The 72,089-nt window shown below is 43.3% G+C and overlaps 1 protein-coding gene, 1 long non-coding RNA gene and 1 pseudogene across 3 annotated transcripts; 2 read left to right on the top strand and 1 right to left on the bottom strand.

Annotated features, from left to right (window-relative positions):
- Positions 1 to 36,625: 36,625 nt before the first annotated feature.
- On the bottom strand, positions 36,626 to 37,320 carry LOC123155998 (uncharacterized). The gene is made up of 2 exons (XR_006477740.1): positions 37,165 to 37,320; positions 36,626 to 37,071 (listed from the first exon to the last, which is right to left on the bottom strand). It is a non-coding gene; the product is annotated as an uncharacterized lncRNA (long non-coding RNA).
- Positions 37,321 to 42,226: 4,906 nt separating this feature from the next.
- LOC123162935 (uncharacterized) lies at positions 42,227 to 58,951 on the top strand. Of its 2 annotated transcripts, none has more exons than XM_044580707.1 (11): positions 42,227 to 42,836; positions 43,023 to 43,166; positions 44,195 to 44,349; positions 44,434 to 44,700; positions 44,791 to 44,915; positions 45,150 to 45,267; positions 45,351 to 45,443; positions 45,577 to 45,654; positions 56,509 to 56,605; positions 56,698 to 57,620; positions 57,738 to 58,951. In XM_044580707.1, exons 1-10 carry the CDS (start codon positions 42,344 to 42,346, stop codon positions 56,703 to 56,705), a joined length of 1,578 nt encoding a protein of 525 aa, XP_044436642.1. In that variant the 5' UTR covers positions 42,227 to 42,343; the 3' UTR covers positions 56,706 to 57,620; positions 57,738 to 58,951. The 2 variants fall into 2 exon arrangements, with proteins under 2 accessions (XP_044436642.1, XP_044436641.1); XM_044580706.1 differs by having other exon boundaries at positions 57,724 to 58,950.
- Positions 57,466 to 57,643, top strand: LOC123163233 (uncharacterized; annotated as a pseudogene).
- Positions 58,952 to 72,089: the final 13,138 nt, after the last annotated feature.

Raw genomic sequence — 72,089 nt, 5'->3', positions numbered from 1 at the left:
TATTTCACCATTTAGAAAAGCACTTTTAATGTCCATTTGGTACAATGTGATATCATGATGATTAGCATAGGCAAGTAAGATGCGAATAGACTCAAGTCTAGCAACGGGAGCATAAGTCTCACCATAGTCCATACCTTCGATTTGTGTGTAGCCTTGGGCGACGAGCTGTGCTTTGTTGCGAACTACTTGTCCATCTTCATCTTACTTGTTGCGAAACACCCATTTGGTACCAATGATGTTGTGGTTGTTGTCGGGCTTCTCAACCAATGTCCCAACTTGGTTCCTCTCAAAGTTGTGTAGCTCTTCATGCATAGCATTTATCCAATCCGGATCTTCCAATGCTTCTTCAACCTTCATAGGTTCAATGCTAGAGATGAAAGAATAGTTTTCACAAAAGTTAGCTAAACGAGTTTTAGAGCGAGTGATTCTCCCGGTTTGAATATCATTGTAGATTTTCTCGACGGGATGGTCTTTAGCAATTCTTGCTCGAACTCGTGAAAGCTTTTGCTTGGTTCTTGGTTGAACTTATTCTTCATCTTCTTCTTCTTCTTGGCCTTCTTCATTGTTGGCGTTGTCGTTCTATTGTCGTGGTGGAGAAGGAGGTTGTTGACGTTCATCTTGATGCACTTCCTCGTTTCCTTCACCTTGGTGTGTCCCACTTGTGGATGCTTCCATATAAACTCTTGGTTCACCATGTCGTGAAGTAGAAGCTTCCACTTGGACAGATGAGGTACTCTCCTTCACCTCCGTTGGACGGACCTTGCCAATAGACAAGTCTTGGATTGCTTCCGAAGGATCTTTGTCTCCTACATCAATTGGCAATTGCTCTACTTGCGAGCCGTTAGATTCATCAAACTTCACATCTACCGTATCTTCAACCTTTCGGGTGAAATTGTTGTAGACACGGTATGTGTGAGAGTTTGAGCCATAACCTAGTAGGAAACCTTCATGGGACTTAGGAGCAAATTTAGAACGATGATGCTTATCAAGAATGTAGCACTTTGAGCCAAATACTCGAAAGTATCCAACTTGGGGTTTGTTACTGGTGAGGAGCTCGTATGCCGTCTTGCCGAGTAGCTTGTGAAGATACAAGTGATTTGTTGCATGACAAACTGTCTCAACCACTTCTGCCCAAAAGTGCTTCGGCGTCTTGTACTCATCAAGCATCGTTCTCACCATTTTGATGAGCGCCCGGTTCTTCCTCTCAACAACTCCATTTTGTTGAGGTGTGTACGTAGCCGAGAACTCGTGTGAAATCCCTTCTTCGTCAAGAAAGGTGTCCACATTTGCGTTCTTGAACTCCATTCCGTTGTCACTGCGAACCTTCTTGATCTTCACTTCAAATTGATTTTGGGCCTTCCTAGCGAAGTTTTTGAAGATCTTCTGAACCTACGATTTATCATCGAGAAAGAACACCCACGTAAATCTGAAAAAATCATCAACTATAACTAGACCAAAAGAATTTCCACCGAGACTCTTGTAAGAGTTGGGACCAAAGAGATCCATGTGAAGTAGCTCGAGTGGCCTCTTTGTGGTCATGATGTTCTTCACGGGATGCCTTCCTCCAACCTGTTTACCTTCTTGACAAGCACTGCAAAGTCTATCCTTATCAAAAATGACATTGTTAACTCCAAGGATATGATTCCCTTTAATAAGATTGTCAAGGTTTCTCATGCCAACGTGACCTAGTCGTCTATGCGATAACCAACCTTTTGAGGATTTAGCAATGAAGCAAGTTTTAGGTTGAGCCTTTTTAGTGAAATCAACAATGTATAGATCACCTCTACGTATGCCGGTAAAGACCATTTTATGATTGTCTCGACGAAACACTTGGCAATCAACTTCAGTAAATAAAACATTGAAACTGAAATCAGCAAGTCTAGATACTGAAAGTAAGTTGTATCCAAGAGATTCAACGAGCATGACATTTTGTATGGAGCTATCATGTGAGATGGCCACCTTACCAAGGCCAACCACCTTACCCTTTGAGTTGTCACCGAAAGTGACATACTTTCGAGGACTATCATTATCAGCAAGCTCACGAAACATGTCTTTATCTCCGGTCATGTGATCGGTACATCCACTATCAAGGACCCATTCCTTTCCTCCTGACATATATCCCCGAAGATTTGCCATAAGACCAAAATGTCTCATTGCATCATCAAGATTGAAGTCACTATCATCATCCTCATCATAGTATCCATGTTCAACATCGTCATGTGGTGGATCAAATCCTAGAGAGGGTGATTCGTTAGAGTGATTTTGACAATGATCTTGTCTATGAATTTTTATAGCTTCGGAAATAATATCACTAATAATACCAACATTTCCTTTGGCACGCATAAGGTTTGTAAGCTCAAATAGACAATCACCAAACATAGGATCACTAGTATTCATCTTACTCAAGGCAATAGACTTATGAAGAATTTCATCAAGATTTTTCAAAGAATAATCTAGAAATCGTTCCTCAAGAAATTTCCATATAGTGTAGGCACACTCAAGAGTAGGCAGTTTTATAATCAAGTTTCTAGGCAAGCCTCTAGTGATAAGATTAACAGTTCTAACATTCCTAATCATGTCAATAGACTCATCAAGGGTAGGATGCATAGGATCAACACAAGGTGCACAAGGACTAGCAATGTACTTGTTCAAATGATATTGATTGAAGATTACAAGCATCTCATTTTTCCACTCATGAAAATACTCTCCATCAAGAATAGGCACTCTATGTCTAAGACTCCCCAAAGTAGACTCATCCATCTTCCTCCAATGGTGATTAAACCAAAGCAATGGAGACCAATGCTCTGATACCACTTGTAGGACCTTGAGAAGAGGTGTCTAGAGGGGGGTGATTAGACACTTAGTACCAAAGTTGCAGTTTTTAGCCCTTTTAAGTTTGAGTGGAGTTTAGGCACAAGTTTAACATTCACAACACATAGCAAGCAAGCATGCAAAGAGTATATGAGCAGCGGAAAGTAAAGCATGCAACTTGCAAGAATGTAAAGGGAAGGGTTTTGGAGGATTCAAACGCAATTGGAGACACGGATGTTTTTGGCGTGGTTCCGATAGGTGGTGCTATCGTCCACGTTGATGGAGACTTCAACCCACGAAGGGTAACGGTTGCGCGAGTCCACGGAGGGCTCCACCCGCGAAGGGTCCACGAAGAAGCAACCTTGTCTATCCCACCATGGCCGTCGCCCACGAAGGACTTGCCTCACTAGCGGTAGATCTTCACGAAGTAGGCGATCTCCTTGCCCTTACAAACTCCTTGGTTCAACTCCACAATCTTGTCGGAGGCTCCCAAGTGACACCTAGCCAATCTAGGAGACACCACTCTCCATGAAGTAACAAATGGTGCGTTGATGATGAACTCCTTGCTCTTGTGCTTCAAATGATAGTCTCCCCAACACTCAACTCTCTCTCATAGGATTTGGATCTGGTGGAAAGAGGATTTGAGTGGAAAGCAACTTGGGGAAGGCTAGAGATCAAGATTCATATGGTAGGAATGGAATATCTTGGCCTCAACAAATGAGTAGGTAGTTCTCTCTCAGAAATAGGATGTTGGAAGTGTAGGTTTAGTCTGATGGCTCTCTCCACGAATGAAGAGGAGGTGGAGGGGTATATATAGCCGCCACACAAAATCTAACCGTTACACACAATTTGCCAAACTTGGTGGGACCGAATTGAGAAACTCGGTCGGACCGATTTAGCAAATTTAGTGACCGTTAGGATTTTTGGTGGGACCGAAATACAACTCGGTAGGATTGATATGGTTAGGGTTAGGGCTTAACGTAATCTCGGTGAGACCGATTACACAAACTCGGTAGGACCGATTTTGGTAATTAGCTAACTAGGGAATTGGTCAGGCAAACTCGGTTGGACCGATTATCAAACTCAGTGGGACCGATTTTGGTAATGAGTCAACCAAGAAGTTTGCATTGTAATCTCGGTAGTACCGATTGCTCAAATTCAGTGAGACAGATTTTGATAATGGACATACACAGAGAGATTACAATCCCATCTCGGTGAGACCAAGATCCCTATCGGTGAAACCGATTTGCTTAGGGTTTGTGGCAGTGGCTAAGATATCCAAACTCGGTGGCGCCGGATAGAAAGAATCAGTGGGGCCGAGTTTGACTTTAGGTTTAGGACATATGTGTGGAAGTGGGAAAGCAGTTGAGGGTATTTGGAGCATATCACTAAGCACTTGAAGCAAGAGGCTCATTAAGCAACACCTCATCCCTCCTTGATAGTATTGGCTTTTCCTATAGACTCAATGTGATCTTGGATCACTGAAATGTAAAATGAAGAGTCTTGAGCTTGAAGCTTGAGCCAATCCTTTGTCCTTAGCATCTTGAAGGAGTTCCCACATCCTTTAGTCCATGCCACTGCATTGTTGAACTTATCTGAAATATACTAGATAAAAGTGTTAGTCCAACAAGAGATATGTTGACATTAATTACCAAAACCACCTAGGGAGCACTTGTGCTTTCAGGGGCTTGACCCTTCATCTGCTTCAGAACTTTGTGCCGCAAGATGTGGACCCTAGCAACCAAGGCTCATCCCGTGCGCCGCACATCAACTGGACCCACACCATGCATGCACATGTGGCCAAGTAGACACTCACCGGTCAACCTTGACAATGTACACAAGACGCATGCGCACTCATTAGCCATCTGGCCCCCAGCCATGCACACCTAGCCAGCTTCACTCAAACCGTGCACCGTTTTCCAGGTTCACCCACACCATCCATCCATTATTGACCCCACCTCGGTTCGTTGGACCTCCGACACGAGTCCCTTCCCTCGGCTTGCCAGGTATGTCAAAGCAACACGCGACTACACATATTGCACACCGAGATACGACGTCATTCACTAGTGCCAGCAAACCTGTGCACCTAAGCATCTCTACCCATGGTGGACACTAGCGCATGGTTAGGATCGAGAAGCCTAGCGGCACATGATGTCGGCCCGATTGGCTGGGGGTGCATGACATGGGTCCAGATGAAACGCATGGCATCGCATGGATCCACATTCCCCCGCCCAATACCAGACAACGGGCATATACCAGACGAATCCAAGCGGTCGCTGACGAAGCTTGGAAGCCATGTGTTATGTGCATGCTGAATTTCAATATTTAGGAATTATTAACATATGAAAACAATAATTCAAGCATCTATGTAAAGGTGTACAACATAATTTTCAATAAAAAAATGAAACATGACACGTGCACATGCAACTTGCCAACAAGTGCACTTGTAGTACAAAAAGACAACATGTGCACGTATCCCACCATGCCTTCTACAATTTTTGTTCCATGTTTTTTGCCACATATCTTTGGAAGGAAAAACAAAAGAATGTGATTTTCCCATAAAAACCGTGATGGCGATATGGTTGCAACCAACCAAGATAGATAGTGCGTGGAAGTTGTCCCCCGTGGGGAGATTGGATCGACCACTCCTAGATTATAGGGTGAGGCCACCGTGAACGTGAACGTGATCGTGAGAGGGTGAAGAAGGATTCGTTTTTTCGAGGGAAAGGAAGTAACTTTGTGGGTTTACAAAAAAGGAATGCACCCCTTTTTGAGGGACAAAAAAATGCACGTTATAATGTGTAATTAATGAAATTATAATTTAACAGAAACCTTGCTATTTTCAAGCAATTTAAAAACAACTTACTTGTTTTGGCAAATAAATGTTGATAATGCGATAGTCCATTTTTTGGACACTTACGTGTAGTGGTGCATGTTGTGGAAATCGGGGTGGAAGTCTTGTGCTAAGCTATTTTGTGGGGTGCGGCATATGAGTCTACATGGGGAATGGTTGGCTTGGGGGGTGGCGTAAGTGATGTGGGTCTAGTGTCTAAGTGGTTTACCACGTGGGTCTAGACGGCGGGGGTGCATGGTTTGGATCTAGCTACCTTGAGGTAACGCATCCGGTTTGTGCACTGAGTGCGGGCCCGTTCCTCCGTTTTCATTGGTGCTTTCTCTCGGGTCAACGGAGAACAATCCAAACGCGCATGCTAGGTCCCGGCCTTTTTTGGGTCCCGCATGCCATATTCGGGACAATTGCCGCATTTCTAGGGTAGTATCATCGGGAATTCACGATCTATACCGCGCCCACATGAAATCATAGCAGTTAATGGGGAAACAATCACATGCTAAGCTCTTTGGTCCATATATATGGGCCATGTGCCACCAAAGAGAAGGGTCGCCTCGGAGCCATTATCCATTGAGAGGAAACGAGTCTGGCCTATGAACGGTGTGCGGGGCCTGCCCCTTCATCTACTTCAGAACTCTGTGCCGCAAGATGTGGACCCTAGCAACCAAGGCTCGTCCCGTGCGCTGCACGCCAACTGGACCCACACCATGCATGCACGCGTGGCCAAGTAGACACTCACCGGTCAACCTTGACAATGTACACAAGACACATGCGCACTCATTAGCCATCTAGCCCCCAGCCATGCACACCTAGCCAGCTTCACTCAAACCATGCATCGTTTGCCAGGTTCACCCACACCATCCATCCATTATTGACCCCACCTCGGTTTGTTGGACCTCCGACACGAGTCCCTTCCCTCGGCATGCCAGGTATGTCAAAGCAACACGCGACTACACATATTGCACACCAAGATACGATGTCATTCACTAGTGCCAGCAAACCTGTGCACCTGAGCATCTCTACCCATGGTGGACACTAGCGCATGGTTAGGATCGAGAAACCTAGCGGCACATGATGTCGGCCCGATTGGCTGGGGGTGCATGACATGGGTCCAGATGAAACGCATGGCATCGCATGGATCCACATTCCCCCGCCCAATACCAGACAACGGGCATATACCAGACGAATCCAAGCGGTCACTGACGAAGCTTAGAAGCCATGTGTTATGTGCATGCTAAATTTCAATATTTAGGAATTATTAACATACGAAAACAATAATTCAAGCGTCTATGTAAAGGTGTACAACATAATTTTCAATAAAAAATGAAACATGACACGTGCACATGCAACTTGCCAACAAGTGCACTTGTAGTACAAAAAGACAACATGTGCACGTATCCCACCATGCCTTCTACAATTTTTGTTCCATGTTTTTTCGCCACACATCTTTGGAAGGAAAAACAAAAGAATGTGATTTTCCCATAAAAAACCGTGATGGCGAGATGGTTGCAACCAACCAAGATAGATAGTGCGTGGAAGTTGTCCCCCGTGGGGAGATTGGATCGACCACTCCTAGATTATAGGGTGAGGCCACCGTGAACGTGAACGTGATCATGAGAGGGTGAAGAAGGATTCATTTTTTCGAGGGAAAGGAAGTAATTTTGTGGGTTTACAAAAAAGGAATGCACCCCTTTTTGAGGGACAAAAAATGCACATTATAATGTGTAATTAATGAAATTATAATTTAACAGAAACCTTGCTATTTCCAAGCAATTTAAAAACAACTTACATGTTTTGGCAAAAAAATGTTGATAATGCGATAGTCCATTTTTTGGACACTTACATGTAGTGGTGCATGTTGTGGAAATCGGGGTGGAAGTCTTGTGCTAAGCTATTTTGTGGGGTGCGGCATATGAGTCTACATGGGGAATGGTTGGCTTGGGGGCCGGCATAAGTGATGTGGGTCTAGTGTCTAAGTGGTGCACCACGTGGGTCTAGACGGCGGGGGTGCATGGTTTGGATCTAGCTACCTTGAGGTAACATGTCCGGTTTGCACAATGAATGCAGGCCCGTTCTTCCATTTTCGTCGATGCTCTCTCTCGGGTCAAGGAGAACAATCAAAAAGCGCATGCAAGGTCCCAGCCTTTCTCGGAGCCCGCGCTTGCCATATTCGGGACATTTGCCGCATTTCTAGGGTAGTATCCTCGGAAATGCATGATCTATACCGCGGCCACAGGAAATCACAACAGGGATTGGGGGTGACAGTTCCATGCTAAGCTCTGGTCCATATATGTGCCATGTGCGACCAATTGGCAGGGCCGCCTCAGAGCCATTGTTAAGGGCAAAAATGCCGGGTCTCGTCTTCCGCCGCTATAATCCGTGCAAATTCATGAGGGATCCAAATTTCTTGGGACCTTTCGCGGTGTGGGTGTGGTTGAGCATCAAGAGCGGCACGCATAAGCCTTCACATAGGTTGTGTGTAAACGAGACCAAAACGCATCCCGGAGCTAGCCACCGAGAGGGTCCTGCTTGTGGACGAAGATCGGGGCCCGCCCCTTCATCTGCTTCAAAACTCTGGGCCGCAAGTTGTGGGCCCTACCCACCAAGGCACATCCGGTGCGCCGCACGTAAACTGGACCCACACCATGCATGCATGCATGGCCACGTAGACAACCACCATTCAACCTTGACAATGTACAGATGACACATGCGCGCTCATTAGCCATCTAGCCCCCCAGCCATGCAAACCTAGCCACCTAAACTCAAACCATGCACCATTAGCCAGGTTGACCCACACCATACATCCATCATTGACCCCACCGTGGTTCGTTGGACCTTCGACGAGTCCCTTCGGTATGGCAGGCACACCAAAGAGACACGCGGCTACACATATTGCACGCCGAGATCCGACGTCATTCACTAGTGCTAGCAAACCTGTCCACATGAGCATCTCTGTGCATGGTGGACACTAGCTCGTTGTTTGGATCGAGAAGGCTAGCGGCACATGTTTTGGCCCGGTTGGCTCGGGGTGCATGATATGGGTCTAGACGAAACACATGGCATCGCGTGGATCAACATTCCCCTCCTCGGTACCGGACATCGGATATATGGCAGACGAATCCGCGCGGTTGCTGACGAAGTTTTGTCACATCCATTTGCCATTCCATTGTTTGTAAAGTTTTACAACATATTTTAGGACAATATAAAACATGACATGTGCAGATGAAACAAGCCTACAAATTCAGTTGTCCCACTGTATGATTTTGTTCTGTGTAATGAGGGAGCAGTTGCATTACACAATTTTTTAAGGGAAGTTGCATTACCCCTAAATCATGGTTGTGCACGATCGGGCTATTCATTTTAGTGAGAAGTGAAAGTTACGTTTTGACGTGCCAAGACGTGGTGGTTTGAACAATGCACGGGGAGGTGTGAACGTGGCAACAACTCCTTTTGGCTGCCCAGGAATAAATCGACGGCTCCGCTTCCCCATAGCATGCTCTGCTTCCCCATTAGCATTTATCTCATCGCCACCCCCCTCTTCCCGTCCTCTTATCCATCCACAAATACGGGGGTTTTCTCCTCTCACGCCTTACCACTCGCCTGCCCATCCCGCTGCTGCTCCCTTCCCACCGCTGCTCCCTTCCTGCCGCTGCACCTCCGCCGTCGAGATGCCCAAGTGCACCATGGGAGGGAGGGCCGACGCCGGGGCCGACGCCATGGCACACGAAGCATCCAAGCGCCGGGCGAAGCTGCACATGGAGAAACCCCTCCCCGCCGGCGAGGTGTCCAGCCAGCAGCAGGGCGGCCTTGACATCGTCGACCACGTCCAGGCTCTGGTGCAGGTGCCACCTACGCCGAAGCAGGTGGCTCCTTTGCCGGAGCAGGTGGCTCCTCCGCCGGAGCAGGTGACTCATCTGCCATGCCATCTGCCTCCTCTGCCACGCCATCAGCCTCCTCTGCCACAGCCCGTGGTCAACGTTGACGGCGACAACGACGAAGAAGAGGTCAGTCCTATTTTAGGAAATATCCTAGGTTTCCTTGTTCAGTCCTTATCTATTTTTGGGCATGGCTAGGGTTTCTGCTTTTCTTCCATCTATGAAATCCATACCAAGATTCGTTAGATCTGGTAGGTTTCAAGGGCGGATCCACATGGGCGCATGGGTGTGGGGGTCGGCTCCTCATTGTATAGGTTATCTTGTTTTTAAGATCTACCAACCACTCTGATCCATGGCTCTCGTGCATCCAAAATGTTTTGATGCCAAATTTTAAGATAGATCTACCAACCACCCGAAATTTTTTGACTGAAATTTCTTATATATGGTTCTTTTATTGCTAAATGGACTAAAAGTGGTGTAGTTTGTGCACTAAACTTCATGTCAATTTGTATAAAACTATCCTCTCACGCTTAATCCAGCTGACACATTTTTTGTCGTTCAATTTGCTCAACACCAATTGCTTGATTCCTGGAGTCCAATTACCATAGGCTGTAATATTTTAGACTTGTTATCATCCCTACTTGAAATATATTATTTGGTTGCTTATTTTCAGCATAATATTTTCTGCAAGTAAAGGATAACAACACCATGCCTTTTTTACGAAAATGTCATAGTAAATAATCTTCATTTTCTGTCATTCATGTGTGTACTGTCAGTATGATGGAAAAATAATATTTTCACATGAACATTTTAGATATTACTCCTAACTCTTTAATGCCTTCTGGACTCAAAAGCCAACTTGATCTCAGCCGTTTGAAAAATATTGTTGTGGTTTTGTTTTGCAATATAAATTTTTGAACACCCAACTTTGAATTCCTGGGTCCGAAGCTATGTTGCTAGGTTGCATTAGTTTAGGCATGTATATGCCATTTTTTGATCTATATAAAGTATTCTGCTATTTATGTGGGACCAGGTAGCTGCTCTGGTTCCTCAGACGGAGCAGGTGTCTCCTCTGCCGCGGGTGACACCTCCTGTGCCCGAGCCTGTGGTCGTCGGCGATGTCAACAAAGAAGACGTTAGTCATCTATCTCCTTTAATTGTTTTGTAAAATCCTAGGTGTGCTCTGGTCAGTCCTTTTGTCTATTTTTGGGGAAGTCCAGGGTTTCTTTTTATCTTTGGTCGATGGACTCCATATCAATATTCTATAGATGTGTTAGGTAACTAGTTAGGCTACATGTGTTGAGCCCTGTATAGGCAATATTTGGTCTAGATAAATTATTCTGCTAATAAATCCACCTAGGTTTGGTGGCTGTGCTAATACAAATACGTTAATACAAATACGTAGCTTGACCTTGGAATTGAATTGCCTACGTAGGTGATTGTGAAAATATTTTCTGCAACTTAAGGATAACAACACCATGCCTTGTTTATGAAATGTCATATTCTATGGTCATGAAGTAAATAATCTTCATTTTCTATCATTCATATCAGTACTATCATTACGATGGACAAAGAATCATTTCACATGAAAATTTTAGATATTACTCCCTCCATTTGAAAAATATTGTTGTGGTTTTAGTTTGCAATATAAATTTTTGAACACCCAAGTATGAAATCCCTGATCCACAACTGTGTAGCTAGATTACATTTATCGAGGCATGTATATGTCAGTTTTTGGCCTATATAAATTATTCTGCTAATAATCCAGAACAGGTAGCTCCTCTGGCTTCTCTACCGAAGCAGGTGGTGGCTCCTCAGCCTCAGCCGGGTGTTCGTCTGCCGCGGTTCTTGCCTCCCCTGCCCCCACCTGTGGTCGTCGCCGATGAGAACGAAGAAGAGGTTAGTCGTCTATCCCCTTTATTTATTTATTTATTTATTTTGTAATATCCTAGGTTTTCCCTGGTCAGTACAAGGCAAATAAGGTATTAAAATGTTGAGTACATATTTGGTTGCACTAGATCAATCTTTGGTTTAAATGTTCCATAACTGGCTGTGGCAATGATTTTAAACATTGATTATCTCTAAGCAATGGCTATTTTAGAAAGAAATTGGATATCATCAATGTTTTACTTGAGTTGTTTTAATTAGTTCTTTTGTAGGGTTTTTATCATTTATGCCACCAGTTGTATCCCACTACTCAGTTTTTCCCTTAGAAGTTACAGCCGCTCAAAAATGGCATCGGTTCGTGAGATGCTTACTCAAAAATGCCATTAGATGTATCAAAAATGACATCGTTCCATTAGATGTTTGCTCAATAATGCCATTAGACATTGTTATTTTCATGTAAAACTTGTTGACCATCCAATATGACAAAAAAATCCCAGGCCCACATTTCAGTTCTCTCTATCTCACAATGATAAGTGTGGCCGCACTTGTGAGGAGTAAGTAAGCAAAAAAAAATTCAGGAAAATAAGAACGTTGATGGGATCAAGTGGGCCCACACTTTATTGTAGTGAGATAGAGGGAGAGCTGGCATGTTGGTCCATAGGTATTGATGCCATTATAGCATGTCAAGATAGATTTGATATCACAATAATGATGTGCAGTGGCATTTTTAAGCATGTGTCTAACGAAGCGATGGCTTTTTTTAGTAGTAGAAATTCCTAGTGGTGATACTTAGTTGTGGGACACAACTGGTGGTATAAATGATAAAAACCCTTTTTTGTAAGTACAACATTTGGGATCACTTATTGTCAAAATTCATAATAATAACTACTTTACCAAGAACGTTGAATGGTTCAGGAACATTGATGGGTGGGGTATCGATCAACAGGGGAAACTTCCACGACGATAACATGGGGACTTTCAATATCCATCATCATAAGCACACAAAATTCTAACCCTAAATAGATACAGCTCACGAGCTATTTTATCTAGTCATGTAAGTTATAAGTCTTTTTTTGCATTAGTACATCTGTATGCTGCTCTGCCATGTTACATCATCAGTTCATGCATTTTTACGTAACAAGTGAATTTTGTTGCACTAAAGGGTTGTTTGGTTTGTGACTAACTTTGCCAAAGATTGCCATACCTAAGGTTAGGCAAGTTTGACCAACTTAAGTGAGTGTTTGGTTCCAGCCACACCTTAGGCAAGCCACACTTGGGTCCCACATGGCATACACACAATAAGTGTGGCAAGGTTCCTTAGGCTTGCCAACTTGTGGCTCTCATTTTGATGAACTAACCTTAGGCAAGCTTGGGAAAAATGTGTGGCAAAATGTGGCAATGCTAGTGCTCTCTTCGACATGTATGGTTGATCCTTCATTTTTTTACTATATGGTACTATCCCATTTAGTTGCTTATGTAGCAACTAATAAGTTATGCATTTATTTTTTCAACGTCATTTGAAGATATTTTACGTTGTCATCAATTACATTATGTTTCATAGACTATGTGCCTGCTGAATTATCATATTAAATATACTTACGCAACATTTTGTACTACATGTAGGTCCTAAGTGACGACGTTGATAGCGACCCAGAAACCCAGAGGATCTTCAGGAGGCAGAAATTGAGGCAGCTGAACAGTGGTGAGCCCGAGAAAGCTGTGAGGCCTAGATTCGGAAAGGGCTACGGATGCCCTTACTGCAACAAGGTGATGAAAGGCGACCTGTCGAGTACCATCAACCATGCAGTCGGAACATCCCAAGGCAGCATCAATAATGGCTACGCTTTCACGGTGAAGCACGCCGGGTATGCCGACTACTTGATGAGGATTCTTTGAGGATTTAGGGAAGTGCGCACCCTCGCAGCTAGAACTGATGCTCTTTTGGTTTTAACTATGCTAAGTACTACCGTATGCTATACTTTGTTGGTGAACATTTATGGTTGAACTATGTGCACCAGTACTACTAAGTGGTGCTTGCTTTTGCATATATGGAAGCGTTGAACTAAGGTAGAACTATGCTAATTGGTGTGTTGTTTGGCATCTCTGCTTGTTAAACTCGTGCTTATTAATCATTGGCTCATTTAGATTAAGTAGCATAAAACCCTGATTGGCTAGGTTCGTTTGAAGCTAGTTAAGCTTGTGAGCACTCGTTAACAGATTTTGATGTGTTATGGTATACATGATGAGTGTGTACATGTGGTTTTCAAGAAGGAAGATGGTGACTCAAAAAGGAAATGCACTAGTTTGCTGCCTAAGGTGTTGATCCAAGTAATACTAGAACCATCATGTTTGTGGCGTGGCTACATGATGATCACAAAGTCTCGATCCAAGTAATACTAGATCACTTGATGACAATTTGATATGATGTTTCCACAAGTCTTGAGAATTAGGGTTTATGTACACAATTTTCAATCCCCAACCCATCCACCCCGGACACGATCTTTGGATTGCATCACGTAGATGTACAAAATCCAGTTCCTAGGTCCTGCCCCAAGCGCCTATGCTTGTGATTTTTTTTCCAGGATCCTAATTAAGCGCCTAAATAAGCGTCGCTGCATTGAAGGTGCCCAATGCCGACCAATCAATTTTTCTCATAAGTATTTCCGCTATAGTAGGTAACTACCAATTACTCCCCGCATCTCTCCCCCTAGGTTACGCTCTAAAACCATCGCCGCCGCTCACACGCCCGCCTCCCTGCCGCCGGATATGAAATCCACTCGTGGAGGTCGATTGGCCGTCGTGACAGATCGTGGCCATGGACGTGAGGGGCCTGTCATGGACGGCGTCGTGACAGATCGTGGACTTGCGGGGCTAACCACCGACGTCGTCGTCCATCGCATGGATCAGGATCCCCACGAGAAAGCTTTGGACTACTCGGTGTCCGACCCAGAGAAGCATCGTGTCAACGAGGTGCAGTACTCCGTCGTCGATCACAAGCAGCAGCACATGCACGGCATGGACTGGAATTCCGTTACGGTAATTTTAATTTTTTAACCCTAGATCTGTCTTCAAGTTTAAGGTTAGAGGTTAATCATTAAACCATCAATACATTGTTGAATTGGCATAATGGAATCTAGCTCTAAATATAATGTTGATCATCAGTACGTAATGATCATTATTTATTCAATCAATCTTTGAGAAATTAATGGTTCATCCACTCCACAATTTAGTGCGTTTTGGTTTTATGCCAAAAGTCAGACATCATAAAGGTTGTGCATGTTTATTGACAATTTTTTTAAAAGTACATCATATGATTTATGCTTTCATATGGATTTGATATTGCTTTTTTCTCCTTAAATTTTCAAAGTTAATAAACATTTACTTTAAAAATAATTTATAGGCACTACAGTATGAAACTTAGGGAATATTAGGTACTGTAAACAATGGTGCAGCTTATATCATACATAATTTAAACTTGCAGCCTTATTCTCATGATTATGCGGACATTTCCGAAGGAGAGATGGATGCACACACTCAGAAAACCCTTGAAGAATTGCAGAATGGACAGTGCAACGTGCTTAAGCGCATGGCGTATCGTTGCACGTTCTGTGGCAAATATCTGGACCCGGCTTTTGTTAGTATTCTTGAGCATGCCGAAGGAGTTGCCAAAGGATACCAAATGAAGCATGGTGTGAGGGCGAAACACAAGGCGCTAGCCCAATATCTCAGGAATTTGTCAGACAAAGAGAAGGTCCGAAGAAGGCGTTATGAGAACCAGCATGCCAAAGAATAGATGAATAAACGTAACCCTGAAGAAGTTCTGGTTGGCATAAGTAGTCATTTGCGGTTGTTGTTGTTTTTAAATATCAATGAATATTTTAATTATCATAGTTTTTGCAGAAATGTTACATTTATTAAAATTAATCATAAAAATGCATACAATTCAATTATTGATTTTTTCAAATATTTGTAACCTTGCATCTAATAGTTTACCATTTTATTGGTTAACCATTATTTTCATATATATATATACTGTGGAGTGCTTAAAATTATTCAAGATCAATTGGTGTACTGAAAGACTTATCCACATGCAATATGAACAGCAGTGTATTTTTAGGGTTTCTTCAAAAGAACACATGTGATCATGCTGATCTTTTCTGTTTGGCCAGAATTGGTAAAGCTGCCAAATCTGCATCTGATCCGGCCCAACACTTTGTTCCTTTTGTGGGCCTGTACAAGTGGGATGTAGAGAGAAAAGTGGGCGATGGCCCCAACCCCAACCCCACCCCCATTCCCAATCCCACCCCACTTCGTTCACTTCGTTCTTTGCAGAGACAGAGAGGCGACGCGGAGGGCGATGGCTAGGGTTTGCCAAGCCGTCACCTTGGCCGCCCCCGTCGTTGTCAAATCCGCCGGATCCGCGAGGCCACTCACTCCCCCCTGCTCCGGCCATGATCCTCCACTGCTTCGTCGACAGCAAGGTCCAACAACCGCAACTTTTCATCCCCAATCCTGGTCGCGCCGCCCGAAGCTCCGGTGGTGCCAGCTTCAAACAAGTCCACTCTAGGCCCATCTGGTACCACTTAGTAGGTAAGATTGATCTTCCCTGCCCTTCGAATGTCGATCTGACAGCACTGCCCAAGTTAAAATCTGACACTTGCTTGTGTGCATATTTCGAGTATTCGCAGATTTACTGTCAACTAGTAGGTCATATTGCAACAAGTAGTTTTACAGCAAGATAATCTGACAATGTACTGCATAATCATGGTTTTACTTGTTCGTATGGGTAGTAATGGGTAAACACTTTCGTGCAAGTAAGAGAAAAAGGTAGGTGTTGGCCAGCATACCTTGCTCGTCGACATAGCCTTAATATGCCATCATCTTGCTTGACAGATGCTATCAAGTACTTTTTCCCCTGGAAAATGACCCCCCACTGCTAGATATAGAAAAAGTATATTCACAGGAGCATACACATGTTTTGGTTTGTTGGGATAGTTTGAAGACTGTGTATATGTATTTGCTGATGCTTAGTTATTAAAAACTAAAAAGGCGAGCACAGAAGCAGTCCATGAGGAAATTTGTAATGATGGAATGAGGATCAGTTATAGTTTCATGTATTACTCGATGGTAGTATGATGATTAGTGCATATTTTGAAGGATTTGTCAAGTATAGACTGCTCTTGATTGGTGCATGTTTTTGATGATATGTGCACACATGTAATATTTTTGGTTGGTGCATATTTTTGCTGATTGTTGTTACTGCTTACTTGAATTATGTCAGCCTATCTCCAAGATATGGTATGGGCTTGTTGGGGTCAATGAAAATTTGTTGTGAGCTAGTAGTTCACATTGCAACAAATTCCTCACTGTTGGATTTTCTGCCATTATACTTCATAATCATGATTTTACTTGTTGGTATGGGTAGTAATGAGTAAATAAATAGCAAGTATACAAAAGGGTGACTATTGGTCAGCATACCTTGCTCGTTCTCATAGCCTTCACTATGCTGTCATCTTGCTTGAGAGATTCTATCATGTCCTTATTCTCACTGGAAATTGGAAAATTAACCTCCACAGCTACCTCTAAAAATGTTATGTACAGCAGCAAATGCATTATTTGTTTTGTTGGGACAATTTAAAGACTTTATATTTATTACCTGATGGTACCACACAACAGCCCATCAGGAAATTTGCAGTGATCAAAGGCAGATCAGTTATAGTTTCACGTATTGCTCGATGAGAGCAGTCAATCATGGTTCATTTTTACATGGCTACTAATTGGTTGGTTACCAAGTTTTCTTGTCCAGCTCACAAAATTGTAACCTTGAAATATCCTAATTGGTTATGTCTGCCCAATGATTATGAGTCTAACCACTAGTCTTGACTAGTCGTGCGAATAGTTGTCGACTAGCTTTTTCGTGTAGATGTTTATACATGAACTACGTACTTAGCGAGAAGTATGCGAAAAGATTATTCACATTGTATATGGTGCTAACAAGTCCTAATGGAAGACTGATTTCATATATCAATAACTAACATTTGTTCATTGCAATGCATGCAACAGGTTTGAATGGCAAGGGAAACCATCCTCATCAGCAGTGAAGAGAGTGATCACCGGACCACCTCAGATGATGCTTCAGATGGCACTTCACGTGGGAGTGATGGCTATAGCGCTGATGACGACACCTCTAGCGACTATGGCACTGATGATAGTTCTGATGGAGATGGAGATGTGGACCACGATGCTATATTGGCACTACGGGGTAAAGTTCTATATGGCTGGTCAGATATTAAATGAACCGTGAAATATCGAAAGTTGATGTTTGAGTGACACTTGATTACCACACATTACTCTGTTTGGGTTCTAGATGACCTTCCAAATCAACATTGACTGAACTAGAGCTTACATAGAGGAGTGTTTAGTTGTTAGTTTAAATAAATCAAATATTCAATTTGCCCATGTTTCTACGAGATATTGCTGGGTGGATGTGATTGGGTTATCTATGTCCTTCATTTCTTGATCATTGTAGTAGGCATTGATCATTAACCCAGTGCTGATGTTCTAGATCTTACGTATGAAATTATTTACTACTCTGTCATCTTAATTTTTTTTGATACAGGTCCGGGATACATTGTGAGAAAAGGAACTTTCGAGGATCGCATCTTCTACGGCAACCATGTATCGCTAAACGAGGATCGGTGGGACTGTCTCAAATCCATAGTAAAGCAGTGCCAACCTCCCATACCATACTATGTCAGCACCATCACTCTCTCGACAGTCATCAGAGGGAAGAGCAAGATGGTAAACACTTGGACTTTTCTTTTTGCAAATCATACTTCACTAGTGAAAATGCCATCATGTAGAGACAGAGAGGAGGACGGGCGTGGTTGTGCAAATCATACTTACTTTTTTGTGTGCAAATCATACTTAATTTTTTATGTAACATTATTTATTTCCCTGTGCAATCAGTGCTTCTCAAAGGATTACAGTCAGGCCTACCTCAAAGATTATCTGTGAAAGCCCATGGTTGTGCGTGTCACCAACGAACATTTTGAAGGTAATAAAAAGGTCTTGTTCAAGATGGGCAAGAAGGACGGGCGTGCGATCATGACGAAGAACTGGAGAGAAGTCGTTGAGGGAGCCAGAATGAAAGAAGATCAAATGGCTATCTTCAGGTTCATGGAAAGGAGTGGAGGTGGGCTTAGGGTGAACATGGTTAGTGGCATGAGGATTCGTTGACCCATGGCAGTAGTTTGACGCTAGTTTTATAATCTGTATGTAGTAGCCAGTAACTGCAAGTTGGTAGTATCAGCTTTTGGGTCCAGTAAGTGCAACTTAGTAGTAATTGGTACTTGGTAGTAACTGGTACTTTGGTGGTATAACTTTTGGGTCCGACTGGGTATGAAGATCGTCCAGTAAGTGGAACTTGGCAGTAACTTGGTGGTACCCTATGTGGCGTAATGTACTTGCTATGCAAGTCTATATATATAACGCACCCTAGTACCCTCCTTGATATAATTACCTTTATGGACTGCAATTATATTTCCTTTTTTTGCCACAGTGATGCTAGTATTTTTAGAATCAAATCTAACCGGGTTTCAAATGGATTGGACACTACTTTCATTTTTGAACAAGGTTTTTGTGTTGGCTAGTACGAGTTATTTTGTAAATGCGGTTTGTATGTGTGTCGCACAAAAAAATGCAACGCAATACAAAAACTTGCGGGTCAAAATGCAATGCAAAAAATGATGTTTCTGTTACTTTCGAAATGGCATGGCATGCTATTTTCAAAAACAAAGCAAACCAGCATGTTTTTTTATTTGAAAAATAGTATAATAAAAAACATGCTATCTTTTAAAAAGCGTAATTTAAAAAAATGCTGTTTTCAAAATCAGCACGCTGCTTTCAAAACAGCATATTCAAAAAGCATGTAATTTTTGAAATCAGCATGCTATTTTAAAAATAGCGTTATATTTTTAAAAACAGCGTTATATTTTTAGAATGAGGCTGTTATTTTGAAAGCAACATGCTATTTTTAAAAACAGCGTTATATTTTTAAAAACGGCGTTATATTTTTAGAATGAGGCTGTTATTTTGAAATTAGCATGCTATTTTTTAAAATATCAAATTCAAAAGAACATGATTTTTTTAAATCAGCATGCTATTTTTGAAATCAGCATGCTATTTTAAAAGTAGCATATTGAAAAGAGCATGCTATTTTTAAAATTATCATGATATTTTTGAAAATAGCATGCTATTTTAAAAGTAGCATATCGAAAAAAGCATTATATTTTTAAAAGTAGCATGCTATTTTTAAAATTAGCATGATATTTTTGAAATCAGCATGTTATTTTTAAAGTAGCATATTGAAAAGAGCATTATAATTTTAAAAGTAGCATGCTATTTTTGAAATCATATTTTTAAAATCAGCATGCTATTTTTAAAATAGTGTGATATTTTAAAAATAGTATATTCAAAGCAGCATGCTATTTTTAAATCCGCATATTCATTCTATTTTATTTTCAATTGAACATGCTTTTTTCAAATGAGCATGCTATTTTTAAAATATCAGTATGCTTATTTTCTATTTGAAAATAAATGATTTTCAAGGTTATTTGAAAACGAGATTTCTATTAACGTTCTATTTTCTTCTATATATAAATTTTCGGTTTCTATTTTATATTTCAAGTATGAAATTTGACTACACTTGAACAAATTTCAGCAATATATTATGTAAAAAAAAGAAAAAAAATACATAAAACCAACTTCACTAAAAATGCATTGTTTCATCGATGTTGATAAATCATAACTAGCCTACCATGTCGTCTCGTCCATAATAAAATGAGGGTGTACCAAGCAAAGAGGAATTCAGAAAAATAGTGGTAGTCCATCAAATAGGTCTAATACATCAGAAACAAGGTGGATCACGGCATGGAAAATTGTCTACTTTAGTTTGTTCTCAATTTTTCGACCCCAGAAATCCTTTTGTTTTCTCTACTTGACCCTGTGCATCTAAACATCCTGTCTCTACTTCACTATAGCTTTCCTGCATGAAACAACGTTTGTTAATAGGATAGCAAAGAAGATTTGAGCATGTACAGTACACTATAACAGAAAAGACACTAACTTCACTGATTTTCTCGTCATAGCTACAGAAGCTAACTTGACAGCTCTTATTCGCTCAGCCTGTGGTACATTCCTAGCAGGCCTTTTTGTCTGCATCACCCCTTTGGCATGTTCTTTACCGCCCTTCCTAGAGTCTTTCCTAGAAAAGTTAACAAACGTCAACACAGTACTAGAAAATACCTGACTTCTAGAGCGGACATGTAAGTACAGACACTAACTTCACTGGTTTTCCTAGCGCACCCTTGTCATCGTTCTTTTTCTTCCTCCCAGCATTGACATTTGGAGCGCCCTTGCGTTTCCTGCAAAAAATGAAATAGATGAATCTACAGCCAGCATTCGAAAACATGTTTAAGTACGCACAATTGTGCTGATGCCCACTTGTTTGGTTTTGCGTAATCCTCTTCTGCAACCTCCAATGGTCTCTTCCTAGCCCTCCTCAGCCCACCATCTTCTGCATCTGAATCTTCCTCTTCTTCCGCATCTGAATCTCCCTCTTCTTCTGCATCTGAATCTCCTTCTTCTTCTACATCTGAATCTTCCTCTTCTTCTGTACCTGAATCTTCCTCTTCTTCTGTATCTGCATCTGTCTCTTCTTCTGTATCTGCCTCTGTCTCTTCTTTTGTATCTGACTCTGTCTCTGTTAGGGAACGTTGCATAAAATAAAAAAATTCCTATGTTCACCAAGATCAATCTATGAGTTCATCTAGCAACGAGAGAGAGGAGTGCATCTACATACCCTTGTAGATCGAGCGGAAGCGTTCAAGAGAACGGGGTTGAGGGAGTCGTACTCGTCGTGATCCAAATCACTGGAGATCCTAGCACCGAACGGACGGCACCTCCGCGTTCAACACACGTACGGTCAGCGTGACGTCTCCTCCTTCTTGATCCAGCAAGGGGGAAGGAGAGGTTGATGAAGATCCAACAGCATGATGGCGTGGTGGTGGATGCAGCAGGGTTCCGGCAGGGCTTCGCCAAGCGCTTGCGGGAGGGAGAGGTGTAGCAAGGGGGTAAGGGAGGCGCCACGTGTCAGGGTGCGGCTGCCCTCCCACCCCCCCTCTTTATATAGGTACCCCAAGGGGGGCGCCGGCCCTAGGAGATGGGATCTCCTAGGGGGGCGGCGGCCAAGGGGGGAAACTTGCCCCCCCCCAAGGCAAGTGGAAGCGCCCCCTCCCCTAGGGTTCCCAATCCTAGGCGCCGAGGGGGGCCCAGGGGGGGCGCACCAGCCCACCAGGGGCTGGTTCCCCTCCCACTTCAGCCCATGGGGCCCTTCGGGATGGGTGGCCCCACCCCGTGGACCCTCGGGACCCTTCCGGTGGTCCCGGTACAATACCGGTGAACCCCGAAACTTTCCCGATGGCCGAAACTCGACTTCCCATATATAATTCTTTACCTCCGGACCATTCTGGAACTCCTCGTGACGTCCGAGATCTCATCCGGGACTCTGAACAACTTTCGGTTTGCTGCATACTAATATCTTTACAACCCTAGCATCACCGAACCTTAAGTGTGTAGACCCTACGGGTTCGGGAGACATGTAGACATGACCGAGACGGCTCTCCGGTCAATAACCAACAGCGGGATCTGGATACCCATGTTGGCTCCCACATGTTCCTCGATGATCTCATCGGATGAACCACGATGTCGAGGATTCAAGCAACCCCGTATACAATTCCCTTTGTCAATCGGTATGTTACTTGCCCGAGATTCGATCGTCGGTATCCCAATACCTCGTTCAATCTCGTTACCGGCAAGTCACTTTACTCGTACCATAATGCATGATCCCGTGACCATACACTTGGTCACTTTGAGCTCATTATGATGATGCATTACCGAGTGGGCCCAGAGATACCTCTCCGTCATACGGAGTGACAAATCCCAGTCTCGATCCGTGTCAACCCAACAGACACTTTCGGAGATACCTGTAGTATACCTTTATAGTCACCCAGTTACGTTGTGACGTTTGGTACACCCAAAGCACTCCTACGGTATCCGGGAGTTACACGATCTCATGGTCTAAGGAAAAGATACTTGACATTGGATAAGCTCTAGCAAAACGAACTACACGATCTTGTGCTATGCTTAGGATTGGGTCTTCTCCATCACATCATTCTCCTAATGATGTGATCCTGTTATCAATGACATCCAATGTCCATAGTCAGGAAACCATGACTATCTGTTGATTAACGAGCTAGTCAACTAGAGGCTCACTAGGGACATATTGTGGTCTATGTATTCACATGTGTATTACGATTTCCGGATAATACAATTATAGCATGAATAAAAGACAATTATCATTAACAAGGAAATATAATAATAATCTTTTTATTATTGCCTCTAGGGCATATTTCCAACAGTCTCCCACTTGCACTAGAGTCAATAATCTAGTTACATTGTGATGAATCGAACACCCATAGAGTTCTGGTGTTGATCATGTTTTGCTCGCAGAAGAGGTTTAGTCAACGGATCTGCGACATTCAGATCTGTATGTACTTTGCAAATATCTATGTCTCCATCTTGAACATTTTCACGGATGGAGTTGAAACGACGCTTGATGTGCCTGGTCTTCTTGTGAAACCTGGGCTCCTTGGCAAGGGCAATAGCTCCAGTGTTATCACAGAAGAGAGTGATCGGCCCCGATGCATTGGGTATGACTCCTAGGTCGGTGATGAACTCCTTCATCCATATTGCTTCATGCGCTGCCTCCGAGGCCGCCATGTATTCCGCTTCACATGTAGATCCCGCCGCGACGCTCTGCTTGCAACTACACCAGCTTACTGCTCCACGATTCAACATATACACGTATCCGGTTTGTGACTTAGAGTCATCCAGATCTGTGTCAAAGCTAGCATCGACGTAACCCTTTACGACGAGCTCTTCGTCACCTCCATAAACGAGAAACATGTCCTTTGTCCTTTTCAGGTACTTTAGGATATTCTTGACCGCTGTCCAGTGTTCCTTGTTGGGATTACTTTGGTACCTTCCTACCAAACTTATGGCAAGGTTTACATCTGGTCTGGTACACAGCATGGCATACATAATAGATCCTATGGCTGAGGCATAGGGGATGACACTCATCTCTTCTTTATCTTCTGTCGTGGTCGGGCATTGAGCCGAGCTCAATCTCACACCTTGCAACACAGGCAAGAACCCTTTCTTGGACTGATCCATATTGAACTTCTTCAATATCTTATCAAGGTATGTGCTTTGTGAAAGACCTATGAGGCGTCTCGATCTATCCCTATAGATCTTGATGCCTAATATGTAAGCAGCTTCTCCAAGGTCCTACATTGAAAAACACTTATTCAAGTAGGCCTTAATGCTGTCCAAAAGTTCTATATCATTTCCCATCAAAAGTATGTCATCTACATATAATATGAGAAATGCTACAGAGCTCCCACTCACTTTCTTGTAAACGCAGGCTTCTCCATAAGTCTGCATAAACCCAAACGCTTTGATCATCTCATCAAAGCGAATGTTCCAACTCCGAGATGCTTGCACCAGCCCATAAATGGATCGCTGGAGCTTGCATACCTTGTTAGGATTCTTAGGATCGACAAAACCCTCCGGCTACATCATATACAGTTCTTCCTTAAGATAGCCGTTAAGGAATGCCGTTTTGACGTCCATCTACCATATCTCATAATCATAGTATGCGGCAATTGCTAACATGATTCGGACGGACTTCAGCTTCGCTACGGGAGAGAAAGTCTCATTGTAGTCAACCACTTGAACTTGTCGATAACCCTTAGCGACAAGTCGAGCTTTATAGATGGTAATATTACCATCTGCGTCCGTCTTCTTCTTAAAGATCCATTTGTTTTCTATCGCTCGCCGATCATCGGGCAAGTCTGTCAAAGTCCATACTTTGTTTTCATACATGGATTCTATCTCGGATTGCATGGCTTCAAGCCATTTGTTGGAATCTGGGCCCGCCATCGCTTCTTCATAGTTCGAAGGTTCACCGTAGTCTAACAACATGATTTCCAGGACAGGGTTGCCATACCACTCTGGTGTGGAACGTGTCCTTGTGGACCTACGAAGTTCAGTAGCAACTTGATCCGAAGTACCTTGATCATCATTATTAATTTCCTCTCCAGTCGGTGTAGGCACCACAGGAACATTTTCCTGAGTTGCACTACTTTCCGGTTCAAGAGGTAGTACTTCATCGAGTTCTACTTTCCTCCCACTTACTCCTTTCGAGAGAAACCCTTTTTCCAGAAAGGATCCTTTCTTGGCAACAAAGATCTTGCCTTTGGATCGAAGGTAGAAGGTATACCCAATGGTTTCCTTAGGGTATCCTATGAAGACACATTTTTTCGACTTGGGTTTGAGCTTTTCAGGTTGAAGTTTCTTGACATAAGCATCGCATCCCCAAACTTTTAGAAACGACAGCTTAGGTTTCTTCCCAAACCATAATTCATACGGTGTCGTCTCAATGGATTTAGACGGAGCCCTATTTAAAGTGAATGTAGTTGTCTCTAGAGCGTATCCCCAAAATGATAGCCGTAAATCGGTAAGAGACATCATAGATCGCACCATATCCAATAGAGTGCGATTACGACGTTCGGACACACCATTACGTTGAGGTGTTCCAGGCGGCGTGAGTTGTGAAACGATTCCACATTTCCTTAAGTGCGTACCAAATTCTTGACTTAAATATTCTCCTCCACGATCTGATCGTAAGAACTTTATTTTTCGGTCATGTTGATTCTCTACTTCATTCTGAAATTCCTTGAACTTTTCAAAGGTCTCAGACTTGTGTTTCATCAAGTAGACATACCCATATCTACTTAAGTCATTAGTGAGAGTGAGAACATAACGATATCCTCCGCGAGCCTCAACGCTCATTGGACCACACACATCAGTATGTATGATTTCCAATAAGTTGGTTGCTCGCTCCATTGTTCCGGAGAATGGAGTCTTGGTCATTTTGCCCATGAGGCATGGTTCGCATGTGTCAAATGATTCATAAACGAGAGACTCTAAAAGTCCATCAGCATGGAGCTTCTTCATGCACTTGACACCAATGTGACCAAGGCGGCAGTGCCACAAGTATGTGGGACTATCGTTATCAACTTTACATCTTTTGGTATTCACACTATGAATATGTGTAATATTACGTTCGAGATTCATTAAGAATAAACCATTGACCACCGGGGCATGACCATAAAACATATCTCTCATATAAATAGAACAACCATTATTCTCGGATTTAAATGAGTAGCCATCTCGTATTAAACGAGATCCAGATACAATGTTCATGCTCAAACTTGGCACTAAATAACAATTATTGAGGTTTAAAACTAATCCCGTGGGTAAATGTAGAGGTAGCGTGCCGACGGCGATCACATCGACCTTGGAACCATTCCCGACACGCATCGTCACCTCGTCCTTCGCTAGTCTCCGCTTATTCCGCAGCTCCTGCTGTGAATTACAAATATGAGCAACGGCACCGGTATCAAATACCCAGGAGTTACTACGAGTACTGGTAAGGTACACATCAATTACATGTATATCACATATACCTCTAGTGTTGCCGGCCTTCTTGTCCGCTAAGTATTTGGGGGCAGTTCCGCTTCCAGTGACCCTTCCCTTTGCAATAAAAGCACTAAGTCTCAGGCTTGGGTCCATTCTTTGACTTCTTCCCGGCAACTGGCTTACCGGGCGCGGCAACATCTTTGCCGTCCTTCTTGAAGTTCTTCTTACCCTTGCCCTTCTTGAACTTGGTGGTTTTATTGACCATCAACACTTGATGTTCTTTCTTGATTTCTACCTCTGCCGACTTTAGCATTGAAAATACTTCAGGAATAGTTTTCACCATCCCCTGCATATTGTAGTTCATCACAAAGCTCTTGTAGCTCGGTGGGAGTGACTGAAGGATTCTGTTAATGACCGCTTCGTCCGGGAGGTTAATGTCCAGCTGGGACATGCGGTTGTGCAACCCAGACATTTTGAGTATGTGCTCACTGACAAAACTATTTTCCTCCATCTTAAAACTATAGAACTTGTCGGAGACTTCATATCTCTCGACCCGGGCATGAGCTTGGAAAACCATTTTCAGCTCCTCGAACATCTCATATGCTCCGTGTTGCTCAAAACGCTTTTGGAGCCCCGGTTCTAAGCTGTAAAGCATGCCGCACTGAACGAGGGAGTAATCATCAGCACGTGACTGCCAAGCGTTCATAACGTCTTGGTTCTCTGGGATGGGTGCTTCACCTAGCGGTCCTTCTAGGACATATGCTTTCTTGGCAGCTATGAGGATGATCCTCAGGTTCCGGACCCAGTCCGTATAGTTGCTGCCATCATCTTTCAGCTTGGTTTTCTCTAGGAACGCGTTGAAGTTCATGTTGACATGAGTGTTAGCCATTTGATCTACAAGACATTTTTTGCAAAGATTTTAGACTAAGTTCATGATAATTAAGTTCATCTAATCAAATTATTTAATGAACTCCTACTCAGATTTGACATCCCTCTAGTCATCTAAGTGTTACATGATCCGAGTCGACTAGGCCGTGTCCGACCATCACGTGAGACGGACTAGTCATCATCGGTGAACATCTCCATGTTGATCATATCTTCCATACGACTCATGTTCGACCTTTCGGTCTCTGTGTTCCGAGGCCATGTCTGTACATGCTAGGCTTGTCAAGTTAACCTAAGTGTTTTTGCATGTGTAAAACTATCTTACACCCGTTGTATGTGAACATAGGAATCTATCACACCCGATCATCACGTGGTGCTTCGAAACGACGAACTTTAGCAACGGGCGCACAGTTAGGGGAACACTTCTTGAATTATCATGAGAGATCATCTTATTTACTACCGTCGTTCTAAGTAGACAAGATGCATAACATAATAAAAATCACATAGCAATAATAGTAGTGACATATATGCCAATACCAGTATAGCTCCTTCGATCTCCATCTTCGGAGGCTCCACATGATAATCTTCGTACCGGCAATGAACACCATGATCTCCATCATGACTCCATCATCGTGTCTCTCATGAAGTTGTCACGCCAACGTTACTTCTACTACTATGGCTAACGGTTTAGCATAAGTAAAGTAAACGTGTCATGACACGCGTCACATAAGTACTTATGTCCTGCCGGTTGTCATACATCGACATGCAGTTGATTCCTATTACAAGAAATGATCAATTCATACATCCAATTAGAATCTTTGCCATAACTCACAAGGCATATGCTGCCTAACGTCTCTTTGTGTGCATGTTTTGTGCAATAGGTCTAGAGAACATTCATACTACGCTAAACACCATGATATGCAATTCTACTTACCCTCATAAGGCCTCATCATGATCTGACTAAAGTGGGAGAGACAGACACCCCGCTTGCCACCTCTAATGCAACTAGTGCATGTCATCGGTGGAACCTGTCTCACGTAAGCGTACGTGTAAGGTCGGTCCGGGCCGCTTCATCCCACAATACCGCTGAAGCAAAATAAGACTAGTAGTGGCAAGAAAGTTGACAACATCTACGCCCACAACAGATTTGTGTTCTACTCGTGCAATAGAGAACTACGCATAGACCTAGCTCATGATGCCACTGTTGGGGAACGTTGCATAAAATAAAAAATTTCCTACGTTACCAAGATCAATCTATGAGTTCATCTAGCAACAGAGAGAGGAGTGCATCTACATACCCTTGTAGATCGAGCAGAAGCGTTCAAGAGAATGGGGTTGAGGGAGTCGTACTCGTCGTGATCCAAATCACCAGAGATCCTAGCGCCGAACGGACGGCACCTCCGCGTTCAACACACGTACAGTCAGCATGACGTCTCCTCCTTCTTGATACAACAAGGGGGAAGGAGAGGTTGATGAAGATCCAGCAGCACGACGGCGTGGTGGTGGATGCAGCAGGGTTCCGGCAGGGCTTCGTCAAGCGCTTGCGGGAGGTAGAGGTGTAGCAAGGAGGGAAGGGAGGCGCCAGGTGTCAGGGTGCGGCTGCCCTCCCACCCCCCTCTTTATATAGGGACCCCAAGGTGGGGCGCCGGCCCTAGGAGATGGGATCTCCTAGGGGGGGCGGCGGCCAAGGGGGGAAACTTGCCCCCCAAGGCAAGTGGAGGCGCCCCCTCCCCTAGGGTTCCCAAGCCTAGGCGCAGAGGGGGGCCCAGGGGGGCGCACCAGCCCACCAGGGGCTGGTTCCCCTCCCACTTCAGCCCATGGGGCCCTCCGGGATGGGTGGCCCCACCTGGTGGACCCCCGGGACCCTTCCGGTGGTCCCGGTACAATACCGGTGAACACCGAAACTTTTCCGAAGGCCGAAACTCGACTTCCCATATATAATTCTTTACCTCCGGACCATTCTGGAACTCCTCGTGACGTCCGGGATCTCATCCAGGACTCCGAACAACTTTCGGTTTGCTGCATACTAATATCTTTACAACCCTAGCATCATTGAACCTTAAGTGTGTAGACCCTACGGGTTCGGGAGACATGTAGACATGACCGAGATGGCTCTCCGGTCAATAACCAACAGCGGGATCTGGATACCCATGTTGGCTCCCACATGCTCCTTGATGATCTCATCGGATGAACCACAATGTCGAGGATTCAAGCAACCCCGTATACAATTCCCTTTGTCAATCGGTATGTTACTTGCCCGAGATTCGATCGTCGATATCCCAATACCTCGTTCAATCTCGTTACCGGCAAGTCACTTTACTCGTACTGTAATGCATGATCCCGTGACCATACACTTGGTCACTTTGAGCTAATTATGATGATGCATTACCGAGTGGGCCCAGAGATACCTCTCCGTCATACGGAGTGACAAATCCCAGTCTCGATCCGTGTCAACCCAACAGACACTTTCGGAGATACCCGTAGTATACCTTTATAGTCACCCAGTTATGTTGTGATGTTTGGTACACCCAAAGCACTCCTACGGTATCCGGGAGTTACACGATCTCATGGTCTAAGGAAAAGATACTTGACATTGGAAAAGCTCTAGCAAAACGAACTACATGATCTTGTGCTATGCTTAGGATTGGGTCTTGTCCATCACATCATTCTCCTAATGATGTGATCCCGTTATCAATGACATCCAATGTCCATAGTTAGGAAACCATAATATTGTGGTCTATGTATTCACACGTGTATTACGATTTTCGGATAATACAATTATAGCATGAATAAAAGACAATTATCATGAACAAGGAAATATAATAATAATCCTTTTATTATTGCCTCTAGGGCATATTTCCAATAGTCTCTTCTTTTTGCTTCTTCCTCCTTGTGCTATTTGATTTCCCCAATTTTTCCCTGCATAAATTTAAGAAAAACATGTGAACACTCTCCGGGAGAACATATTAACACTTTAAGCATGTATGGAAATGAACAATGAGATTAACATGTGCACTAACTTTGTTGCTTTTTTTGAATCTTCCTCTTCTTCTGTATCTAAATCTGTGTCTTCTTCTGTCTCTGAGTCTTTCTCTTTTCGCTTCTTCCTCCTTGTGACCTTCGATTTCCCCGATTTGTTCCTGAGTAAATTGAAGAAAAAGAGAGAACATATTAACATTGTAAGCATGTATGGAAATGAACAATGAGATAAACATGTGCACTAACTTCGTTGCTTTTTTCCCTCTCATCCACCCGCGCCTGGATTTAATCCTCTTGTTCGATTCTTCGGTAGTTGGTCTCCCTTTTGGAACTATTTTGATTGGATTTTCCACGTCATCAGTGCAGCATTCACGAGCAGCAGAGAAGTATACCGGCAAAGGAACAAACGATTTATGGCCTTCATCCAAATCAGTTTTTCTCCATCAACCAATATATTCTGGAGGAGCTCCATCATCTGTTCTGACTGTGAATCGCTAGCTGCGGCTGTGAATAAAGCGTCACTAGCCATGTTGCGTAGTTGATGATACTTACTCATGTGATCAGACCATACATGAGTATTCGCAGTCCTCGAAGAAGGGAATGCTGGCTTGGCATGTATTGTCCATCTTTTCTTGACAATTTTTTTTGGAAATGTGCATACACCTAGATGATCCAGAACGCAGAATATATGTGCGCATGGGTAATACTGACTTTCCAACTTTTTACATTTACAAGCTGCATCATCCAGTCTTGCTCCTGAAAATAGACAAGTCACGTGATATATAAAATCCACATGCTTAGCATCCACGCCTTGTGCATCCAACTCCTCACTGTCCTTACCTTCCAAGTCTTTGGGATCCTTAGCATCTGGGTTTTTGGCATGCAAGTCCACACCATCCTTGCCTTCCAAGTCATTGGGATCCCCAGCATCCAAGTTTTTTGCATGCAAGTCCTCAGCATCCTTACCTTCCAAGTCATTGGGATCCTCAGCATCCAAGTTTTTTGCATGCAAGTCCTCAGCATCCTTACCTTGCAAGTCATTGGGATCCTCAGCATCCAATTTTTTTGCATGCAAGTCCTCAGCATCCTTACCTTCCTTACCTTGCAATTTTGTAGCATCCCTGCCATATGGGACTTTATCATATGGGGATTTGCGCAAAACTCCAAACACGACCAAACCATCACATGCTACCCGGTCCGTGACCTGCCAATTTGTCCCTTCGACAATCTGACGCTTTACCTTTGGAAACATCATAGTTGTATAAATATGAGAGCCAGCAATCTCCAGAGGGTGTGCATTTAGCTTAGTGAAGGGTATCGTATGTGTTGCTAATGTGTCTAATGCTGCTTCATTCTTACGCATTATGGATACACAGTGCTCAACATGCTGCAACAAATCAACAAGCTGCATCTTCCTGTTCAGGTGCACATGAAGCCTCGAGTTGAGAGACTCACTCCTCTGATTACTCATCATGCCAAGGAAATATCTACCGTTTGTGTACGCAGCAGCCCACTTGTGTCGTAGCTCGTACATCCTGTTAACCCATGATGACCTCTTTCCCGTTGGTTTTATTTTGAACCGAACCTTATAAGCCTCCCATCTTTTCTCAAACTCATCAACATCCCAACGACGGTAAATGAATTCTCTAAATTCCTCAAGCTTTTTCTTGCGGAGGTGCATCACCATATTCTCCTCGATATGCCACGTGCACAAACGATGATCTGTTCCAGTCCAGACAGTAGCTATTGCTTTAGCCATTGAACCGTCCCCATCGGTGATTGCTGAAATGGGTTCCCTCTAGGACATTGCCTCCAAAAATACATGAATAAGCCACTGGTATGATGCAACTATCTCGTCTGACACTAGACCGACCCCAAACAAAACTGTGCTGCGGTGATGGTTCAGACCAACAAATGGAACAGATGGAAGCATGTACTTGTTAGACCCGTATGTACTGTCGAACACCACGACACTACCAAAGGCAACATAGTCAATCCGGGATTGTGAATTAGCCCAGAATATGTTCCTCAAATGGCCTTCATTGTCTTTTGTGTATTTGAAAAAGAATTCCGGGTCTGCCTTTTCTGTGCAATCATATAGCTGAGCAAATATCTAGCGTCACTGCCTTCTATCTTGCGCTTCTTCTGGATTGAAACATGGTTGTATAGGTCTCGATCTATAAATCCAAGCTTGTCGGGACCTCCGGCATTCTTCTCCATTACATTCATAATCTGATGTGTTCGAAGTCCACCAACAGCATACTCGATGACATCGGCCTTTTGTGCGTCAATCATTCTACGATGAGCCGATAAGTAGGGAGTCAGGTTAGCAGGGACAAACAGATGGTTATGCTTGTCCATAAAATTCTTGACGAACCTGAGGCCACTACTATCTTGTAGCTCAACCTGAAAAAGAGCAGGACACCCACACCGAGAAAGACCCCTCGGTGTTCTTTTTCTATCAGCTCTATTAAAGTGCTTAAGGGCCTGCCATCCTTGTTTGCAGCACTTGTATGTCCTTCTGTATGCATTTTGTTTCGGACCCGGACCCCTGTACTTTAGATCATCCTTTCTAACACCAAACCCTTTTTTTCTCGCATAGCCTACATAGAACATGTAGGCTTCTTCCTCAGTCCTGAAAGTCTTCTTCACAATCTCTATGTATTCCATACACTCATTCAGATCTGAACCAGCCCTGCCTTTAATATCAATTCCTTTACCTTGCATGTGTACATCATCTAGGTCTATGCCATCCTTGCCTGCATCCTCATTATCGTTATCATCCGTGCGCATACCATCCATTCATTTGCCTTCCTTTCGTCTAGCACCCATGTCCTTGTCATCCTTGCTTGTATTCCCCAAGTTGTTGCCATAGTTGCCTTTATCATCCATGTCGTTATGCTGCCAACGAAAACAGATAGTCAATGTTACGGATGGATAGCATACATAATAATTATGCAATACTCTGCTTAAATAATTGATTTAATTTTTCATATCGGATTCATGTACCAAACTCAGTCCTTCAAAAGTCGTAAGTAAGTATAAAATATTCCCTGACTAAATCCAGAAATATTTAATTGATTGTACTTGTTGTAACTGATGATCTCCTAACTAAATCCAAAGTGCACGAATCTTTCAAGTCCCCTGATAGATCCACCCTGATAGATCAATTATCTGCAAACTCCATTCAAAATTGTGTCCTAACTGAATCCAAAAATATCACCTAACTAAATCCAAATTATCTCGTCACTAAGTCGAAAATATCTCCAAACTCCATACAAAAATAATTATCTCCTAACTAAATCAAAAATATCTGGAAACTCAATTCAAAAGCATCTCCTAACTAAATCCAAAATAACTTTCTTTCAATCCAAATTTGCTGACAAATTCTCATGGCACACAACCCTAACGAAGTGCTTTAATATGTCCTAGCTAAATCCGACTTACACTTCCTTAAAAAAAATCTTGTCACAACTTTCTGAAACCATAAACCCTAACTAACTACATCAACATGTCCTAGCTAAATCCAACTTACACTCCCTTTCAATAGAAATCTCGTCACAACTTTCTGAAACCATAAACCCTAAACCTCACATGACATATCCTAAACCCTAATCAAATCCGACCCCTATTGGTACTATAAGCATAAGGGACCAGCAAAGATTTGAGATGGCTAGGCACTTACAGCGAAGATCCGGCGTGAAAAAGTTGATGCACGTCGATTTGGATGATGTGGCCTCTCGGGTCGGGGAAGGTGGCGTGCGCTCGGGGAAGGAGGGGAGGCTCGTCAGAAGATCTGGCGCCGCGACCCGAGCGGGGTGACTTCCGATGGAGGGGGAGGAGGGAGTAGGAGCAGGAGGAAGGAGTGACACGGCGAGTGCGATCGGCGGCGATCGAGGGCGCCGGAGGCGATCGGCGGCGATCGAGGGCGCCGAGGTTAGGGCTCGAGAGGAGGAGAGAGGACGAACCACTCGAACCAAATTTCAAAAGAGTACACACGATGATTGGACCTCTATAATGAGTGTTTTATTAATGCAATTAATTTAATCGAAAAATTTCGGACGAGAATACCCCTGGACTTAATTGGGCTGATTAAAGGTATAAAAAAAATTAGGTTGAAAGTACCCTTGGGCTAAAAAAGGCCCAGTTATTCTAATCCGTTAGATTGCCCATATAATACACGTGATTTGGTGTATTATGATGCAACGTAAAATTTCCCTATTTTTAATACGTGCTAGTAGGGTCTTTCAACACAAGACCTTTTTTGCACATTTTTTTAAAAGGAGGATTACCCCCGGTCTCAACATCAGAGCGATGCATGCAGCCCCTTTTTCCTGCACATGGTTCTAAAATATAACCAATTACTTTCTGGATAAATTGACTCCCACCTTTTGTATTAAGGTTTTGTATCTTCCAATAGTAACTCATACACACAGTTGTCTTCATGGAAGCAGGGATCTTGGGACAACTTTTTGCATGGTATTAGCTAATATACCATGTGCTTTTTATAGACCAATCTTGCTAGTGTAGAATTGGTCATTTTTTGTCATATTTAATGCAAGTTGGTAAAAAAAACAGACCTATTATGATCATATATGGTTTGCTCTTGTTTAAAATAAGTTCGGGGTCCTTTTGTGTTTTTGTTAGTGGTGCTACTGATAGTAAGTATCCGCCACACCGGATTACTTACATCACTAGTCGTCAACCCGTGCAATTGCACGGGCTAGTATTAATTTCTGACACTATTGTAATATTATCACCGCAAGATATGGCTTCATTCTTATTCAGCATTAAATTATCTTCACATGCATGATAAGTCAAAAAAGAATATATTCCTAGATGGAAAGACCAATAGATAATGACACTAAAACCTGATGAATAATGGCATAATAACAACCTTACGTGATTCACCTTGCTTACTGCCGAAACCTTCCAAATTTTTGCACTATTTGCATAGGCCACAAAATTTTTAGCATAAATAGTACATTTACTTGGCATGGTAAGTTGAGAAAATATGTATCTGGACTAAAAACAAATGGTTATGATAAAAATATTATTGACCATGGAACAATACCAACCTTATCTGGTTAATCTTGCTCACAGTTGTCTAGTGACCTTGAGAATTTTCGTACTACTTTCTACAGAGTATGGTACCAAATTAAAATTGATATCTCACCAACGTCATCATGGCAACATGTTGACACCATAAGATTGCTGCCTGAGAAGATTTAGAAAAGAGAGAAACATTTGAAGGATATGTAAACACTAAATGGGCATTCATATTTCAGGTTTTTGTAATATTATTTCCAATGTTTAAAATTATGGGATCTCTCCTTTGAACGTATTTTACGCATGGGTGTCCACCTATATATACATGCAGTAATGCCCCAAGCTGAAAATTATGAGATCGCTGATTCAGCCTCGATAATATATGGTGCTTATGTCCCGTGCTTGAATGAAATAGTTTTCAAAACAGATAAAAAAGAGAGTAAATCAAAGCATGCATAGAAGCTCCAGTGCTAGCACGGAGAATATTGAATATGATGAACATATGAAAATATGTGTACTTTATTTTAGCTATAATTGCAGGAAAATGCAAAATATACTATTGTACTTCAGTTTAGTACTACATCTATAAGTTATGCATTATACTGTTAAAGTTAACAGAATCAGCTTAATTCCATTAAAATTAAGATCAATTAAAAATTTATATATGATTCAGTTAATGTGGAATATTGCATTGCTTGTGTAGAGGGTTGCACATTTCAGCTCATAACTTATAAGAGACATGAAAATATACATAGCATCCTTACATGATACTGCAGTCTGGCCCTAATATAACACAAAAATATAGACCGTAATAAAGAACCTTACAAATAACTGATTTAAATAAGATGCACTTGAACTACATATATGGAAGTTTTAATGTGGATTATATATAGCATAGATATACTATCAATGATGGTATTATGTGACAAATTTACTTCCATGTTCAAGTACAAACTACATGGTTGTGTTCTGCACTGTTTTTAAACAAACAGCCCAAGATAAGTGCTCCGTATTTAGTATTGGCTACTTGGTTAATGGGGAAACTTTAAATGGTTTTGATCATGATATCATGATGTCTGTAGCATTCCGTAATAAATTGTGAATAATAGGTGATCATTGGGTTTGTACAATTCAGGTAAGAGAAGTTATCCTATTATTATTGAGTACAGAGAACTGACAGATTTACTAATACATGTAATATTAATTTCCTTATCTAACATTACATTTGAATGTGCACCTCATCTGTCACCATGTGTTGTATTCATCCTTGGCCATGATGTACTGTAAGCCACAACTTCGTGTGCACCATCAGACATGCATGTCTATGGAATTGTACAGAAGGAGAGAAGCTAAATTAAGGAGAAATTAGAAAAAACATGGATTAGCTACACATAAGGGTTTAATTGGTAATTATGATCTAATAAGGTAAGATATATCTAGGTATAGCTTCAACGACCATAGAACAGCCTGCACCCTGACCACGTAATGCATCTCCAATTGCTTAGCATCATCTAATGTAAAACTTCTAATTACAGTTCGACACATGGATCATCAGTCTTCACATGTGTACAGGGGGGGGGGGGGGGGGGGGCTGCACGCATTGATACATCTGCCTTGTTGACTCTTGTAACATCGAAAGGTAGATCACTGGTTGTCTTATTGTCCGGGAAACCATGCATATGGGAAAGACAGTGTGAACAAATTTAAATTAAATGGCCATGTCCTTATGGAGAAGACAAAGGGACGATAGGAAACATAAGACAACACATTGGAAGTGTAGGATAACAATTGTTCTACAAAGACTGCTAGATAACATGATATATGCTTAGCGTGTTGTGGTCTGTGGAAGACCGCCAGATTGATGTGTAATCCAACAACTTCTACATCTGCCGCTGATATGTGGGTAAAGCAATATTTCCTTTCAGTTTAAGGTACAATATTACTTTTGCCCCAGGTCATTCGTGATGTCGAATGATCCCGCAAAATACCGAGTGACCCGCAGCGCCGCATCGGAGTAATACCCTCAGGCGAATTCTTCCTGGCGTGCTGGAGGAGATCAGAACGGTGACTGCTGAATTGGATTGAAACCACCAGCCATGAGGAAACATAGGCCTCAATCGAATATAAAAAAACCTGGTCAGAACTACATAAACTTAACAACTTGAGTAGCCGATGCATCTCCTTGGGGCGGAATGGCAAGAAAAACGGTCATGAACGGTGGCGCACCTCTGGATGACGACGGCAGCTTTGCGGCTTGGAGTTGATGCTCATAGTCGACCAAGAGGAGTTAATTGCTCAATATTAACATGAGCTGCCGTAGAGTCCGACTGCTCGATGTCCAACCTGTTGAATTCCCGGAACAATAATCCACATAACAACCAATTGCATGGGGTTGGCATCTATAGGATATCTCCATGTTGTTCGAGCTATAAATATATTAATATGGAAGAGTTTTTTTCTTTTACAACCAAGGAAGGAGATCGTGGAATATTAAGATAGACTGAGATATGATTTTTCTGGCCTAGTTTTTTTTTCCGAGGACTTTGTGGTTCGTTAAGAAGGAAGGTTTATTTTCTTTATCAACCGAGGAAACATATTGTGGAGTATTAACGTAGATTGGATATGATTGTTTTTTTCTCTTTTACAACCAACGAAACAGATCGTGGAGTATTAAGATATAAATAGACTAAATTAAAAAGATAGATTGGGATATTATTATTTTTGTACTGTTTTGAACACGAAGAAAGGAGAACGTGAGTCTTTTCTTTTGCAACCGAGGAAACCTATTGTGCTGCATTAACATAGATAGAGATATTATTTTTATTTCTTCTACAACCAAGGAAACAAATCCTGGAGTATTAATTTTTTTCCGTGGCATTTTTTTCTGAGGTTTTTGTCGGTTGATCTACACCGTAATAACTCGGTCCTACCAGATTAACGACTCGTAAAATATAATTAACGTGGGAATTTTTAGGAAGTCTAGAATTAGTATAGGTATAGTTTTAAGTTTGCTTGTATTATTTCAAGTAATCTGACTGAAGGTTGAGCTATGTCTACTGTTGGAGAAGAGAAGAACGGATGTGCTGAGGTCTAATCTGTTTTGAAATATCAAAGATGTTCATCAGTTTGAGCCATTATAATTTTAACCTTTGTAACATGTAATAATCAAATGGAATGTGTCGTCGATACGTACCTGCTTCCATCGTATTTACCACTGACTCTATGGAGGATACTATTTTGTAGCTGGTCCACTGATTTATTTCATGATAAACCCAACCAGAGGTTTGGCTAGTGGTTTTGGTGAAACTAAAAACTGTTAGCATGTATAAAAGATCACTAGATCTGGATAATCTCTTTGCGAAGATTTTTTTTGAACCGAAACCGCAGAACAATTGTTCTATGGTATATTTTTATTATATAACGAATGTACAAATACAAAGCTAAAAAAAAGAAATAGTTTGAATCAACCAATGCCTGTTCTAGGGATCGACATAATTAAATTAGAGATTCTGTTCTATCCAGGAACGGATCTTATCAGCCTTGGTTTCTTTAGCTCTTATTTCAGTAGCTTGGAGCCCCTCTTTCAGATAATGCTTCCATGTGTCCACTGTTGGTGTTGCCATTCTGAAGATCTTATCATTCCTACTCATCCATATGCCCCAGCACCCCATTATTATGACATCCATAGCAATTGCCGAAGGGAGTTTGGTCAAGGTCAGATGAACTTCATCATATACTGAAATGCCTCTTTGTTTACTAGGAATGATAGAATACCAGCACATCAAGGCAAATTGGCAATCCCAAAAGAGGTGAGTTACAGTTTCCTCAGTGGCATCTGAACATAGTGTGCAGTTGTAATCCTCCAGATACATACCTTTCCTTTGAATTAAGTTCCTAGTGCTTACTCTGTCACTGAATAACAACCAAAAGAAGATCTTATGCCTAAGTGTGCATGCAGTTTTCCAAAGGAGTCTGAAGATATTGTGTGTTGTGCTTTCCCCTTTAATGGCCTTGTACATTTTCATGGATGAATACTTAGGGGCTGACCATGTATACAACTATGACTGTATTAGTTTGGCCAAAGCTAATAAAAAATTAAAAAAATCTACCTACAATTAAGTCCACTTCAGAAGTAAAATAAACCCTGAACCTACTACTATTGTTTCAGGTATGTTGTAGTATTCTCATGTTCTCATTGTTTACCTTCTGGTTAATGTAATACATATATCATTCGTGTCGTTCCTTTTTGTTGCTTCTGGAGGTATTGTACGTGTACTGTTGAGAAAAGGATGATTCAGATGATTCTTTATAGAAATTGTTTTCTCGTCATCCAGAGCACATTTAGTGGAATTGTTTCTTTTGTGTATGTCAAAGTACTCTTCTGTATATTTATGTAGGTTGATGGATTAGAGAGATCTGATGGAGACGGTTAAGAAAGATTACTAGCGAGAACTAAGTGCAAAGGTACACAATGGAATATTCGTGGTGGCTATATTTCTTATATTGACACCCATCATTGCCCGGCTACGTGTTGTTCTCTTTTGTTGATGATGTCTTGTTGCTATTGATCTTTCATACTGGGCCATTAAATTTTATAGTACCTCCTATTTGACAACCAGATTACCAACTAGAGAAATGCTATATATCATAACAAGTTAACCTTGATAGCTGGATATTAAACCAAACTGTAGTTCCGTTGAACTGACATAGTACCCTATAAACAAAATACAACAGGTGTTGGAATTGACAATCATAGCCTTAATTATATCTAAAGTACAATAGTGTGCTTTTTATTTTCTTAAGTCTGTCCATTTTGAAAGAATTACTTTCACATGCAAAAATTATTAATTTGTTTATCGGCTTACCTTTGTAACGCCCCGGACACACCCGTCGGTGGTTGTTACTCCTGGCGAGATCTAGACTAGCCGCACAGATCAATACTAGTCTTTCCTGCGCATTCTGTGCTCACTCGTGCGCACCCGGGACCAACTTCCCGGCCAGTCACCCATCCTGAAATTACTTCAAGCTGAGCACGCTTAACTTGAGAGTTCTTTCTGAATGGGCTTCCGGAAAAGAAGGAATTTCATATTGATATGAGTAGTCTACTATCCCTATTAAGCCAGGATATTACAATCTTCTCCAACATGTCCGTTCCTTTATGTTGCAACTGCATCAGAATGTGAAACAATTAGGGTGTATTTACTTCTAAGGTTTTATTTAATAATTTCCTTATTCCTGGGTAACTGTGGCGCATATTTTTCTAGAAGAGACAGTGCTATCTGATGTTGTTATTTCTGTTAGTAGTTGCCTGGGTAATTGACTGTTTAGTCTCTATTATGTCTGGACATTAAGTTTGTGCAGATTATATCATTAGGTATAACTTTCGCTTAGAAACATGCTCTGAACTGAGACATGTCCATTTGCCTGCAGCTCCAAGATCCCTAACAGACAGGTTAGAACAAATAAGATTGACTTTCTTCTGGAGTAAAAAAAAGAATCGAGCTAAGTTGAGACGATGTTGATAGCTGAAATTATTCATGTCTCCAAGATGACGAGGAATTTAAAAATCATCAAGATAAAACAGGAAGGCGAATATGTGGCGCAGGAGATTGAGAAGTTTAGTTTTATTAATATGCCTGATGGTATTCGTATTAATAGTGTTCCGCCATGTGTGGTTTATGTACCAACGTTTGTTTTAGTTAATTAATATATGGGTGGGGTTTAAAGAAAAGATCATGTCAAGTACCTCAAATATACCAAATGTTAGTGTAGCTACACGTGTTCCTTATACCTATGTGATACATGTCTGTAGTGTGATCTGTTAAGATATTGCAATTGTGGGTTGCCGTATTTTAACTAGGAAGCTTGTGTGAGGAAGCTCCCTGCTTCTTGTATGTGAGCTTTTCCAACAGTATTATCTCGTATGTATATTCAAGTGTTGCACTAAGTATTTATGCTCTCTTTGTAGTTTTCCAATTGCCAATAACTTTATGATGGGTATTGTCAATGCAATGCTATATTCTGATCAATCAACTTGAATCGCTACTTTTTAGTGCAATTAAAATATCTTTTTGTACATGCTAATTCTCACATATGTTTGTAATATTAGTCGAGATGTGCAGTTGCACGTGAACAATTACTAGTTCATCCCAAAGTCCAAACTGATGAAGAGAGGCACGTGTCTCCGACTCGCATGAGCTTTGCTTCGAAGAGCTTGGAGGTTGGCCCGTCGCAATGCAGGTCTGACGATGTCCTTTGTGGCGCGGACCTCGTCTATGATCTTGGTTCGATGCTGTGGCGACAGTGACCTCTACCGAGATGATCGGTCGACGGTCAACCTATGGCTAGGACGGAGTGAGAAGGTGCTCGGGGTGGTAGGTTTTTTGGGCGTTGCTAGTTGGCTTTAAATAGCCCGAGCAAGCGAATCGTTGGGTTGATGTGGGTGGCCGAAGTAAAGTTTCTTTTTTTGCCCCATCGGTGTGAATGTCGGGCAGGCGGATGTCCGACATGAATGAGGGTGGAAAGCCGCCCCGCTCGGTCCCATCATGCGGCATAATTAAAGAGCGATAGGACGCAATAAGAGTGGCAGTAGAGAGGTTTTTGGGTGGATCCGCATTGTTGGATGCTCGTATACCTCTTTTTTTGTTGGGTTTCGGTTTTGTGGGATTTTGAATGTTAGAATACTTTTTGGATAATTTTATGACTACTATTGGATTGACAAAAAAAATATTGGACCCCTATTGCAGATATTTGTGGGCAATTTGATGATCGCGTTGGAGTTGACATGACCCGGGATCTGATAAGGTCTGACGGGCCATTCCGTTGCGTTCCTAGCGGCTGAGTAACTGGTGGGGAACGGATATGAATGGGCGTGCCCCGTGCGGCAGCGTGGAATACAGTGTCCTGTCCGTCTCATCCCGCGGAGTATACCTGGCCATCTGTCAGCCGGCCCGGGCTTCGGGCCGGTCCTACCAAAGTCCGATTTAAAAAACACAGGCCCGAGCCGAGCCAGGCCGGCCGTCGGGCCTAAAAACCAGGCCCAAGCCCGACCCATCACGCTAAAAGCCCGCCGGGCCTCTTCCTTAAATGGTGAATACGCCGGGCCCGGGGTCTCAAAATCTAGGCCCAGGTCCCGCCCTTGGGCAAGGTCAGGTCGGGCTTTTTCGGGCCGGATCGGGTCGGGCCGGGCTGCCCATGGCCACCGTGGAGACAGGCAGTCACGTGGCGAACCGACCGACCGACCCTTGTCTTCCCATCTTCTACTCTCCCTCTCTACCCGTCCCTGTTCCCTTCCCCCTTCCCCGAATCGAAAATCCCCCGCCCCTCGCCGAATCGATACCGCGGCATAGGCGATCTCGCGATCCTGTGGTCGGCCGAGCCAACCAAACCCTAAGAAGCACGCCCAATGCCGATCCCGCAGGACGAGGCGGGAGAGATTTCGGGATCTAGGTCGAGGGCAGGGCGGTGGAAGCGGCGGCGGCAGCGGCGCACCCCGGTGGCGGACTGTTCGGGGAAGGCCCAACCGGAAGCCGCGCCGTCATCGCAGCGAGGCAAGAGGAAAGCCTCCCCGGAGCCGTCGGCCGCAGCATCGCAGCAGCGAGGCAAGAGCGAAGCCCCCCTAGAGCCGTCCGAGGGATCCAAGAGGCGGAAGGGAACCACCAAGAAGCGGAAGGGAACTGACAAGAAGAAAGCCGCTACGAGCACGGGCGAGCAGGCGGCCCCAGCTTCACCAGGCGCATCGCATGCCTCCTCCTCCTCCTCCTCTGCAGTCAGCTCTCCTCTGCGTTGGCCTCACCCCCCAGCCTACATCCGAAACCCAGAGAATGCCCATGACCCTGCGATGAAGGATGCCCTTGAAGCTTATGACGAGCTCAAATGCAAGTACCGTGCAAAAAGAAGTAAGTTTGGGAGACGCATACACTCTGCTTTCATTCTACTATCTGATTAGTGATTGCTAGGATAGCTATGCACCTCTAACAAAAAAACAGTTGTCAATAATGAATGAAACATGTCTATTTTGCTCAAGATGATATGTATTTGAACACAGTAGACTGATTCACCATTTTTTGCATGTTAACATGCAGAGCTCCAACAACAGCTTGCAACGCTTGATATGTCTATTTGTGGTTCGTGTATGGCGAATGCAAACTTGCAGAGCGTTCGTGAGTCTACTACAAAAACAATCCTCCAAGCAGCTAAAGTTATTTTTAGCTTTTCGTCCTATGTCGGTATGTAACACATTGCCTTTATTTAGTGTCTCTGTATAGTTTTGGTTTTTCTCTTATGTATTGTTGCATCCTACAAAGCATGAACACGGCAGAAGAAGTTGCCGAATCCCCGTTCTGATACGGCCGGACACGGGGACACGCGGGGATACACGTATCCCTCAGTATTTTCCAAATTATGAATTAAAAAAAGAAAAATAAAAGGGAGGACATGGCTGGGACACGTGGGGGACTCGCAAAGAATAAAATTAGATGGCTAATGGAAGATTAATCCACCAGTCGGAGCAGCACCCTCGTGCGACTTGAGGCAGCGCTGGATCTGGAGCACCCTCCTGCCTCAATGCTGCTGCTGTTGCGCCCTCGCCACCGTGCTGCTGCTGCCTGCGCCCTTGCCCCCGCCGCCGTTGCTGCTGTTGTGCCCCCGCCGCCGTTGCTGCTGCTACATCCCCCGCTGCAGCGCTGGCCGCTGCTGCTGTTGCTGCTGCAGCGGCAAGAGGAGCAGGTTGGGAGGAGGGCGGTGGCGAGAGCTGCTGCGGGGAGTTGAGAGATCCATCGCTGGGAGGAGAGGCGATGGCAAGAGAGTGGCGGGTTGGTCAAGTGTTAGGGCAGAGAGAGATAGGGCTTGAGTTTTGACGGTGCACATTAATCTGTAGCATCCAGTGGCTCTTGAAATGGCACTAGCTGGGCTGACCCAACTACTAATGGATAATCTTCTCTGTGGCTCTTGACAATGGGAGAGGAAATGGCACTAGCTGTTCAGAGAGTTACTGCTGAATCCGAAATATCCTCCGTGGGCTTATGTTCAGAGAGTTACTGCTGAATGGGGCGATCTCTTTCTCGTTTCTTTTTTGTCTTTAACTCTATATTACATGGCATATTTTTATTTATTTTCATATGTATTTGCCGTATCCCCGATAGGCTGTTGTTGGAAAATGCCGTATCCTGTGTCCCGTATGCGTGTCGCTGTATCCGTGCTTTTTAGGTTGCATCTATAATTTTTGTTTTTCTCTTATCTATTGTTGCATCTACAGATGGTAAACTCATGGCACGATCATCTGGTTTTCTAATTGATTGGGATGAGGGGAGTAAAGAGGGCACTGTTTTGACATCTGCGCGAATAATCTGCTCAAAATACACGGCCCTAACCCAGTGGTCAGGTACAGATGAGTATGTACCTGATGCTGAGGTATGTTTACAAATGAATACGTTTGTTCATCTATGTATGCTAAATAACACTTGTCATAATATATGTTTTTGTATCTGTCTTTAGATTATTGCTCATTTGTTGGATGAAGATGAGACAACCGTACCTGCAATCTTGTTTCGCTATGACAAGCACATCAATATTGCCGTGTTGAAGGTTAATTTAGACTTGTGTGCTAAGATTCCTAGGTTTAGTAGTGACATAAACTATGGTCAGGAGATACTTGTGCTCGGTAGAGATGAACGTTTAAACATGACAATTGCTCATGGATGTGTTCATTTCATGGGCCCAACTACATACCAACGTCATCATTATCTATTCACTGGTTGTGAGGTATAATATCTTCATTGTGATTATCTTATAAATATTAATTATTAACTTATGTTGCTCATAGTTCTGATGTTGGCAATTTAAATATCTTAGCCCAGCATTGGAGGAATGGTTATTGATTTTGATGGGCACGTTTTGGGGATGGCTAATTTTCCCGGGACAGCATATATTCCTTCCTCTATTGTATTGAAGTGCTTGGATATGTGGAAAAAATTTCAGTAAGTTTTTCTTCTGTTGGTATCATTGTATGATTAAGTCATAAGAAAATATCTTGAGGAAACACAATTGATCTTGTGATGTGCTTGTGTTGATATATTTCTTCTTATATTGCTAAGTCTAATTTCTGTTGGATATTTAGAAACAAAGCTTCATTCATCAAAATTGTGTTTTAAGTTATATGATATTGTTCATAGTTTTAGTTTTTGGAATTTGATAAATGACAATGTTGCAAGGTGTATCCCTCGCCTGCATATTGGGATGAAGCTTTCACCCATTAAATTTCTCGATCCAATTCATGTGGAGAGGATCTTTCGAAAGTGTAATATCGATTCGGGTCTGATAGTTAAAGAGGTAGATGTTGTCCACTGTTCCTTGTTTTCTTGAACAATGCTTACTAAATGCTATTGAGTAATGCATAACAAATTAAACTGTAGGTGTCCCATGGATCGATTGCTGAAGAACTAGGAGTTAGACCTGGTGATGTCGTTGATTCCGTGAATGGAGAGTGTGTTGCTACCACAGTTGAGGTAATTATTATTAACAGTAATAGCAATAGATGTGTTATGTTACTTCGTGAGTAAAGTCTATAGGAAAAACTCACATCTCATGTTTATGGTCTACTAAATAACTCACATTTATCATTCCTGTTGCTGCTATCAGTTGGAGAACTTAATTATGAGAATATGCGAGAATCATCTTGACCAAGGAGGAGCCATCGGTTCCTGCATGGACATTCTAGTATGTTTTTTTATGCGATGTTTAACTGCAGTTTACTTTTATATCTTCTATCAAAGCCCTTATGTTTATCCATAGTTACAAGCTAAAACTATGATCATACGAAGTCTATACTATATAAAATGCAGTAGTTCTCGTGTAAATCAACTCAAAACAGATTATTCTAATTTGTTCAGGTTAGTGTTTACTTACTCTTTTATTTAAGCTAGGAGTCCATTTTTCCACTATAGATGAATGGAAAATGAGATATTATGTATGTAGCAGATGGAAATATAGTTCAGAAGCCAGAGAAACTGTGAAAATAAGGCAAACAGAATTAACTAACTCAAAATAGCCTACAAAAGGCTAGTCAAGAAGAGACATCTGAATTTTTTTTAAAGAAAAGAGATTACTGGACATAAAAAACACATCATCCTTTTCCCCCAAATGTCTCTCGTGTCTCATCTTGCTATTATCCTTTTTCGCATCTATAGCTGCCCTTGCGCGGGCATGTGTCAGGAGCTTGAAGAAGTACATTAGCAGAAACATGTTGACTAGCAGCATCCCATGCCATCATTTACATCACATATTGCAACATGCCTTATAGTCATTGTAGTTCTTGTTTATTCATCCTGTTCAGCAGTTCTGCTTTATTTTTAGCAGCACGGGCGTGGAGAATTATCTCACTAGCAGATTAATATCAATCTTTTCAAAGCTACATCTGTTTCTTAACTTCCAAATTGCCCAACACACTGCTAAGCCATTTGCATGAATTCTTTTATCTGTGGTTAAGAATTTCTCAACCCTTGAGGATTTTTTTAGCTGATTGGGAAATAGCATCAGCATGAATGAACATAGCAATCTCTCTCCAGACAACCTTAGGTATAGCAGATTCAAACAACAAATATTGGACAGTTCCAGGATGACCTCAGATGTAGTATTTCACTATTTTGGATCACCCAGCCATTTTCTTTTTATTGTTTTGTCTTTTTTAACAACACATTTTCTCTAACAACCACAAAATGTTTTAACTTTGATAAGTATTTGAGCTTTCCATATGCGTGTAGAAGAACTATCACCATATCTCATCATCTATACAAATTTCACTGTAACCTGCCTTCATTTTCATTCCCCCAAGACCATGTGGTAACAGAAGGAACAACAGACAGACTAACCTATTGAGCTTGTGAAAATACAAAATCATGTTTATCTTTTGGGGCACCTGTTTATCATCTCCTAAAACTTTGTTGCCATTCATATAACATTGACTCACTGAGTATCCTTTTTATCACATATCATAAAGAGCAGGGTATTAGTGAGCAAAATTTATCACCAATCTACTTAGCCTCTCATTATCTGGTATTAACACCATTACAAATGATGATTTTCTTGCCTTTCAAATAAATATTTTGAATCTTAAGTAGGTCGGTGCAACAAGATCAGTCATCTGCCTTTTTTCCTTGACAATCTCCTGTCATAAACCTTCCCTTTTTAAGTGTCCACCACCATTTATTAGGGATACTTGCATTCATTTCCTCAAATTTTTAATAGCAAGACACATTTCTTTTTTGACCCACAAATATTATCCCATTTGACTTGGTGATACGTTCCATTTGTCCCAGCGCTTTGTTCGACACTGTTCAGAAACAAGAACATAGGCATACAATAATTAGGGAGGTTGGATACCTGGGATTAATCAATGTAGTCATGCCATCAATTTACATATATATATGTACCTGGCAGATACCAAGGCTTCTCATGTTTTTTCTCATCTACTTTCTCCTAGTCAATAACTTGTGTTGTAGATGTAGTAACAGCTCCCCCCTCCCCCTGGCATCTTGAAGATGCATTGTCGTTAGCCATGTCATAATCAAATAGTGAGGAATCAAGCCGTTAATCGACCCATCATTCTGAGCTTATTGTACCATCTTAGCTATAATATGAGCAGCACTGCCTTGCACCTTTTTAACTCCTGACGTGTGATTATCTGGTTAGTAATTTGGCACTAAGTGTCCCATTACACGTGAATTCCAACCTCTAATACCAAGTTGGGCTAAAACCTCATATTTCCAAACACTGGGTGAGGACTGAGGAATGTCCATTTGATTTCTTCTTTTAGTTTCATGTGAATCTCATGTTGAAGCATGATCCTATCTGTTTTATTTCTGTTAATAAGGGCATTTTTAGTTTGTTTTATTAAAAATTTCATGTAAGGCTCCAATCTCAAGGTCAGTTGCATGTTCATATAAACAATTCAGCAGATGCGTCTGCCTTGTTGTATTTGGCTATTCGCTCAGCATGATCAACTTTTGGAAAGAAGGTTGACTATCCCATAATCTAGACCCCTAACATAAAATTTATTGTCATAAAACTCTTGAGAGCCAGGATTGTATGTATGATATTATTTTGACAATGTCCCTACACTTACGGAAAAATCCATCAAGATCACCAGTTCTGTTAAATTTCATATGGAAAATAACATTCTTTTTAGTTTCTTCTTCAATAAAAGGCCTATCTAATTCACCATTGTCAATGTTTGATTGTCTCTGTCCTGCCAAAAATATTGGGATCAAATTTCCTACGCTAGCCCTAACCATCCTTTATAGAAGTCATTATTCAGCATTTTTATGCGAATTTCTGCCCCATTAATGATTTCTTCACCATTTTCAGATTTAGTATTCTTTCTCTTTTTACTACCGTTAGCGATCCTATGAAAACTAGTAGAATGCCCGTGCGTTGCTACGGGCTAAAATGCGCATAAATGAATCAAACAGATGATTAAGGTCGTCTCCAAGGTCAAAACTCATTTCTTTCTCATATGTTTGGATGTGTTCACACACCGCACAGGCTTCCCAAAATCGTTTGGGCAATCCAGCTGATATGTGAGGGAGAAATGTGGTTGTCCGCACTATCCGCCCTCTTAACTCCAACAAGCGGTCTCAACACAAAAACCAAACCCCATGGCCCACACTTCTCTTTTCCTCCTCGACCCTCCCCTTCACGCTGGGTTTCCTACCGTAGTGGGACATTTCTCGATGGAGTCCCCTCCTTTAAAACCGGATGATGCTCACCTCACCATTGCCATAGCTTCCTCTATCTTTCACACTATATTTCCACAGAGACTGCCAAGGAGGCCCCTGCCAACCACACCGCTCTCCATCCTACTCCTCTCCCCCGTATTTATGTCAATCCGTCACCGCCATCAAGGGGTGTGCCGCCCGTGACACCCCCCGAGCCAAGAAGGCAGAATGACGTGCTTACCATGAAATAAAAGTATGATGTCCATTGTTGGGCATGCAAGTCTATTATTAACTCTTGAAGCAACCAAATTCAAAAAAAACTCTTGAAGCAACCAGCAATACATTTATCTTTCTATCCTAACCAAAAATTTGTACAATTTGGTGGGAAAAAATGAACCGCTCACTCATGCAATTTGCTACAAAGCGATCTCTAATGAAATACAATTTGCCACATTTTCAAAAGTAGGAAAATTGTTCCACTCAAACAGTCATAATTGAACAGACCAACCCCAACACCCATCCTGCTCATTCTCAACCCTCACTCGTATCACAAAATCTACTTCATCGTGTTCTAAGTGAGCAAGTGATTAACACCGTCGTGGCAGGCCAGCGGCAAGGGACAAGGGCGGCAACTGCCTTCCTATCTTAGTGCTGGAAATCAACATGCACGTTTTTATAGAATTAAAATGAAAAAAGAAATTGCATGTACATCAAATTAAAAATCAACTGCACTTATGTGAATTGGACACGGTGGAACACAACCTTTGCCTTTGTCCCCCATGGTCACCGGTTGTCCAAGTAATGATGACATTTACTTGGTGAATGACAAATCAAAAGAGAATACACAAAGGACTCTGCCATCAGCCATGAGCCGTCGGACTTAGCAGCCACCGCGCCATTCTCAAATTGTTGTTCATATTCACAAGATGGAATTATTCCAGAAAATGGCATACATGTACGTGTTGTATAATGAAATGTAAGTATATACCTGTGTATGGATAATGTAGCCTACACATTTTGCACATAACTTTATTTTAAACAAAATTCAGCCATGGAAATTGCTAAGCTACTGTCTATGTCTTGAATATACTGAAATTGACTTCACTGGATCTATGGCTTGAAAGTGGGCAGGATCTGCATGTTGATCCAGCACACAACATCCCGTGCTCCCAGTGTAACCCAACTAACAAATCGTGAATATGCATATATGATGGATTGCATTACCTGAAACGCACATAGTCTGGGTTCTGGCCGAAGTGTTGCTTCCACACGTGATTGACGCCCCAACCGCCCCAACCGCGCACACCTGTACCCGCACTACACAAACATAGAAGCACGCGAGCAGCTGGAGTGTGAAGGAGCCATGGGGAGGCCAACCGAGGTCACAGAAGCCGGCATGGCCGCTTGCCATGGATGAAGATGAATTCTGTAACATTTCTCTTCACCTTTCAGAATCGTCAACCTAGGAAGGAACCACAAATGTATACACACACAAAAAAACTTCTTCCAATAGATCAGGGCCAACTCACTTTGGAGCTCCACCACTGCGATGCTAGGCCAGCAGCAGCGCTTGCCGAGCCTTAACATGTATCCTCACATTTAGACAAAGCAAAACATACAAGATGACTGGTAGCCGATCATCATCAGGAACAAATCAAGGTTCATCCACTTGGTGCCTGTCGATGATGATATCCCATACAAGCCTCGAACAGCCTGCATGCCGGGTATTGTCCTCGTGGCCCTGACTGCAAATGATGTACCAATGATAGGAACCGGGTCCCTACCAGGACGAGCTCTCAGGTTATAGGGGTGGAAGGGAGGTTGGCGTGGAAATGGACCTCGTGGATGGGCACCCCGGGCGCCGTCGACGGAAGGCCCGGCCCCGAGATCGCCGGTGGCAGCGGCGGCGGCTGCAGCAGTAGCAGCGGCATGATGGATGCAATGGAGGTCGCCGGTGGTGGCGGCGGCCACGGGAGCTACTGCGGCCCGGTGATGGTGGTGACGGGGGCGGGCCGCTGCAGCCCATAGCTGCGAGGAAGGTGCGGATGACCTGGACCGCTTGAGTCAGGTCTTGAAGGCCGCCGTCATCTCCTCCGGAGTGAGCACGGCGGGGGCGGGCACGGGTGGCGTCCAGGCGGGGGAGGAGACCGACCCGGTGATGGACGACGTGCTGGCCGTGGTGGTCATCGGCGATTGGCAGCAGGAGGGAGGGGGTGGGCTGTGGCGCGGACATGATCGAACTTGAGACACCTGATACCGGGTTGATAGGAACCGGGTCCCTACCAGGACGAGCTCTCAGGTTATGGGAGGGAGGGAGGGAGGAGCAAGAGCGACGAGAGAGAGAGGGCGCAGGAGGCGGCGGCTAGGGTTAGGTCTCCCGGCTCCCTTTAGGAAGCCGAGCAAATATGATTGCTTCTGCTCAACTTCAAACGAGTCCTTACACGAGTTCATATAATCTCCAAATACGATAACTGGGCTAAGCCCCTAATAACGATAAGATAACTGGGCTAGGCCCCTAACTGCCTGGGCTGTAGCATATGCCAGTCATAACAACCAACATACTCATTCTCGATCAAACCCTACAGCAGCATTGCTCGTTAGCATGCCAGACCCGGTCGAGGAAAGATAGGGCCTGGACGGCATATATATGGAATGAGATCTAGGACAGCGGATAGTTCCACACGGGCAAAGGTATTGCGTCTTGGATTTGAAATACCCAGCCAGCAGCATCATGATAACCTGAAGTAGCCATGGTTATTTAATTGTGGTTCATTTCATTATTTGTGCCCACTTGAAAGAATAACAGGATGGAAACTTACATATATGCAAATGAGGGTTAGGGTGCACTTGTAAGTCTCGAACCAGATGTATGCAGGAATCATCACAAGTGCTTCGTTCGCCAATAGGCACATAAAGATGGTGACTATAGGTACATAAGGAACCAAACTCATTCCTGAGGCCTAGTATGAAGTAGAAAATTAGCGACCACGAAATGGACACCAGAAATACGAAGGGAATATTGGCTAGGTAGTGGCCTAGTAGGAAAACCAGTGTCCCGGAATGCCAATTTGAATCCTCATGAAAATATATCTGCATAGGAGGAAACAGTGTGTTGATATGGTTTTTGGTGCTTATTGTTTTCACCAACATATTCTAGGTATAAATCACATATTCTTTAGTTAAAATTATTAGAAAGGAAGTGGCCATAATGTTGCAATTCTGCTTTAAAGAAGAAGAAAAACCGACCTTGATCTCATCAGTATGAGCAGTCACTCCACAAACACTCGGAAGGATGACAAATGAAACAAACACAAATATTGCAGAAATCCTAACCTGTCAAAACAATGCGAACATTTAGCGTCAAATCGTAAATACCGTAAATTTACTCGAGAATAGAAATGTCCAGTAAATTGAAATGTAATTCTGCACTGACACTAAACACTACAGATGACAATGACTGACCAATGTTGATAAATATGGTGCCAAGTTAGTGAGCAATATTAGAAGTACTTCCACGACATATGAATTACTCCTTTAGATAAAATTACTAGAAAAGAAGTGGCCATACTGTTGCAATTCTGTATTAAAGAAGAAGAAAAACCAACCTTGATCTCATCAGTATGAGCAGTCACTCCACAAACACTCAGAAGGACAACAAATGAAACAAAGACAAATATTGCAGAAATCCTAACCTGTCAGAACAATGCGACCTTTGAGCATCAATTAGTAAATACCATAAATTTACTCAAGAATAGAAATGTCCAGTAAATTAAAATGTAATACTGCAGTGACACTAACCACTACAGATGACAATGACTGACCAATGTCGATAAATATGGTGCCAATTGAGAGAGCAATAAGCATATACAATACAAGTCTGCTCCATAAGTACTTCCAGTCTCTTGACACAATTAACAACGATCTCTAAGTGACAATACCAATTCTTGCTACATCACTGGCTCTTCCTTTACTTTTCAAATAAGGACCTTCCTACATTACACCTTGTTTCGTTATGGTTTATGGATATTGCAGTGTCATATTTCCGCACAGAGGATGTCAATCTAACATAGTTGATTGTGGCATTCCTACTCTATGATTAGCGACAAGACAAATATGCAGTAGTTTAGTACCTTCTCAATCAATTTTGCAATCGTTGATTCAACAAGGGAGCTTCAGCCAATGACTTGTACGTCGCTTTTAATGTCCGGATTGGTACAGCAGTGTCCATGCTCATTGATGAGATATTCCTTGATCATCATGTTAATAACTACAAAGCTTTTTATCTCTCACGACGAACGAACATTTGGCCATCAAGTTGACTAAAATGGTTGGACATAATATCATAATTTATGTCATATCAAAATCAAAATATACCTGTAGATTTTTTGCACATGGCTATGATACTGTCGAAGTCGGTATGATTTCCCTTAGGAAGTCGTCAGATGGACTTTGCATGATTGAACATGGAAACCCAGCATTTGAGAAGTGCCATAACAGAACAAGGCCAAGTAAGGAGAGTCCTTAAAACCATAGGATGAGATATGGAAAACAGGGCCATCTACAACAGGAATAAAGATGTAGCAATAAGGATCATACAAGAAAATAGGCACTGTTTTCATGGATATATAGTTTTTTAAAAGGGATATATATGTGACCGCAGGACAATTGAATGGGCTGCAGTAATACGGATCATACAAGAAAGGATAAATTACTCTCATGAATATATAGTGAGCGTGCACTACCTTGTGCAGGCTTGTTTGTTCACAATTCATCTTGGACATAGACATCGTTGATTGAGTGAATCAAGCAAATAGCATCCCACTCGAGTAACAACTCATGCGATATTTAGCTTGGGCTCACCATGTATCTAATGTTGAAAGAATTACCATAAATGACAGTAATGTTGAATGAATTAGCAAAATAATTTAGTGATACTATAAACTTGGTGGCATTATTATGTAAGCCATTACCGCTCATTCTCACCTCACTGACTCATAACGATCAAGCATAAAAACCACATGATCTAACCATGGACAAAGACAAATACAAAATGGCAAAATAAAACTATAAATAGAACTGTAGCAACACGATTGTGTATGAACAAAAATTACATGGCAGTGTGATGGTAATGTGCATTCAACCCTGCTTTTTTTACAGGCCACTTGCAATTGGACAAGGATTTAAATCATCAAAAGTTCAATTCAATACATCAGTCCGCAACAAGTGTGTACCTGCAATGAAATAATGATCATCAAATTACAATAGAGAAACATGGTAATGTTTGGCGTGTATCACTAATTCACCATCAGAATCATTACAATACATTGAGCTATTAGAAAAATAAGAAGTCTTTGCAATGGCAGGTAGCACGCACATAAGCATCCCGTCGTTCCCATCCACACTCAGCACCATCATTTGTACCTGCACCCTGAAGTCACTGAATGAGTTTCTGAACACACAAAAGTAAAGCAGCCACTCTACCATGTATACACAGGCAGCAAACAGCATAGATTGAGTGAGTGTATGATTACGTTAAACTTCATACACAACATGACGTGTTATAGATGATCATGTTGTCTTCGTATACATATTCGTACACCCATCAGGTGATAAACAAAAGGTATGTATTAGGTCGTTCTGTGTGTATGGTTCATGCATGAGAGGGATTTTGGCCGCCTCATAGAAAATCAGTGCATGCTAAAAACTTATTAGTTGGTCCTTCATGAATCCGATCCATAGAAAATGAGTTAGCGACGACCTTGCCATCATCGGGGAGTTCTGCACCTGCCGCAGCCGCAGATCGAGAAGGTCACGTGGGGAGACTCAGATCCGGCTACCCTATGGGATCTGTTGTTCCAGGCCAGCGGGTGGGATTCGGATCCTCCGCCGCCGGGCACTGCAGCAGCAACACGTGGAGGAGAAGTAGCAGACGTCCTGGGTGGACATGGGCGCAGGAGAACGAACTCGCCGCCGCTGCAGCACGCTAGGCAACTGTCGCGGCCACAAACTATGAGAAGGAGGAGGCCAACAAGGCAGGGGCGATGTCAAGTTGAGATGCGAGCAACACCGCATCGGGATGATGAAGGAGAGGCTACGTGACTCCAAGGTGAGGCCGGCGTTGGTGTGTAGGGAGGGCGGCGGCGGACACGTTTTGAGGTGACGCGCATCCTCGTCTCCCTCATCTCCTCCCGCGATCATGCTGCATCCAGATCGGGCGAAAAGATAAACGAGGGGTTAAACGGGAGACATGCGGCGGCTAGGGCTCGCGGAAGGGATTGGTCGGCGGCGGCGAAGGGATGGATCGGCGGCGGCGGCAGCGAAGGCATGGATCTGGTGCGAAGGGATGGAGGGCGGCGGTGAATGATCTGCTGTGCGGGTCGTGCGTGCTAGACTACTGTGGTTCTCGCTCGTACGTGCGTGCGAATCGATGCCTTTTTTTTGCTGGTTTTTTGTCGTAGGTTCGACAGAGGTGGGAGGACATACGAAAAAAACCCAGCGAAAGGTGGGACGAAAATAAACCGTGGAGACTATTCACCAACTGCTCCATTAGGAGTAGAGATGCTCTGCGCTGCTATCACCTTTCAACAGTCTTAGTCTTTTCTTGGTACCAGTATAATTCTCCTCAGGATGAAGTTTAAATAACTATTACTACCTCTGTCCCAATAAGACGTTTTTGCAGTTCAAATAAGACGTTTAGTACTTTTTTAGCTAACCCCTCCCCCCCCCCCCCCCCCCCCCCCTCCCCCAGCACCACTGGCAGGTGCAGCTTGTGCACCATATTCTGGGGTTTTTCTAGACCTAGTTACAATGCCGCATGTCCTCGAGTATTTAAAAAACGAAACCCCATTCTTGAAAGTATTCTGTTTTTTTCCTCTTTTATTTGTATTTTACCAATTTCAATAATATCTTAACCTGACTAGCTTGTGCCAAGCTCTCTTAACTAGTCTTGAAAATCAGGATGTTGGAGCCAATGCAGCTCAGATGTGAATTTGAGTGGGCTGTTATGACTGAGATCTATCATTCATTTTCCATTTCTACATGCGCGCTTCCAATCCCAAAAAGAACATACCACTTTGTTTATTTATACATTCTTACCCTTTAGACTTTGTGATTTAGGGGTATAGAAGGCCCTGAATCCTCTTTTTGAAACATTCGAATCATATTTTACTTTACTAGCGCACTTTTTCTGTGAACTCAAAGGAATAAACTTTGCTGCAAGCTTTCTAAATAATCATATCGATGACTTGGTGAAATCTCACCGAGTCATCTCTTATATTAGCTAGCACCCATACATCTAGCTTTTCTCATGATGTCTCTCTATCTGGTAAAGTTTTAAAGGTGTTGGAACGTTTAGTTGTACCTTTCAAATTTCTCTTGTCAGTCTTTCAGCTTTGACTTGTCTCGTGACTGGGAAGGCTCTTGGTCCTTCTAGGTTGCTCAATTGAGTTGTTTTTCTACTTTTTTTGTGTTTCAGCACATTTTATCCATCATTTGTGAAGCTTCATCATTTACTTTAGTATTGTTAAGATCACCTTTCTTTGGTATGATCATACCTTCTTCATTAGGCTTCCTGTTTTGCACATCGTCTGCGTATGGTTCATGATCATGTTCACCTTAGTGGCTCCAACTGTATCACCAACTTTAGTCTTTTCGTCAGCCCCCATGACCTTAGCAGGAGCAGATTTGGATTTGGTGGTAGGTTTTGGGCATAGTGCTTACCGGGACGAGTAGAAAGCATTCTTATAGCAAATTAATATTGTCAACACTCTTGTAAATATTTTTAAGCTTTCTTCTCTTGTTGGAGTTTCTTTTACATTTTCACCACCATCTTTATCATTTGAATCGTTTTAATTTACAGGTTGGTATCTTGCACATGCGGAAAGGTCGCAAAGGTCCGAGGCGCACTTTAAGTCTGAGATTAAATGTATCAGACGACGTAGAGGTGTTCACAAGTGGTATGCATCCTTGCAGTTACTATGAAGCTTCTAGCAAAATGCATATGGATTTGGGGCTCGGTCTGTCTTAACAATGAAATTCTGTTGTCCAGATTTCTGACTTGGCTCTGCAACAGACCGTGCCGAGTCCATCGTTGGTGGGATCTTCGCGCACCTGCACAGTGAAACGGCACTCACCAAGGAAGGTTGAATACGATGAAAATTCTAAGATTAATGTACAGTTTTGCAAAATTGATCTGGGAAGGTTTTCTCTTAGTTTTTTTTGAAGGATAGAGAGTGGGGAGAGTAGAGGTGCATGTGATCTGCAAACAAGATTTATAGATTGCATGGCTGTCTAGGCCGGCATTTTAAGCTGCGAGAACGGATCAGTGGACAGTTTGTATTCTGTGTCTGCATGTATCGTAAGCAGAGTCAAGTTCAGATATTTAGAAGAAAACATTCTCTTGGAGCGGAGCCCAATTCCTTGCATTGGACACCTGTTGTCTGAAGTGCATAGTTTGAAGCCGTGTTTGACAGACAGACATTTGATTCTTAGTTTTTTCTCCGGCCGGCTCGGTGCGTCGTCCAAGCCTGCTACATGAGCCGTTCAGTTCGGAGCAACAGAAAATCGTCGTGGTCGCCGAGGACGACATGGAACGCAGGGGTTGGCTTTGTGTAATTGCGTTAATGGGCCGCTGTATGGCCCCTTGAATCCCTCGGCCTTCCTAACGCCGATGAGTCTGCAAATAGGAGTATTTGGTGGCAACGTGTGATCTGTTTTGACCTGGTAACCGCGTCCAGTTTAGTCCCACATGGAAACATTGAGAAGAACGGCTCGGGGAAGATGTGTATATATGTGGAGGGTATGACAACGTTGAAACTTACTTACCTGGACGGGGTCTATGGGTGATCAATAAGACTCATGGCCTAGACCAATTGCTCACATTGTACTTTGTGAGCGTGTTGATCACTTTGTGAGCGTGTTGATCTACCATCTCCCCTTTGTGGGAGAGTGGACGTCGTAATTTGTGATGGGGTACGCGTTCGCGCGGCCCCTGCCCAAGTTTTTAAATTAAAATTTGTGTTTATTTCGAATTTGAATACATTTTTTTTGATAAACTTGTTGTATTTTTTTTGAGATAATCATGTCCAGAAGTTGATGAAGAGATTTTCTATTGAGGGGTCTGGATGTATAACAAGGCTCACATGGCCTAGATCAATGGCTCACATTCGTGATGATCTACCATCGCCCCTTAATTGCAGAGTGAATGTTGTAATTTTCAAATTTTCTATAGTTTTTTGTGTTCTACTCTTGTTATTTTTCCTTGGTGCAAACCTTGTTTTGAATTTAAAATCTATCATTTTCTTATAATGCTAATTTTCATGCTTTGGTAAGCTTCCAAAAACTATTTCACCACGAATTTGCAATCGCAATGAATACACATATCCAGGAAAATGGAGTCAATGAATGCTAATTAGATTGGTGGTGCAGGCCCGAAAAACTGTCCAAGTGGTGAAGATAGTTGAGAGGCAAGCACAAAGGAATTCTAAGATTAATGCATTGTTTTGCAAAATTGATCTAGGAAGGTTTCTTTTGTTGGTTTTGTTTAGCTGCTGGAGTGCTCATATTTTTTGGAGGGATAGGAAGTAGAGAGTAGAGGTGCATGTGATCTGCAAACATGTATAGATTGCATTTAAGCTGCGAGCACGGAACCGTAGATAGTTTGTAGTTTCTGTCAATACATGTATTGGAAGCAGAGTCGGGTTCAGTTTTGAGAACGTAAGAATAATATTCTCTTGGAGCAGAGCCCAATTCCTCGCGTTGGACACCTGTTGGAGCCCAATTCTTCATCTTTTCTTGAAAATCATTCTCTCGTGACGTTCGATGCACTTTAATGAAATCATTCATACGTGTCTGTGGTTTGAAACCATGGATCCAGCATCCTACCCAACCGCATTAGACAAGCCCTGCACGAGCAGAAATATAGCACTACCGTATGCGACTCGGCACCAAACCGCTGGCAAGTAGGCGTTGCGATTCTACGGCGGTTGGAACTTGGAAGGCTCACTCATCGCCCTCCGACTGCAGCACGAGTTGACATCGATTTAACAGGCCTTCTTCCCCTCCGGTCGGCCAGCATCTGCTCACACAAATCTACAGACGTATATCAGCTCTTCAGCTGTGGAGAGTGGCAAGAATTCATCGACGGGTGTTCCATGGTTGCTCCTTGCTCGTGGTCGGGCTCGATCCTGATTTTTTTTGAGGATTACCAAGCTTTATTAATCAAATACAACAGATTGTGGGATACAAGCAAGATCAGGGGATTGGCCAAACCAAACGTGCCGTCCCAGACCTAAAGACAAAGGGTGCTTGGCTAGTTTATGAGCTTCTATATTCACCCTACGACTTTCAAAAGAAAATTTACATTAAAACAAACTGGAATATGAGTTGATCTCACTAATAATTGCTCCGTTCCCACCTTTGGATCTGGTGTTTATCTCTTGAACAACTTGCTTGGCATCTGATGCTATGATCATATGTTGTAGTTGGAGGTCTTGTGCCAATGCGAGTGCCTCTCTGCAGGCTATGGTCTCTTTTTTTTGAAATAAATCGTTAGCTTTATTAATTGCGAATAACAGTTACATCGTCCATAAGAAGAGGTACAATTTCATCCATGGGTTCCTCAAAATATTCATTTGTTACGGAAATTTTTGCTAATCTAGCTAGTTCATGAGCCACCCTATTTGCTTCTCTATTACAATGCTCAAACCTAGTAAGAGAGAAATCACAAGCCAAAAAATAGCAATCATCAAAAACCGCCGCCGCCGCTCCCGCTGATTATCCTCCATTCTCCATTGTGTTGATGACTTCAATATTGTCTGAGTTGACATCTAGGCGATTGCAGCCCGCCCTCTGTGCAAGTAATAATCCAAACCTTAGGGCCAAAACTTCCGCTGTCAGAACATCTGCACACCAGTCAAACTTCCAGTTTCCGCCGGCAATAAACCTTCCTTTATCATCTCTGAGAACAGCCCCAGCTGTACCACTAAGCCGATCATGATCAAACGAAGCATCAGTATTTAGCTTAACAAGTCCCATAGGAGGTTTGCTCCATCCTCCTTTTTTAATAGATGCATTCAGGGAATGGGCATTTACATAGTTTGTTGTTATTGCCCTAATCCCCATGGAGGATAGTTGTGCGTTTTGAGCCTTACCTTCATGAACCAGCCTACGTATATCCCATCATAAATACCAAGCGGTTATAGCTATTAGTTCACGTACATTCTGGATTCCTAGAGTAGCTATTTCATTTCTGGCTTCAGAAGTAAAAATTCAAGGATTGCTTCTCCTGCCCTATCAACAACACATGCTTCTTTAATCACCCCCCACAACCCCAATTTTTTCCAAACCTCTTTTGCCTTCTGACAGAGGAACAATACGTGTTTCGTGTCTTCCTGTTCATTTGTGCATGAGGGGCATATAGGCGTGACCTTGATGTGTCTATTGGCCAGTGTAACGCGACATGGGAGTGTACCGTGTAACGTACGCCAAATAAAGATTTTTACCTTTGCCGGACAAGACAATTTCCAAATCTTCCCCCAAATAGGGTTGACATTGATCCTACCCATGCCGTTTGTATACTGCAACTTCTTTCCATGCTGTTGGTTCCATTCCTCAAAATAGGCAGAGCGAACAGTGAACAAACCATTTTTCGTAAAACTCCATGCAATGAAGTCTTCCATGGTATGCATAGGAAGGGGAATGGCGAGGACTCTTTGAACATCAATCGGCCACAAAGTTTGTCTCACCAAATCTTTGTCCCAACAATTCATAACTGGATCAATGAGATCAGCTACCTTTGACAAGAGTTGCAGGCTATGGTCTCCAGAGTAGAGGGATCATCAACTCCCTCTATGACCAATGACGAGCTTCCCAGGAAATTGCCTTGGCTGTCTCGAGAAACAGCCGCTGCAGAGCCCCCTCTTCCTTTTAGAATTGCGGTATCAACGTGGATTTTCACAAAACCAGCCGGTGGTGCTTTGGGTCGTAGAGGATGGGTGGCCCTTGATCCGCCCAAATGCATATGTGTAAGTTGATTCTCCCTGATCATGTTTAGCTCGCTGATGAATCTGTGAATGAATGCATGTATGGACTGAGGACTCTGGAAGACTCCTTCATGAATAGCTTTGCGGCGAGCCGACCAAAGCACCCAAAGCGTTACTGACAGCTGCATATACTGATCATGGGACAACACTTCCATCAGATTGAATAGCCACGTCTTTGCGCTGGGCTCGGTGTTGGTTGACATTTTATGTAGTAGCTCATCATCAGCGAGAGCCCATGTGCACCTCGACATGGTGCAGTCCAAAAGCGAATGTCTCCATGAGTCCGGCACTCCGCAGAGACCACACGAGGATGTGGTTGACATGTGTCTATGGGCCCTCACATCTTCTGTCGGCAGTGAGTGCTTGGACAGTCGCCAGAGGAACATTCTCACCTTCCCCGGTACGGTTGTTTTCCACAGAAACTTCCATGAGTTTTGCTCAACATTAGGACTTGAAGAACCCGCCTCCTCATGCAGCCATGCTTCTCACCTCAGCTTGGTTTCCACCAACATTTTGTATGCTATTTTAACTCAGAAGTTTCCATGGCGCTCAAAGTGCCAACTCCAGAAATCTGCCAAGTTCTGTGTGCATAAGGGAATAGATAATATGATCTCAGCGTCCATAGGCATTAAAATCTGCTGTACGAGCTGCCGGTTCCATGTGGCCGATGTGGCATCTATGAGATCGGCCACCAACTCCGAAGGATTTGCAATACGACACCCATACGGTCTCATCGTTTCATCTCGGGGAATCCAATTATCATCCCATATGCGCATAGTCTGGCCGTTTCCTATACGCTTTATTATTCCCTATTTCAGAATATCACGACCCTCCACAATAGCTCTCCATACTTGGCTTGGATGCCCCCCTAAGTTTGCCTCCAATATGTTGCTGTTGGGGTAATAGACACTTTTTAGGAGTCTGGCACTTAGGGAATCAGGGGTCTGAAGGAGGCGCCATGCCTGCTTGGCTAACATGGCCAAATCGAATAACTCAAAATCTTTAAACCAAGACCACCCATGGATTTTTGGTTGTGTCATTGATTCCCATGAGACCCAGCATGGTTTACGTTTGCCTTCTTTGCTCCCCCACCAAAACTTCCGAATAAGCATATTCAAATGTTCACAAAGACCTCAGGGTAGTTTAAAACAAGACATGGAGAAAACAGGTACCGCCTGGGCCACTGATTTAACAAGCACCTCCTTTCCCATAGTGGATAACGTCATCTCAATCCATCCATGTACCTTGCTCCAAAGGCGATCTTTCAGGTATTTAAAAGCCCCATTCTTGGAGCTCCCAATATCTAAAGGCATACCAAGGTATTTCTCATTCAGAGTCTCATTGGGCACATTAAGCAAACTCTTGATGTCATCCCGAACACTATCTGGCACACCCTTGCTGAAGTAGATCGATAATTTTGCATAGTTCACTGATACGTCTCCAACGTATCTACTTTTTCTAATGCTTTTCCTCTTGTTTTGGACTATAATTACATGATTTGAATTAAACTAACCCCAGACTGACGTTGTTTTTAGCAGAACTACCATGGTGTTGTTTTTGTGCAGAAATAAAAGTTCTCGGAATGGAAAGAAACTTTGTGAGGAATTATATAATAAATAAGAATTTCTAGAGCCAAGACCTACCAGAGAGGGGCCCCTAGGTGGGCACAACCCACCAGGGCGCGCCCACGTGGGTTGTCCCCACCTAGTGGCCCCGCAGACCCTGAAACCAACGTTATAAAATCCTATTTTTCCAGAAAAAATCAGGTAGAAAAAATTATCACGATCCACGATACGGAGCCGCCGTCACCTCCTGTTCTTCATCGGGAGGCCAGATCTGGAGTCTGTTTGGGGCTCCGGAGAGGGGGATCTTCGTTCTTCGTCATCACCAACTCTTCTCCATAGCCAATTTCATGGTGCTCCCCACTGGGAGTGAGTAATTCCTTCATAGGCTCGCTGGTCGGTGAGGAGTTGGATGAGATTCATCATGTAATCGAGTTAGTTTTGTTAGGGCTTGATCCCTAGTATCCACTATGTTCTAAGATTGATGTTGCTATGACTTTGCCATGTTTAATGCTTGTCACTTTGGGCCCGGGTGCCATGAACTCAGATCTGAACCGTTTATGTTATCATCATTATATCCATGTTTTAGATCCGATCTTGCAAGTTATAGTCACCTACTACGTGTTATGATCCGGCAACCCCAGAGTGACAATAGTCGGGACCACTCCCGATGATGACCGTAGTTTGAGGAGTTCATGTATTCACTATGTGTTAATGCTTTGTTCCGGTTCTCTATTAAAAGGAGGCCTTAATATCCCTTAGTTTCCAATATGGACCACGCTACCACGGGAGGGTAGGACAAAAGATGTCATGCAAGTTCTTTCCATAAGCACGTATGACTATTTACGGAATACATGCCTACATTATATTGATGAACTGGAGCTATTGCCGTATCGCCCTAGGTTATAACTGTCTCATGATGAATATCATCCAACAAGTCACCAATCCAATGCCTATGAATTTATCTTATATTGTTCTGCTAAGTTAGTACTGCTATCATCACTGTTACACTTGCTACAAAATTACTGCTATCACTGTTACCGTTACCGTTACTACTGTTACTATTATCAAAACTATCAAACTACTTTGCTACTGATCGCTTTGCTGCAGCTAATTAATCTACAGGTGTGGTTGAATTGACAACTCAACTTCTAATACCTTCAAATATTCTTTGGCTCCCCTTGTGTCGAATCTATAAATTTGGGTTGAATACTCTACCCTCAAAAACTGTTGCGATCCCCTATACTGGTGGGTTATCAAGACCTTTTTCTGGCGCCGTTGCCGGGGAGCATAGCTATATTTGTTGAGTCACTTGGGATTATTATTAATTTATCACTATGAAGAATCTGAAGGATGCTAAGACTAAGATATTTTTCCCTCAAAGACGAGGGGAGGTAAGGAAATGTCATCCAGTTTTGCTTTAGATTCACCTTCTGTTATAAGTAAACTTGCAACACCACCACATGCTATTAATTCTGATATGTTGCAAGTTATTGATGATGCTACTTCTGCTATGGATAATGCTTATGATGATGCTAGTACCTTGCTTGATAATGATGATGTGCCACTTGGTGATTTTCCCGATGAACAAATTGCTAGAGTAATACAACATGATGTTGTTGAATCTCATGATGAGCTTGAAACTAAAACTCCTGAAACACCTGCTAGAACTAGCCTTCCTAGATATGAATTTCCTAAGGTACTGGAAGGTTATGTTATGAATGAGGAGACAACTAGAGATATTCTTGCTTGTAAGGATAGAGATGATCTAGAGAAATTATTATGCAAGTATAAAGAAAAATCTCAAAATGCTAGAATGAAATGTGATCCTAAGTTTGCTACTTCACCTATCTTTATTGATGATAAGGATTATGAATTCTCTGTCGACCCAGAGTTAATCACTTTGGTTGATTCTGATCCTTTCCATGGTTATGAAACTGAAACTGTTGTGGCACATCCTACTAAGTTGAATGACATAGCCACCCTTTTTACTCATGATGAGAAGACTCGCTATTACTTTATTCTAAAATTATTTCCGTTCTCATTAAAGGGTGATGCTAAATCTTGGTACAATACTCTTGCTCCTGGTTGTGTGCGTAGTCCCTAGGATATGATTTATTACTTCTCTGAAAAATATTTCCCTGCTCATAAGAAACAAGCTGCTTTACAGGAAATAATTAACTTTGTGCAAATTAAAGAAGAGAGTCCCCCACAAGCTTGGGGGAGGCTTTGCCAGTTACTTAATCCTTTGCCTGATCATCCTCTTAAGAAAAATGAAATACTTCATATCTTCTATAATGGACTAACCGATGCTTCTAGGGATTTCCTAGATAGTTGCGCTGGTTGTGTTTTCAGGGAACGAACTGTTGGACAAGCTAAAGAATTATTGAATAACATATTGAAAAATTATGATGATTGGACTCTTCCTGAACCACCGCCTAAACCCACTCCGAAGAAGAGGGGTATATTATATCTTAATCCTGAAGATATGCAAGAGGCAAAGAAATCTATGAAGGAAAAAGGTATTAAAGTTGAAGATGTTAAAAATTTACCTCCTATTGAATAAATACATGGGCTTAATACACCACCCCTGCCTAAGGTGGTAGAGGTAAATTCTTTAATGAAGTTCAATGATAATGACAATCCTCACAATATGTACCCTAGCCAATGCCTTTATGAGTTTGAAAACTATATTAGAAAACAAGATCACTTCAATGCAAATGTTATGAAACAATTGAAATACAATTCTGATATGATTGCTCGCTTGACTGACTTGTTATTTAGAATCTCAAATGATGTTAGAGGTGTTGGAAAGCATGCTTCTGTGGTTCAAACTCAGATAGAACAAGTTGCTAAATCACAAAGAGAATTACTTGATGAAATGAATAATAATATACATGACTTTGTTGTTAGAGTTGCAACTAGAGGAGGTAAAATGACTCAGGAACCACTTTATCCCGAGGGACACCCAAAAAGAATTGAACAAGACTCACAAAGAAATAACACTAGTGCACCTAGTCCTTCTAGAAAGAAAAAAGAAAAATAAAAATGATAGGACTTTGCATGCTGCTAGTGAACCTGAAATAGAAAAACCTCCTGATAATGATAATGAAACTTCTATCTCTGATGCTGAAACTCAATCAGGTAATGAACACTCACCTAGTGATAATGAAAAAGATAATGATGAGGTTCATGAAGACTCTCAACCAAATGAGAAAGAACCAGATAATGATGTTGAGATAGAAACCTAAGAATAAAAGATATGACAAAAGATACTTCATTGCTAGAAAACACGGTAAAGAAAGAGAACCGTGGGTTCAAAAACCTATGCCTTTTCCACCCAAGTCAACTAAAAAGAAAGATGATGAAGACTTTGAACGCTTTTCTGAAATGCTGAGGCTAGTCTTTTTGTGTGCTCGCTTGACTGATATCTTGAAAATGCCTCCTTATGCAAAGTATATGAAAGACATCATCACTAATAAGAGAAAAATACCGGAAGCTGAAATCTCCACTATGCTTGCTAATTATCTTTTAAAGATGGAGTACCTAAAAAACTTGCACTACTAGGGAAAAGCCTATACACAGAATCTTAGCAGCAGCGCGGCTCAAAAAGGAGCGCTGCTGCTAATTAGCAATAGCGCGGGTGTGTAAAACCCGCTACTGACAAGCGTTTAGCAGTAGCGCGCTTGGTGTTACCCACGCTGCTACAAATATCGACCGACAGTGCCCCCCAAACTCCATTTGGTAGCAACGCGGTTCCGCGAGTCACACTACTGCTATGGATGTAGTAGTAGCGCGCTTTTTCTGAGGTCGCTGCTGCTAATTTTCAAATGGGACACACTTTTTGTCCCGGTTAGCAGTAGCGCTTCTGCCGAAAGCGCGCTGCTGCTACTTTCTTATCAGCAGCGCGTTTTACGTCCCGCGCTACTGCTAATCCGCACCAATCGACAACCTTTTCCCCACCCGTCCCCTCCCCTCCCCCTCCTCTCTTCCCTTTCCCCTACCTCCCACATCCTCCCACTCTCACTCTTCTTCTTCCTCAACACTTCTCCCCCATTACTCTCCCTCTTCTACCTACCTTTCTCTCTCTTCATTACTCCTACCTAACTACACCATCTCCATTAATGCATCTCCTTTCTCTTTTTCCTTCCCCCTCCACTAGTTGAAGTTGTCTCCTCCCAAATTAGGTAGCTAGGTAGATGTAGCATTTAGTTAAGTGACCTATTTGCCCCCTAACTAGATCTATATTTGTCAAGAACAGCTTTGGGCACTTTTGATCTCCCTACAACATCATCTCATCATCGTGTGCTCGATCTCGAGATAGAGGTGATGAAAATTTCATGCTTTTGCAAAATGGAAATATGTTTATGTGTGTGTGATATGTTTGTGGAAATTGTGTGTGTGGCATGAGTTGACGCCAAATTGTGCTTTTGAGTTGCCTATGTTTTGCCGAAACGTCAATTTATTTCCGTTTCGGCGAATTCCGGGCAAACTCTAGATCCATATATGTCCTATTTTTAGGGAAGGTCATGCCGAATTTTTGTATGACTTTGATGCATGCACGCATTTTTATAATCAGTTTGTTTTATTATTACCGTGTAGATGTTCATGATGGTTAGTGAAACGATGGTGGACAGGTGGTTGCGGTCGGCGATGCAGGACATGAAAGAAAATAACCTGACAGAGGTTTTATGTCCGTGTTGAAAATGCAAAGGAATAGTTTGGCTCGACCCCTATGACGATGGTCTTGTCGAAGCGCACTTGCTCAAGACTGGTTTTATGGATGGCTATACTCGGTGGATAACTGAAGATGAGGATGACGATGTTGAGGATGCCGACGGGGCAGGCAATGATGACACGGGGCAAGATGAAGAGATAATCGATAATGGCGGCGGGGAAGAGGCCGGACATGGCGGCGGAGAAGGGGCCGGACATGGCGGAGGAGAAGGGGCCGCACATGGTAGCGGAGAGAACGAGATGGACTCCACGCAGCAGAGTTCGTCGGTACTAAGTTCAATCGTGCGGGACCCTCATGTTCAAGCATTGCTCCGCAAGGAGACGAGTACTGAGAGAGCTGCTTCTAGAGAGGAGGCTAAGTTAGAGCAACTGGTGGTAGACTCCAACACTCCATTGTATGATGGTTGCAATCCTGAGGTGACCCGCTTGAGTTTCACGCGCCAACTCCTGAAGACGGAGGCCAAAAACAAATGGACGGACACTAGCCTCGATGAGCATCTCAAGTACCTAAAGGATGTTCTTCCCGCGGGTAATCTATGTCCTACTAGTGTTGATGAGGCCAAGAAGATCGTGTGCCCTGTTGATCTGCCACACGTTAGATACCATGCATGCATCAACGATTGCATAATTTATCGGAAGGATCACGCGGAAAAAACAAGCTGTCCGGTGTGCAATGCTTCTCGATACAAGAAGGCCGGGAAGAAATGTCCCCAGAAAGTTGTATGGTACTTACCGATCACTCCCCGTCTCCAGAGGTATTTTGTAGATCCCAAGGAAGCAAAGCTAACGCGCTGGCACACGGAGAGGAAGAAGCCCGACGATGGAGATGATCCGAAGCTGAGACACGTGAAGGATGGAAGCCACTTGAGAGCGTTGAACAGCTTCTATCGGTATTTTGAATGTGATGCAAGGAAAATCGTGCTCGGCGCGTGTACCGATGGCATGAATCCGTTTGGCAACCAGAACACCAACCATAGCACCTGGCCCGTGTTTGTATGGATGTACAACCTCCCCCTGGTTGTGCATGAAATCGAAGTACATTCACATGAGCATGCTTATTCAAGGGATGAAACGACCAAGAAATAATATTAATTTGTATCTGGGGCTACTTCAAGAGGAGTTAGACACGTTAGGGAAAACACCGGCCAAGACATGGGATGCTAGCAAAGGCGAGTATTTCAACATGAGAGCCGCGCTGATCACGACAGTGCAGGACTATCTCGGTTACGGATATGTGGCAGGCCAGGTGTGCCATGGATATTGCGGATGCACACGGTGCATGGATGATACGACGTCCACTTAACCCAAAATTCTCACTATCCCTGCTTCATCCCGCCTTTCCCCCCCAAATCCCCACTCTCTCCCCGTCGCTCGCCCCTGACCCCGGCGCTGGCGCTCGCCCCCGACCCCAGCGCTCGCCCCCGACCCGGCCCTCGCCCTCGACCCCGGTGCCGACGCTCGCCCCGACCCCGGCGCTCACCCCCGACCCGGCCCTCGCCCCCGACCCCGACCCTGGCGCTCACCCCCGACCCGGCCCTCGCCCCCGACCCCGGCGCCTGCACTCGCCCCCGACCCAGGCGCTTGCCCCCGACCCCAGCGCTTGCCCCCGACCCGTCGGCCCTTGCCTCCCTCCTCTGCTTCCTCCCCTCCCAACCTCGGCCGTCGTCGGGCCTGCCTCCTCGCCCCTGCACCCTCTGTAAACCCCCCTCTCTCTGCTAGGGTTCTTCGGTTAATTTACTTAGGTTTTAGTTAGGGCAGTATGTTAATTAGGTTATCTATTTAGTTATGAATTTAGCTAGGTTTCAAAATTAGCTGAATTTATATGCAAATTTGAACTGGACATGTGATATGTGGATATGTCATGTTTTGGACATGTCATGTTTGGAAAATGATCCGAGTGGCCTATGTTACGCCGAAACGTTGATTCATTTCCGTTCCGGTGAATTTCAAGCGCTCGATATGTCCATTTTTTAGCAAAGGTCATGCCGAAATTTCCCGTGAATAAAGGCATGATTTGTGCTACATAGTTGGCATATCGACTGCTGGCACATAGATTTCTTTTTATGTCATTTCTCATTTATTCATACTTTTAGAAATAAATGAGGACACTTAATCATAGGAAACATGTCGAACAACGAAGAAACTGGGCCTTCTGACCAAGATGCAGACGAGATGGATTATGAGGGTGAACAAGAGTACCTCGACTATTTGACTGCTAAGCAAGGTTTGCAGGTCGGCCTCGATGATGGTACTGATGCCGACATCGACACCGACGGCGCCGGCACCGATGGCGGCGCCGAGACCGGTGGGGAAGGTACCGGCGGGGAAGATATCGGCGGGGAAGGTACCGGCCCCGATGCCGCTACCAAAAAGAGGAAGCATAAGAAGCAGAGGATACGAAAATCTAACAAACTAGGGATTGGACGACTTGTGATCACAAAGATGGCACCTGGAAAGTTTGAGCCGTTAGAGCCGGAAGAACTTCGCAAGTGCTATGGGAACCAAGTAGGATGCATCCTACGGGAATGTGCGAGCATCAACGACGATGACTTAAGGAGTAAAGAACATTTGACGCAGTTGCTCCTAACGAAGTTGCACAAGAGATTCAAGTTCCCCGACCGGGATGATAACATAAAACAACCGTGGGATGATCCAAAGATGAAAAAGATTAACAATCACGCCATGGGCATGTTCAGCAATGATTTGGCCTCCTGGAAAGGGAGGGTGAAACGAGTTATTGAGGCTGATGAACCCCTGTCCAAGATTCTGGAGGAAAATCCGACACTTACGGAAGAGGAGTTTGAAAAGTTCAAGGACACTTGCGCTACCAAGGCAGCCAAGGCTAAGGCTGCGAAATTCAAGAGCCTTCAGCAAAGGAACACGGGGAAGCATCGCCTCGGAAGCCGTGGCTACCTCGGTAAAAGGCCCATATGGGATAAGGAGGACGCGGAACGTGAAGCCGCGGGTCTCCCAGACCCCTTCGCGAAGTTCACCAACCCCTTGGAGCGTGACTTCATCAGGGCCCGCTACAAGTGGGACAAGGAGAAAAAGGTTTTTTACACGGACAAGATCACGAGGATATTGATTAGACTACTGGAGAAGCAACACCAGCTTGCAGCCGAAAGCCCTACTTCTCCGATGAGGCCCAAGTGGGACACCCCTCTCAACCGGGCCTTGAACGAACTTAAGGGACTCCCTTTGGGCCAGCGGCCGCAATATGGTCGTGTGCACGGCGCTGGAGACGGTGCCACGTGGAAGGTGTTTTACAACGAGGGCCCGGAGGCCAAGAAGCAGAAAAAGAAGTTTAGTCAGGCAGACATCGACGCGAAGGTGAAGCTTGCGGTCGAGAAAAAAGCAGCTGAGGACGCGAAAAAAGCAGCCGAGGACAAATATGAGTTGCTACAGCAGGCAGTCAATGCAGTTGTAACTGCCTACAAAAATGATTTTGCTACTAACTTGGTTCCAGTTATCATCAACTGGACGAAGGAAAATCCAGACAAGACGGTACATGATTTCCTGTTGCCCAGTTTCGTCGGGAGCAACTCCATGAACAACAACACCATCGCACCATCACTTGCTCACGCAACCGGGCCTCCTCTCGTAGCCGCTCCCGCTCATAGCAGCCCATCCTCAGTCTCACGCGCGCTAGGTGGGCCTTCGTATTTGGCTGAGCTTGACGCCGTCACGGTAATTACATGTCGCACCAACATATATGTATATATTATTCCATTTTTGTTGCCTTTCGGTTGTTTTACGCCATAGACATATGTGTTTGCAGGCGAAAGAAACCCTGTGCACCATAATCTACTTGATCAAAGGCCAGAAGGTGGATGTGGGAAAGGGGATGATAATGGACCCCTCGCAACCCACGTTCCACAACCAGCCGATCCCCGCTGGGCACTTCAGGGTGAGCTTGACCAGTGTGAAATCACGGCACGAGGATTTGCCTCCTCCAGTACAGCATGTGGGAGCGGATGACGAGACCCCGTCGCGGATTGGAAGCTGCAAGGGTTGGGTGCTGCTATGGCCGAAGAATCTCATTCGTCTGGAGCCGGCCGAGAGCACACCAATAACCACACATCAACAAGCATGTGCGGAGACCACCACCCCGCCTACGCAATTACCAGCTCCTGTAGTGTCGGGTGACAGCGGTGGACAACATGATGAAGGGGGTGCAATAGTACTGGCTGATGTAATTTCTCCTGTAGAACAGAGAATGGATGATGAGACGGAGGTTGACCCTATGGATTTCCTCAATACAAACGCGTATGACTGTGACATAGATATGATGAGTCAACCATACGATGAATCGGGCTATCAGCTTGCTAATGAGGATATGGATGATATGCCCGGGCAGGGTCGTAGCACGGATTGCAAAAAGTCTCTCTTCATGAAATCCTCATAGGACATGCCTGAAGATGCCGCCTCAACATAGGCTCAACTAGCCGGGCACGAGGGTCGTACAGTACTTAGCCCGGGAACACTGGGACAGGGGTTAAGGAAGGGTCTGGAAGGTGTGCCCAAGAAAAAGGAGAGGAAGAGATCGGGGAAGATAACTGCCTCCAAACAAGCCAGAGCACATAGCAGCCAGACGATGCATTCTGAAGAGCGTGTACCCGTGAAAGGTGCGGTCATGTTCCATCTCACGGGCGAGCCGATGCTACCGCCGAAACCGCTGGAGGCACTATCAGGGGATCTCAGGAGACTGCACGACCATGTGATGTCGACTGAGAAAAGCCTACTAGCCTCAAAGGATCCAGGATATCCGACATACGCGGCTCGTGTGCCTGAGGGGAAGTGCTACGTCAAGACACGGCCCGCGGAGGTGTTCTTCATGTGGTTTGACCATATCTTTGAGATGTTTCTAACAAGGCGGCTCGATTTTACAATCGTCCGCCTTTTTGCGCTACATATGAGCTCCGTCATGAAGACTGAAGAAGTCTCGCAAATCTATGTGGCAGATCCGTACTACATGCACGAGTCTTTCTTGAGTCTCGGCGACTTTGAGCGTGAAACTGCTAGGGAGTACCTCCAAAACTTCATGGTACAGAATAAGGACCGGGAAATTGTCCTCGTGCCTTATCATCCAAAGTAAGTCA

The sequence above is a fragment of the Triticum aestivum genome, chromosome 7B, assembly GCF_018294505.1.
Source record: "Triticum aestivum cultivar Chinese Spring chromosome 7B, IWGSC CS RefSeq v2.1, whole genome shotgun sequence".
Lineage (NCBI taxonomy): Eukaryota > Viridiplantae > Streptophyta > Magnoliopsida > Poales > Poaceae > Triticum > Triticum aestivum.
This window is presented reverse-complemented; position numbering and strand designations above follow the sequence as displayed.

Excerpts from the sequence above, each read along its gene's own strand:
- LOC123162935 (XM_044580707.1), top strand. The coding sequence starts at position 42,344 with ATGCCGATCCCGCAGGACGAGGCGGGAGAGATTTCGGGATCTAGGTCG. Across the intron at positions 43,167-44,194 it reads TAGCTTTTCGTCCTATGTCG|ATGGTAAACTCATGGCACGA; the intron begins GTATGTAACACA and ends TTGCATCTACAG. Across the intron at positions 44,701-44,790 it reads ATCTATTCACTGGTTGTGAG|CCCAGCATTGGAGGAATGGT; the intron begins GTATAATATCTT and ends TAAATATCTTAG.